The 72089-nt window shown below is 37.6% G+C and overlaps 2 protein-coding genes and 1 long non-coding RNA gene across 3 annotated transcripts; all 3 read left to right on the top strand.

The window, feature by feature from the left end:
* Positions 1–11372: 11372 nt before the first annotated feature.
* On the top strand, positions 11373–12703 carry LOC141362780 (ecto-ADP-ribosyltransferase 4-like). Its single transcript, XM_073865008.1, has one exon. The coding sequence runs from the start codon at positions 11414–11416 to the stop codon at positions 12041–12043; it is 630 nt and encodes a 209-aa protein (XP_073721109.1). The 5' UTR covers positions 11373–11413; the 3' UTR covers positions 12044–12703.
* A 24335-nt stretch (positions 12704–37038) lies between these two features.
* Positions 37039–37716, top strand: LOC141362737 (ecto-ADP-ribosyltransferase 4-like). The gene has a single exon (XM_073864940.1). It carries the CDS (start codon positions 37039–37041, stop codon positions 37714–37716), a length of 678 nt encoding a protein of 225 aa, XP_073721041.1.
* A 28654-nt stretch (positions 37717–66370) lies between these two features.
* Positions 66371–67591, top strand: LOC141362916 (uncharacterized). The gene is made up of 3 exons (XR_012368484.1): positions 66371–66771; positions 67205–67305; positions 67389–67591. It is a non-coding gene; the product is annotated as an uncharacterized lncRNA (long non-coding RNA).
* The last annotated feature ends 4498 nt before the right edge of the window (positions 67592–72089 follow it).

Below are 72089 nucleotides of genomic sequence, written 5' to 3'. Positions count from 1 at the left end.
AGTCTACAGAGCTCATCTATTGTAGTAGGTTTAAATGAATCAAGATGTTCGTATGGTAGTCTAGTGTTAAGTGAACTAACGGGTTGAGTGGTGGCTGCCTGGGTAGCTACGATGTTTTCCCTTATAGACGTAATTTTGTTAGAAAAGAAGTTCATGAAGTCGTTACTATTGTGTTGAAGTTTACTATTGGTTTCTGTTTGTTCTTTATTTCTAGTCAGTTTTGCAACCGTGCTGAAGAGGAAACGAGGGTTATTATGATTCTCATTTATAAGCCTGCTAAGATAGGTAGATCTGGCGGTTTTAATAGCCTGTCTGTATTGTTTAACACTCTCTTTCCATGCTGCACGCCATACCTCTAACTTTGTGTTTCTATAATTTCTTTCCATTTTCCTAGTTGCCTTTTTGAGTGCTGCGGTGTGATGATCATACCATGGAGCTGGCGGTTTTTCTTTGATTCTCTTTTTTCGAATGGGAGCAACGGCATCCAATGTGTTAGAACAGACATTGTTTAGGTTTTCTATTACAATATCTAGATCGTCAGAGTTATCTGCTACATGTTTAATTTGGGACAGGTCTGGAAGAGTGCTAATAAATCTATCTTTAGTGGTGGAAATTATTGTTCTGGCTAATCTGTAGCATGTTGTGGATTGACTGATCCTATCTAGAAGTACAGTGTATGACACAAGGTAATGGTCAGAAACTGCATCACTCTGAGGTGATATTTTGATGTCATTAATATTGAGCCCGAGTGACAGAATTAAGTCTAATGTGTGCTTACGAGTATGCGTTGGCCCTGTCACGTTTTGTCTAATATTGAGAGAATTTAGAACATCCATAAATGCACGTCCTAGTGCATCTTTTGGGTTATCCACATGAATATTAAAATCACCAACGATAAGAGCTTTATCTACAGTGACTACAAGCTCAGACAGGAAATCTGCTATTTCTTTAAGGAAATCTGCATGGTGGCCCGGAGGTCTATATATTGTAGCTAAAGCAAAAGAGAGCTGTTTGTGGTTACGATCGGTTATTTCCATATTTAACAACATTAGTTCGAATGATTTAAATTTTACTTCAGATTTTTGGTTTACTTTAAAAATTTTGTTGTATATTGTAGCTACACCACCCCCTCTCCCCTTTAATCGAGGTTCGTGTTTATAATAATAGTCTTGTGGGGTGGATTCGTTTAAACTAATGTAGTCGTCTGCTTTAAGCCAGGTTTCTGTTAAACAGAGTGCATCTAAGTTTTGGTCTGTAACTATTTCATTGACAATAGGTTCTTTATTGGTAAGCGATCTAATGTTAAGAAGGCCGAATTTTAACATTCGAGGTTCATCTGTTAAAGTATTGTTGTCTAATTTTATATTAATCAGATTTGTACCAGATGTGGCAAGCGGTGCTCTGTATTTATTTGTTCGGGGAACAGATATAGTTGAAATGTGTTGATATTCTGGTAAGACTGACTCGAAGTGCTGGGATATAAGTGATCTTGACATATCACGGCAGCTAACAGATGGACGGTTAAGCCGATCCGTCTGTTGTCTGACTTGTACCCTGGATAGTCAGACTGTATTCGAAGTAAGACTATTGGTCAGATTTATAGAGAGAATCGCACTTCCTTCCTGAGATGGATGGAGGCCATCTCTCTTTAGCAGGTCAGGTCTCCCCCAAAAATGCTTCCAATTGTCTATAAACCCTACGTTATGCTGAGGGCACCATTTTGACATCCAGTCGTGAAGAGACAATAATCTACTGTAAGTTTCATCCCCCCGGTAGGCGGGGAGGGGACCAGAGCATATTACATTGTCTGACATTGTTTTAGCAATTTCACATATCTCTTTAATATTATCTTTGGTGATCTCCGACTGGCGGAGTCTGGTGTCATTCGTGCCGGCGTGAATAACAATTTTAGAAAACTTACGCTTAGCATTAGCCAGCACTTTAAGTTTTGATCTAATGTCTGATGACCTGGCTCCCGGTATACAATCAACTATGGTGGCTGGTGCCTCAATGTTTGCGTTCCTAAGTATCGAATCTCCAATGACCAAGGCACTTTTAACAGACGTCTCAGTCGGTGTGTTGCTTAGAATATCGAACCTGTTTGAAATTACCAGGGGGGTCTTGGGTGGGCACCGGAAACGACTTTGCCGCCTGACAGTCACCCAGTTAGTCAGCCCCCTTGACTCAGATGATGGAACCGAGCTATGTGTATTACGTTTAACACTAGGCGCACCCGAAACAGTGTTTGTAGCATTAGCGGTATTAGCGTTTGTAGCATTAGCGGTATTAACGTTTGTAGCATTAGCGGTATTAGCGTTTGTAGCATTAGCGGTATTAGCGTTTGTAGCATTAGCGGTATTAGCGTTTGTAGCATTAGCGGTATTGCTGTCATCAACTACCGTTTGGATGCGCGCTTCTAGTTCTGCAATCTTCTCCGTCAGCCTTACTACTTCAATACACTTAGCACAAGTAAACCCCTCTGTGCTGATGGAAGAAGCTAAACTGTACATGTGGCAAGTAATGCAGGCAAGTAATGCAGGTTACAATAACATATACTATACTACTATTCTTTTTTATACATTCATTTTTATTATATTTAAATTAGCTATAATTTTTAGATAAAATAACATTTTTACATTTTAACCTACAGATACTGCTAACATTTAATTCATAGAGACAATTTTAAATATTGAAGCCTTTATTTAAAACAATACAAATACTTTAAGAAGTTGTGTGAAATTACATTTAAAACATACACATTTCAAATCATTTGTAGTAATACATTTAAAATAACACAAATTATAAACATACATACGTATAACACTGATTACAGGTTTAGTTAATCCAAAAATGATAATTTTATAATTTAAACAATGATTTCCTTTGGTTTTCCAGTTACAATGGGAGTAGTCTGTGACCGCATTATAAAATGGCTCCACATTATACGTGCTATATATTTCAAGTGTCCCAAAGACATACAAAAAGGGGTGATGAAAATATAATCCATATAATCAATTTTGACCCGTCATTTCTCTAAATAAGTAATGCAAGTAAACAGCTATACCTGATGGATAGGATGCTCACATTCAAGTTTACTGTCAGGTCTGCAACAACCAGGATATACCAACAAAATATACATATCAGGAAGAATGTGTAGATGCAGTATTTGGAGTCTTTGTCATAGGACTTCACACACAATCATGTCTGCCTTTAGACGACTTTAAATATATGTTAAGTTACATGGAGTTATGCTATACTGATTTGGTGTTATACATTTTGCATCCTACTTTATGAAGCTAGAGAGGTGATCATGATCCACTACCACTGTAACCAGAAAACCCATAACACCACAAAATCAGCATCATAATAGCAAAATTAAAATTTTTGTGACCCTTTTATTTAGTCTAGTTAAGTTCTCTTAAAGGAATAGTCATTTTCAATATTAAAATATGTTATTACCTTAACTAAGAATTGTTGATACATCCCTCTATCATCTGTGTGCGTGCACGTAAGCACTGGAGCGCGTTGCGACGCTTCGATAGCATTTAGCTTAGCCCCATTCATTCAATGGTACCATTTAGAGATAAAGTTAGAAATGACCAAACACATCAACGTTTTTTCTATTTAAGACGAGTAGTTATACGAGCAAGTTTGGTGGTACAAAATAAAACGTAGCGCTTTTCTAAGCGGATTTAAAAGAGGAACTATATTTATGGCGTAATAGCACTTTTGGGAGTACTTCGACTCACCTGAAAAGTCCGCTCCCATTCTCCCTCTCATAATGGGAGAGGGAGGGTGTTACTGCGCCGAGTCAAAGTACTCCCAAAAGTGCTATTACGCCATAAAATATAGTTCCTCTTTTAAATCCGCTTAGAAAAGCCCTACGTTTTATTTTGTACCACCAAACTTGCTCGTATAACTACTCGTCTTAAATAGGAAAAACGTTGATGTGTTTGGTCACTTCTAACTTTATCTCTGATTGGTACCATTGAATGAATGGGGCTAAGCTAAATGCTATCGAAGCGTCGCAGCGCGCTCCAGCGCTTACGTGCACGCACACAGATGATAGAGGGATGTATCAACAATTCTTAGTTAAGGTAATAACATATTTTAATATTGAAAATGAGTAGACTATTCCTTTAAAATAGAACTGGTTTAAAATGAAACAATGACTGTCTGTCTTTACATTTATCTTCACATTTACAGAAAAAGGCAAATAACATACAGTGCAATGCAAAGTATAAACTTTTTATCAGCATGTGCATTCCCTTGTTCGAACCCATGGCGTTTTATGGTGCTAACACAATGCTCAACCACAGAGAAAGGTTCTAAGAACGTTCCTTGAAAGTTCCCAAAGTTCCCAATAACGTTATGAATGTTTTTGCTTGTAATGATAAAAAAACATTACATTCTATTATTTACAAACGGTTGTAAAACATTATTTCTTAATGTTCTGTTAAAATATTGCATATAAACATTCATAAAATATACTAAACATGTGTTTTAAACATTGTGAGTACATTTAAACATGACATTGTCTGAAAATAAAATGTAACATTCCTCTAACATTCGCACAATCAAGAAACATTCCTAAACAATTTAAAAACTGAACACTTTTATGTTGGCTTAACATTATTGGGACCTTTGGGAACGTTGTTAGAACTTAGAATTAGAAATTAGAACTAGAGGAGATATACTCTTAGCCTTTACTTACAGTAAATACAGTAAATGTACTTACCAACTTACAGTTCTGAATGCACATCAAAATGAATTGTCATAAGAAATAATACAGTAGCTTCAAAAAAATACCAAACTTCTGGTTTAAGATAATCAGTCTTGTTATAAAATAATCCTGTGAGTCCTGTAAGCAAAAGAAAGATGGTCATAATTATTTTGAACCACAGTTTTTTACAGTACTGTTTGTTACAGCTGTTAGTTAATTAGGGAGACCTAACTAACCCATATATGCAGCACATACGGTATCTTATTGAGAAGTGTCTCACCTAATACAAGTTGTTTCACTTAAACTCTGTGAGGTGGTGAAGAAAGGATGGATATTCTGTTGTCCTCTTCATCCTCACTTGTCTCTCATTCCAGTTCTCGCAGTGTATTTTGTTACATCCTCCTTAATTTATCCTCCCAAAGAATTTTAGACAGCAGAATAAATGCAGGGAAAAAAGGACATATTTAACACATTTAATACATGATGCTAAACACTTATATTTTTCAGTAAATACTGTTTTGAAATGATAACCAGAGTAGATGTACTGTACTCGAATCACTGCACCATGGCCACAGGTCTGTGTGTTAGGACACTGGGACATGGTTTTCTGATCGAGGCTGAATATTTACTGTACAGCTACCTTGGCCTCAAAAGCAATTTAATACAAAACAAAAACACAATTTTAAAACTTTATTTTATGCAAATTAGGTTTCAGCCTTTATGTTTAAACATATTCACATTTAAAATATAATGTTTTTCCGATTGGCCACAACACACACATAACATATGCTCATACATGGAAGTCGTTTGTAAAACTAAATGTTAGGCAAACTCTTATTATGTTCACATGGGACTTTCTAAAATGCTTAACGTAGTTTAACGAATTTGAAAGATAAAATTTAGTTATACACCTTATTAATAACGCATAATTTATGTAACAGGTAAACTTTACCTGGTAAAGCCAAGCGGATGAGAATATAAACACAACGTGGTAACTTACACATTAAGAGTTTTCCTCCCAGCAAAATGTAATTTAGGGTACTTTGTTAAATATGCTTTTTATTAATAAATTATTCTCTCAGGTAACGTTATATACTAAATCTGATCTTTTCATATCATTGACGTATACGTACATTAGGCTACGTTAAGCATTTCTTCATAATAGTTTTATAAAAAGAAAACACTAGCGTGTAATTTAACGCACCGCACGTGCTTGTAGGCTTGCAGGCTTGCATACACATAGGATGATTTATTAATTAGGTTTATACTGACTTTGGTAAACTAATATTACCGTTATACGTTAAGCAACGCGTCCGGTTAACAGTTTTAAAATGTCCCGTTCGGGTAAACAACAACCGCGGGTCTGATAATAAATAACTTATATAGATTATTTACCTTTCTGGTCTTTTTTCATTCTCTCCTCTCGTGTATCTTCAACTGAAAAGCGCCGCTGTGCTGTCCCAGGGAAAGTCTTGTTTGAAAACTCTTCAGTTTATGTGCACACCTGAAATCGGTCCTCTGAACACCTGTGCTGCTACATGGTTCCTTAGCTAAAATAGGTCAACGCCTGTGTGTATACAATTGTCAAAAATGATGATTTTGAGAAAAATAAAATAAGGATTTGTGCGAATAAGGAAAACACCGCCAAAAGACTGTTAGAAAATATACAGTAGCATACAGCAATTTCAAAAATACAGTAAATTACTGTATATGATGTATGATGTCACAGAAAATTCTCAAAATGCAACGCGAATTACAGTTATGTACTGTATAAATAGTTTACAGTATTATACTGGGTGATATACAGTAAATAACTGTAAAAATTACAGAAATGTCTAACAGTGTACCCAGTTTATGTTTCTACAAAAACTATGTTAGACGATAAGACACTTCATTTTGTGAGAAAAAGGCACTGGTACAGAGCCTGTGTGCATGTGTGTTTGTTTCCATGGTAACAGATCAGCAAGTTATTTTTTAATAATAAAGTTAGATAATAAATAATAGTGTCACATGCACAAGTTTTGTTACACAAATCTAGATTTACAGTATGTTTCTGCAACCTGAGCAAACTACAGAAACTTGCTTTAAATTGACTTGGTAAAGTATGTGTCAGGGCCCTGTTTTCCCTCATGGACTTGATTTACAGTAAACTTTTATTTGTCTTTAATAAAGTATTTGGCAAACAACTAAGACTTACAATTACTGGGATTTACAAATACATTTACATGCATGTTCAATTCTCAAAACACCACAATTTACTCTATACAGTCATTACCGTGCTCCACATAAATCATTGATCTTTTATCTTTTTTTATAAAACGGCTAGTTCCAATCCTTGATTCTGATTGGTCAATAGGTGTGCTTTATTCACGATAAAACACTGCTATGACCGCTTCACCCAACGGTTCTATTTAATATCACTGCGCCCTTAGCAACACCCTTAGCAACACATGAACATATAATGAGACAAAGTCTGAGAACAGTTTGTTGTTTTTATTTGAGCTTTCATGTTGTTGTTCGCAGTCAGGGACTATTTTTTCTAGCGAAAGGAATGCTTTTATTGATTTAACTTCATGAAAGTTGCACTAATATTTTTTTTACTTTAATATTGTGTGGTAACCGTTTTATAAAAGCAATAAGGTACTCGAGGCAAGTGCTGTATCGTGAATAAGTAACGGCTGAAGGGGTTGCAGGCACTCCGCTTCGCGTCGTGCCTAACAACGCCCTTCAGCCGTTACTTATTCACGATACAGCACAGCCTCTCGTACCTTATTGCTTACATATGAACTGAGATATTTCTCTAAAGCTGCTTTGCTGCAAAACACAAACCTTCATAGAAGAGCTATTGAAATAAATTTGAATTTGCTGACTGACAGTTGCTGTGTTGAGCTGACTTTTCAAGTCATGTTTAATTATGTTGTTAAGCAAAAGGATTTGCTGTAACTACACTGTAAAAAAATGCATCTTTGTTGAATCAACAAATATTTTTAAATTAGTTTGACTTGTAAAATCAAGTTAAAATGGTTTAACTTAATTTAAGTCAACTTTTTACTAGAAAATAGTAGGTTGAATTGACTTGCAAAATTAAGTTGTTTTAATGCTGCATTTTTACAATGTACATATTTCAACTCTTTGAATGTCTCTCATGTTATATTCGTGCCTGAGACAAAGCTGTCAAACCACGGACAGAAACTGTTGCTTGTTCATTACTTGTGGCAAAGTTTAGCCCCTCTTTATTGACAGCAGGCCACATAAGCGGATCATTATGTTTTATTTACATATTAAATAGTTGGAGATACAGAAAGTGCTAAACCTGGTTACTTTCCATGAATGCTACTTTCCTATTTTCTACTTTTTAAATGCTTTTTGAGCCTCCCAGATCATAAACAATTATTAGATCTGTTGTATGAGAAGTTTAATAAGAATGTTGTTTCACCTGTAAGAATGAGAATTAAATAATACAAATATTGTTAAATTAGAATGAAAAAGCTGAAATATAAATGCTGTAATTGAACACCTGTGGCACATTACCGTCACCTGTACCTATGGTGTGAAGTAAACATGTAGCTTAAAACAAGTGAAGGATCTTAATGTCAATGGCCATGTGATTTTAAACACAGCGTTCAAAAGAGCAAACAGAGATCATAAGCCATTTGCTTTAACAGGAAAACACAACACAATTCAAAGACATAAACACAGAGGAGATTATGCTTAAAATTTAGGTCCTGCCACAAGAACCAAGATAGTTTCTTGCACTTTAAGTAATGGACAACATTTAAAGGCGGAGTCCACGATGTTTGAAAGCCAATGTTGATATTTGAAATCACCTAAACAAACACGCACCCTACCCCAATAGAATCTGGACCTTCTGTTGATAGACCCGCCCCACACATACGCAACCCGGCAAGGATGTCGGTTATTAGACACGCTCCTTACTGCTGAAGTGTGTTTTGGTAGTCGGCCCGTCTCCTTTTCCAAAGCGTTTTTCAAACATCTTGGACTCCGCCTTTAACCTCTCGACGCGCACTAGATGTCAGTTTTTTAACGCTGCCAACAATATCTATATATCCTACTGTTTACAAACAATAATAATATTAACATTACTATACATCGTTTAAAAGGTCTATGGGTTTCGTATCAGTGTATAGTCTCTGTTTTGAGATACATATGCTGTAGGATCATATATATAGTATTTTGTGACAGAAGTCCAGATGACAACATGCAAAATATAAACGCAAGTCCTTACCTTTGTGTTTGTATAACGATCACTAATCGAATCCAATCTGTTTCAGATGTGTATATGAGAGTTCCGTTGCAAAACGAGATAACTACCGCTTTTTTAATTGTTCAGAAATCTCGTTTTTGGTTGTGCATTCCAATTAATTTCAATGCAACTGCAGCTGGTTTGTTTCGATTTAAACCTTCATAACTTAAAAAATACAGCTAAGTAGCGCCATAAAACAAAATAATAACATGATAACATAATAATTTATTTATTTATTATAAACTCTTCATATATATATATATATATATAAATACACCTCAAAAGCCTTTTCCTTCCTCTTTAGTCAATGTGTCAAGTCAGTGTATTATGCTGAACCTGTATGTTTATCTTCTTGTTAACCATATTCTCTCACCATTCTTATCACGCGATATCCAACATACTTATGTGTGAATAACCCAAAAAAACTCTCCAATAAAATACATCCAATGACATTTTTTGTCCACAAATGCGTATAATCAGTGAAATATAGATATTGTCCAATGTTTACATCAGTTTACACATGAACGTCTTGTAATAGAATATAATATACAATCTGAGGACTATTTACATTGTAACACTTGTATATGAGATTACACTCCCATTCAAAACCGCGGTTAAACATTGTTTCTAAAAGTAGGCGGTGTCAGGAATCAGGACACAGAGAACCCAAATGCAGACACGGATAAGGACAAAATAATCATTCATTGAACAAAACTGCAAACAAAACCCACGATGGGGCAAACAAGCAGGGCAAACACTAAACTATACAGAACTACACTAAACATGACATATAAACAAAACACTAAACTTAAACTAGAACACACTACACTTAACTTAAACAGGAACACACACTGGAAACACTTGACTGGCAAGACCAACGTAGTAAAACAGATGAACCCGCATTGGACAACAAACACAAGGACTCTTAAATAGGGAGAAAGTAAGTTACAAACACCTGGAAAATAATCACAAGTAAGGGATCGGGGGAAAAGTGACGAGACCTGGGAAATGCGTGGTCAGAATAAGTCAATACAAAAACCACGCATCTCCCACATGAAACATCGTACTGTCAGAACCCTGCCATGCTGACTAGATCTAAATACAAACAAGGATCTGGCAGGATTCTGACAGGCGGGAGTATACTACATAATATCCAAACAGCGCTGTCAAATATCGTGACGTCATCTGACTCGCTCATTCCTCCAATGACTTCATGGAAAATATTGATAGACAGAACATGTAGCCAATTAGATAACGAATCCAACGATCTTTGTGTGACGTTTTATTTCCTGGTGTGGAAATGGCATTTTATACGCTAACATAAGGATAAATAATAATAAGAACGAACGTGTATGCATGTAAACAAAAGACTTTTATTTTGGGGCTGACTGGCACTTAGAAAAGGCACTAGTCTTACAAAAACTCTTGCAAGAATTTGGGCGTATTGACCCCAAACGTGAAATATAACTTCTTCCGACTTGTGGCTTTGGCATCATTGCATTTCTAGGTTTCAGACACATATTTATCATTAAGATTTTTTGTATTAATGTTATGCAAAAAAAAATGTATTACAATGTACTTCAGCCTCTCTAGCTATTTCATTTTTATCTTAAAATAATTTTGAAACCTGGAAAATGAAGCTCAAAGTGTCTTCTTTCTAATGATACCACAAAATACCTCTTTCTAATGATCTTTACAAACATCCTTACTCAGACAGAAAAAAATGCGATGTAATTCTCAAATGCTCATTTAAATTCAGACGTGCTCAGTTTTCTTAAGAACTGATGATGTTTTCTTCGTACTGGCTGTTTTTGAACCGCCTACTACTTCATAAAAAGTATAAAAGTTTGTTCTTCGTGTGAGTTTGTTCCTCATTGCTACTCTTTCTTCATGCACAGGTATACAGGTATGATATCTCAACATACACTTTTAAACTTATTTATCAAATCCTGTCATAATCACCTGATTAGATATTCACAGAAATATGCTTGCTTTAAAAACTAAAAATGTTTCAAATGTCTCTTTCAACAAAATGTTAAAAATAAAAACTTAAAACAGTGTTGCACAGTTTAGTATTGTAGCACAATGTTGTATTTGTTGTCTTTTGCTGTTTCTCTGACTGTATTATACTCATACCTGATCTCCATTCGTTGTACATCTGAGGATTGAGACTAAATCATGATGTTGACCACTGCAGCTCTTATTCTCATTGTCACCAGTAAAGTTGTCCTAGGACAGGTAAGCTTGAATTAAGAGTATGTATATTACTGTACAATCATGATTATATTATTACTAAGGTTATTATCATTTTTGGATAATGTAATCATTGGATACAGGATGACAGACTGGCTGTTAAAAGACAGAGATATCCATTGAATATGGCAGAGGATTCAGTTGATAATCTGTATGAAGGCTGTACAGAGAAGATGGAAAAATTGGTGGAGACAAAATATCTACCTGAAGAAATCACTGCTAACATATCAGGCTTTGGAACAGTTTGGGAAAACAGTGAAAATAACATCCCTGGACCAAAAGACAATCTGAAAAGAAACCATTTAATTGCCATTTCTGTGTATACTGGTGTTATAGTATACAGTAAATTTAATCAGGATGTTAGGAGCGGTAAACAGAAATACAAAGAAAAGACATTCAAATGGTACTCGCTTCATTTTTGGTTGACACAAGCGATACAGACTCTAAAGAAGACTGAAAAGGGATGCAAGTCAACTTATCGTGGTACCAATGTTACATTTCATGGTGTCAATAACACAGAGATTCGTTTTGGCTCATTTGCGTCCTCCTCTCTTGATCGTAAAGTAACAGCTGATTTCGGAACTGAATCTTGTTTTGAAATCGAGACTTGTCACGGTGCTGATGTGTCAAAGTACTCCCAGTTTCCTAATCAGAAAGAGGTGTTGATTCCCCCGTATGAGACATTTAATATCACTGATATCAGGAACGGTCAGAAGGGTGACTGGTGTAATACTGTGTTTGTGTTGGAAAGCTCTGGAATAAGAAGTGACTTAAACTGTGCAGTGGCATCAGCCGATTCCTAGATATATCTCTTTCGCTGTGGCTGACCAGCTTTTACATCTTCGTTCATTTCTCTTTTTTATATTAAATATAACTTTCACTTCTTATAGAGCTCCACACATAACATGCAGGAAAAAATGATATCCTGGCCATGAATTTGTCAGGATCCTGCCTGAATCTTGTTTTGTATTATATCTAGTCATGTTGGTAGGGTCCTGACAGTACAATGTTTTGTGTGGGAAATGCGTGGTCTCAATGAGCTCGTTAACATGTACACCAATAATGCGATTATTTCCAATAATCAGAGTAAGGACTTAATCGCAGTAAGACGTTACATGACTGGAGCTAACCTCTTCACGTCTGTTTTCATGCAGTTTTTATTTTCGGATTATTCACACATATGCAGAGCACAAATGATGAACTCGCATATAACTATATACATTGTTATAATATTCACATTATAACGTTAACTATAAAAATATAGTTTTGAAAATGTTTTTATATTTAAGATAATAGAGGAGTTCACACCATAACTATAACGAAACACCTGTTCCCCTCATAACTCCCTATTTAATGTCCTTGTGTTTGATGTTCTTCACTCGTGCGTTTTTTTCTTGCTACCCGAGTTTTGTGACCAATTTATCCCTAGTCTAGTTTAGTGTCAAGTTTAATCTAGTCCAGTTAGTATTTTGTATTTCAGCCTTGTTTCATGTTCTTTGCCCCATCGTGGATTATTGTTTTGCTGTTTTCTCATTTTGTTTAATAAAGTGTACATTGTGTTTCTACCCGTGTCTGCACTTGGGTTCATCTTGAATTAAGAATTTATTCCCACGATTTATCAGTGGTAGAAAGAGTACTGGATTTTTATACTTAAGTAAAAGTACTGCTATTTGGAAATAATTCACTTGAGTACAAGTAGAAGTACTGAAAAATAATATGACTCAAGTAAGAGTAAATAAGTAGTTGGCTGAAAAACTACTCAAGTTACTGCGTTACAAAGTACTTTGATAAACCAAGAAAACTTTTCAAATTGCCAGTAGAAAAGAACAGAACTACAAAGTGTTTTAACTAACAACATTTATTGAAAAATAGGACTTGTAGGAATAGTAGTTGAATCCATCATGTTTAAATTACTCAAGTAAAAGTATCACAATTTAATTGTACTCAAAAAAGTAGAAAAAATAAAGTACTTTAACGAAAGTATTTACTTTCCACCCCTGCGATTTATTAATACATGAGCATATTCAGGGTGCGATTTGTGAAAAAAACAGAGGGGGGGATGTTTTCATAGGCGTCGATTTCGGCGACGGTGGGTACACACCATATTTCGTCATGAGTCATTTTGTACCCACCACTAGTTTTAACTTTTTTGATTGTTTTCAGTGGTTATGAAGAGCAATATGAGAGAGAAATTTGGTAATTATTGTCCGACCTAAACAAAAATCCATTATAATATTATTATTTTTTTTATATTTTTCTAATTTAAATATTTCTAATATTCAGAAATGCGCTCTCCGCTCACGAGCTCTGATCGGAACAAACCCGAACCTCACTCTCTGCTGAACTTGCGCAGAAACATAAAAATATAACCAGCTTTTCAAAATAGTTTTAAAACTAAAGATTTATACTATTTTAGCACAAATTATGAGCTTATTGACGATTTTTTATAATTCTTGACATAATGCGTCTCTGTCCACAGCACATTTCAAAACATTTTAATTCATAAAATAAATCATGAGAACATGAACTCATCACTGCATTTGCAGGAATTGTAAAATCTTTTTTCTTATTAACTCATGAAGCAGCCTAACGCAATATTTTTACTGTAATAGCTTTTTTTCCCCCACACATATGAACTGTGATCATGCACAACGAAAAAACATGCAATAATTAAATCTTGAATGGCAAAACTATATGGCACAATGTAGTGTCAACTTAAACATAAATATGAACAATGTATTGATTGCTAAGTTAAACCATTACAGTAGAAACCGTTTTAATGCTGCTTTTAAAGTAATAACATTAACTTTACACCGTGATGCTTTACAGTGATTTACAGTGAAATTATAGAAAAGTCAGATGCATTATGTGTTAGTCACTTAGCCTCATTTGCGCAAACTGGACGCGCCCGCGCCTCGCTAAACGCCTCATCGGCATTTATCTGTGTAACTTCTGCCATTCTCAGTGGTTTGACTGGGACACTAACTCTGCTTGTCATCATAAACAGATAATCAGATTGTGATCTTTATTCCCGCTTTATTAATATGCGGCTGAATATGCTGCATTTCATCTTTTCGACACACAGCTCCATAACCATCTCGCAAGTGTTGATAGGCTATTACTCGTGAGATGTAACCTGGTCTGTAACCAATCAGATAGCGCCGTGGGCGGGACATTGATCAAGTCTTCAGAGTGGTGAATACAGAGATGTATCAGAGCCAGCCAAAGTAGCGCATTTTAAAACAAAATTGACTTTAATCAAACCACGGATCCGTGATAAGTTTTGTGATCCGTCTCGCCACTAGTGTAGTAGCACTGATCACTTTGAGAGGGGGATAAATTTATCCCCACCGGGGATAAAAATAATTAAGCAGAGGCAGGGATACATTGACCAGAAAGGGGGAAATCCCACGCATCCCCCCCGGCAAATCGCACCCTGAGCATATTTTAACAGTTAGCTCACAACAGCAATGATGTGGTAACTTTGGGGCTGGCATTGAAACTATCATAGATCAGTACAAAGTGTATGCAACAAGAATTTGTGTCAGAAAAGATGTAATGACTTTAACAGTAGCTCCTATGCTGGCCATAGGCTTATACGATTAACTTGTGGGAGCCGGTATGAAAAAAACAATTTTAGTTTACATTATTGCACAATTCAGACAACCTTGTGTTGTGTACACTCGAACGCCTATAAAATCTAACTGCTTAAAGTTAAGTATATTGTTTTACTTGTTTTTTGTTTTTTTTTAGAACTGGTCAGGTGTTTATTGCAACAGAGCATTTTTTTTGTGTAACTTTGTAACACGGGTGCTTTAATGAAAGCGGAGAAGAGGTGAATCCATGTGCAAAAGGTGTTTTATTAGTAAAATCCCAAAAGGGCCAGCAAACAAATCCAACAGGGTAAATCATACAATCATAATCCAAATATCAGGCTAAAGTTCAGGGCAGGCAGCAAAGCAGGCAAAATCCAAAATACAGGCAATAGTCAAAAACAGGCAGATACAGATACAGATAAACAGAAAACAGATTAAGACAGGTAGCAAAATAACAGGCTGGGCTTACTATTGTAATATTCAGCCAGGAGCAGGTGTACAGGAAGTGCTTATATACAAAAACAGACAGGAAGTGTGAAATGTGACATGGCATAATCAATTTCAAAATAAAAGCCGGAACAGAACAGAACAGAGTATCAAAATCCTAATAACAAAAATACACAGAACAAAACCTTACAAACTTACTGTATACAGTATGTTCAATGTATCACTCATGCCTCATGCCATGTTTGAACTTGTTAGCTAATAAGCTAATATGAGCTAATAAAATATTTCAAATCAATATTTCAATATGTCCAAATTTTTTTTATAGCTAATCATGTGGCAAGCCGTCATTCACTTCATTATCATAAATATAATCATGTGATAAGTAAATTAAAATACAAGTCTTTAGGAAACTAATTTGCTATAACATCCAACTAGATGCCAGACCCGGTACTAGGCTTGCTGGACTGGGGTGCAGTCACGATTTTTGGGTGAGCAGCCATTTCTCAACAAAAATGATTCATACACTAGCCTGGCTAACACCAGACCAGTCTCTTAGAGAATGAGACATGGTCTGGGAACCATATGCTCATTTCCTCGTATTTGAGGCGTGGTTTACGAATGCCCAGAGCCGTTTATTGGGCGTACGAATGTCTATCAAATGCGTCTGTATGGAGCTCATAGCCAATCGTTTCAATTATACCAGATGACGTATGTAGAGCGACATGAATTCAAACATAAACAACCTTTATCGGTACGTTTGCACACAGCTGAAAGCTATGCAACTAAACCGGTAGCTGCAAATTGTATACAGTATTGTATACATATATTGTATTCACCTTATTCCGCCACGCCCCTTTTTAATTCTTCGCTCTTCTGCATTTTGTCAACCGACTTCCGCTGCTAATATGGCACAGTGCATTCGGTGGTTAGTTTGGTGGTTAGAAGATTGTTTGTAGTTCACTATAACTTTAGCGAAATGACAAATATCGCTACTGCTGTAAATGTTTTAAATTAAGAGCACGGTTAAAACTTCATACGACGCTCGGATAGACTTATATTGTCCCATCAATCGTCTCGTGGTTAGACAATATGAAGCGGCCGCGGCAAATAACCTGGCATATTTAATTACCTCGTCCTGTCAGGAGTTGATGGAGCAGCATTGAAAATTATTAAAAGTATGTCTACCAATATTTACACAGTGATTTCGTCTTTTTAAAGCAAATGTGCACCTTTGCCAGTCCAATAACTATTTCGTTTTTATGTGGTAACATGATAGAATTCATTTGCAAACTTGCCAACACTTATTCCTTCAAATCAGGAGACTTAAATCCTTTTAAGTGGAATCTACAAAGCTCACATATGGTTTAAGAAATTCCAGATAATATCTGATCACACTGTAAAGGTTTATATAACTGCATGGCAGGTTACATCTGATCACATAGTAAATGTTTAATATAACTGCACAACATCTGATCACATTGTAAAGGCTTAATATAACAACATCTGATCACACTGTAAATATTTAATATCACTGCATGACATCTGATCACATATGAAGGTTTAATGTAACTTTACAACAGGTAAAGCAAGACCACCCTGCAATAAATTAAGACACAGCTTTATCGGAGTCATCAGGAGCTGATCCCAAGTGTTTATCTGGAAGCTGTTGGTGTATGTACTGGTAAAGTGCTTGGCGACTGTGTAATGGATGCAATATCAACCCTCTGTAAAGCTGACACAAAGATGGTTGTTTCTCAGCAGAGATATGTACATTTGTGCCAGCTCAACACATTGAAGCAGTTTCTCGGACAGGGTTTACAGGACTAGGATTTAATTATATTAGGACATTTTCGTTTTTACAAACAAACCCTACTAAAAAACAAGACTGGTGCGCATCTTGTGACAAAACAATGGCTCTCATATATGTTGAGGTATGTTAGTAAAAGGTGCTGCTGTGGAAATTTACTCTGAGTATTCTGATGAGAAAGAGGTGCTAATTCCCCCATATGAGACATTTAAAGTGACTGAAATCAAGAAGGATGACTGGTGTGAGACTGTGTTTGTGTTGGAAAGCTCTGGAATAAGAAGTGACTTAAACTGTGCAGTTGCATCAGCTGAGTCCCAGTCCCAGATATATCACAGATGTCTGTCGCTGTGGCTGACCAGCTTTTACATCTTAATTCATTTATCTTTTTTATATTAAATATAACTTTCACTTCTTATTGAGCCCCACACATAGCATGCAGAAAATCCTGACCATGAATTAAGAATTTATTCTCACAATTTACATGAGCATATTTTAACAGTTAGCTCACAACAGTGATGTGGTTACTTTGGGGCTGTTATGAACATGGAAACTATCATAGATCAGTACAAAGTGTGTGCAACAAAGTTTTGTATCAGAAAATATGACTTTTACAGTAGCTCCTATGCTGGCCATAGGCTTACAATTACCTTGTGGGAACTGGTTTGAAAAAAAAAATAGTTAACATTATTGCACAATTCCTATAAAATTCAGTTCTAGGTTTAGTTGTGTAGACTCTAACTGCTTAAAGTTAAGTAAAGTGTTTTACTTGTTCATTGTTTTTGAGAACCTGTCAGATGTGTTTATTGCAACAGAGCATTGCTGACATTGTTTGTGTAACTTACTGTATACAGTATGTTCAATATATCACTCATGCCATGTTTGAACTTGTTAGCTAATATGAGCTAATAAAATATGTCAAATCAATATTTCAATATGTCCAATTTTTTATAACTAATAATGTGGCAAGCAGTCATTCACTTCATTATCATATAAATATAATCATGTAATAAGTAAATTAAAAATACCTGTCTTTAGGAAACTAAGTAGCTATAACATCCTACTGGATGCCAGGCCTGGTACTGAGCCATTTCTCAACAAAAATGATTCATCCACTAGCCTGGCTAACACCAGACCAGTCTCATAGAGAATGCTAATTTTCTCGTATTTGAGGCGTGGTTAAATGCCCAGAGCCGTTTATTGGGCACTAAGAATGTCTATCAAATGCGTCTGTATGGAGCTCATAGCCAATCGTTTCAATTATACCAGATGACGTATGTAGAGTGACATGTGTTCAAACGTAAACGACTTTTATCTGTATGTGTACATGTCACACGGTGACGATCTTTCCAGGGGCGGAACCGGAATTAGGAGAGTGTTTCCGCCTGGACTAGAAAAGACGAACACCGGAACTTCCGGTAAGTGCCGCGAGACGGAAAATCAGCGAATTTAACACAGGTGTGTCTAGTTAACATTAGCGGCTGATGATTGGAGTAAACGACAAGCAGGGCAGTATAAAGAATCAGCTAAAACCACAGTTGTTGAGTGGTTGGGCTCGTTTGGTGCTGTTTTGGTGCGTTTGTTGTTGGGCTGTTTTTCCTCTCAGGCTGAACCTGGCGCGGCTGTGTGGGACGAAATAAACCATAGTGGCTGGAAGACGATTGGAGAATACTGGAAACGAAACAAAAGGAGAAGCGGAGTTTAGCGTGAGTGTTTGCCATACTGAGGATATTGTGACATAAGTGAAATCGCTGTGCAACCCTGTTGGGGAAAGAAACGCCTCATTCTGTGTGGCTGGAAATAATCGCCTGTGTGTATCAAAGAGGAGGACATTAGAGAAGATCTTACAGGATTGTGAGTATGAAACATTGATTTTGGGACACACTGTACACTAACCTGTTTTGTAGCGAACAACTCCGGGAAAAGGAGAACGGCCCTACCCCTGAACAGTGTGGTGGGTGAGCCGGAAGAGGACAAACTGGGGCTATCACAGCGACGTGAATGCTGACTGGGTCGTGCTAAACACCGTCTAACGGACTCCGGCGAAGTGGAGGAAGACGGGGCGTCCTAAATGTTCACTTTGAGTGCGGTGGGTGAGTCTGTGTTGTTGTGGAAATTTCACTTTGACGTGGTGCTGTGTACTGCTGTGTGTGTATTGTCAGAAAACCCCTGCCTTCGCTAACCTCGCCGTGGGAGAACGAAAAGGCTGCCGGTTTCAGTTGTTATTACCTGGCATATGTTGTGAGTGAGTTCTGGATGTGCAGTATTACTGTGGTGTTCGTCAGCTGTCATCCTTTGTATTGGGGGTGTTCCGCAGAGTGGTGGTGAAGAGTTGGACCGCTAGAGGCTGTGTGAGTACAACTAAGGATTAATGCTGCTTGTACAGACATCTACATAACGCTTACTGTTGCAGAGCGAGGTGGAGTAGATCCCGTCTGTCCCGAGGCCTCTTCAAAGGGGCGCCCCTGTCCAGTGCTCTACAGTCTAGGAAGTGGAGAGGAGAGGGCAGCGCTCGGCTCGGTGAGACAGCGTAGCATTTTCCCCTCTGCAGCCGCAGCAGCCGTTGAGAGGTTTTGCCCCCAACGCTTCATCACTAAACAGTCTCGAAATATCTGGCAAATCGAGAGAGCCCGGTCACTGTAAGTCCACCACATTTCATCCAAATACAATGTCTATATAAATTGACTGTTATCTGACCGAGAGTGTTACTGTGTGGAGTAGATAAAGGGAAGCGAATAAGGAAAACTTACCTGCACCATACTTACTGTACGTCGTCTCAAGCTGGAAAGGTGAGAGAAACCAGCAGTCTGAATAACCCATCTTTGTGTCCCAGCCCGCAGCCTGTGGAGAGAAAGAGAACGAGGAAAACTTACCTGCACCGTACTTACTGTACGTCGCCTCAAGCTGGAAAGGTGAGAGAAACCAGCAGTCCTGGATCCCGGACACTTGGCCCCATCTGCCCCCCCCCCTCTTTACTCTTCCGACCACGCCCCACCTGGAGGGCAGAACAAAGAGTCTAGTTTTAAATCCCTTCCCCCTCCTCATTTCCCAAATCCATTTTAATTAATTTAAATAAAGTTTATGCTTTTATACTTATGTGCACTTGTGTTGTCTCTGTCAGGAAATAACAAACAGACAAGGATCCAATTGCAATGTGTTCCTTTAATAAAGTCACCAAAAACAGAGAGAGAGAGAGGAGATCCGCTGCTTGAAGAGCAGGGTGAAATAGATGTAAAGAGTCTAGCTGGAGAGTTCCGATGTGAATGTATCCGCTGCTTGGTGACAGGGTGAAAAATCTCTGCTCGATCATATACGTATCCACTGCTTGGTGACAGGGTGAAGAAATCTCTGCTGATCATGTACGTATCCACTGCTTGGTGACAGGGTGAAGAAATCTCTGCTATAACTGACAGGCGAATAGACAGCGCGGTGATGCTTGATCTCTGACACTCGCTAGCTTCAAATTGTGACGAGCTCCGCTGCGCGTAGACAGGGTGATGAGATCGCTGGTCGTAACCAACGTGTAGATTTCTCTGTATAAAAACAGGGAGAAGTAGTGGTAGATTACAATGGTAAGATAATCCACAATACCAACACTACGAGAAAAAAACTCGCTGTAAACCGCAGGGAGAGCAGATGGAAGCAAACAGTCAGTAGAGTCTCTGAACTAGCAGCGAGTATGGTCAGCAAGCACCACTGGACAGCGCCAGTACTGAAGATCTGTCAATCACAGTCCAACACAGCAGAGATACACAGAGCGTAATCCTGAAGCAGAGAAAGTAAAAGCACACCAGGCAGCACGGGCAAAAACACGACAGAATGCACAAGGGAAAAAAATACTAGACTAGAAAACAAATAAACAGGGCAAGACTAGATAGGCGATAAACATAAGACAACGGACTCGCAGAGAACTGCAGGAAGAGGGGAATTAAATAACAAACCGAGAGGAGGAATTAATTACCATCAGGTGCGGGCGCAGGTGAGAATGATGAGTGAAGGGAGGAGCACCCGAGTGAAACGGCGCGCACATGAAAGCTGTCAAAATAAGAACACACACAGACACAACACAAAAACCCAAAGCAAAACAATCGACCAAACCGAATTCGTGACAGTACCCCCCTCCCAACGACTGCCTCAAGGCGGTCCAGGAAGGGGCCTACCTTGTCGCCGACGGAGGTCTTCGATCAGGCCAGGGTCCAGAATATCCCGGGCCGGTACCCAACACCTCTCGTCCGGACCATACCCCTCCCAGTCAACTAAATATTGAAAACCTCTGCCCCGACGACGCATATCTAGTAATCTCCTGACAGTGTAAGCAGGAGACCCGTCCACTAGTCGGGGTGCAGGAGGAGCGGGGACAGAGGGAACAGGGTTAATGTGGGAAAAAAATCACAGGTTTGATCTTAGACACATGAAAAACCGGGTGAATCCGACCGAGAGCAGGAGGCAATCTGAGCCTAACCGCCACCGGACTAACGACCTTAGTGATAGTGTATGGCCCAAGGAACCGAGAAGCAAGTTTGCGAGAAGGCTCCCGGAGAGGCAGATCCTTGGAGGAAAGCCATACTTTCTGCCCGCAAATATAACGAGGGGCAGGTCGCCGGTGACGATCGGCCGCGGCCTTGGTTCGTCTCGCTGCCAATAACAAGGCTGACCTAGCTCTGTTCCAAGTGCGCTTGCAACGTCGAACAAAAGCTAGAGCAGACGGAACCGCCGCATCGGGTTCCTGAGAGGGAAAAAGAGGGGGCTGATAACCAATCGAGGCTTTAAACGGGGACATATTGGAAGATGAAACGGGCAGGGAATTATGAGCGTATTCTACCCAGGGAAGTTGTTGGCACCAAGAATTCGGATATCGCGATGTCAGACAGCGGAGGGCTCGACCGAGATCCTGATTAGCACGTTCACATTGGCCGTTGGTCTGCGGATGATAACCTGAAGACAGGCTGGCAGTGGCACCGATCTGTCTACAGAACTCTTGCCAAAAACGGGAAACAAATTGAGGACCCCTATCAGATACCACGTCAGTAGGCAAACCGTGTAACCGAAAAACGTGTTCAATTAATACCTGGGCCGTCTCTTTGGCAGAGGGAAGCTTGGGCAGGGGAATAAAATGAACCGCTTTGGAGAAGCGATCCACCACCGTAAGAACCACGGTGTTGCCTTTAGATAAAGGTAAGCCGGTAACAAAATCTACGGCTATGTGTGACCAAGGGCGGGAGGGAACAGAAAGGGGATTAAGCAGACCAACAGGTGACTGATGAGAGGTTTTACAGCGTGCGCAAACCTGACAGGCCAATACAAACTGTCTGACATCCTGACTCATAGAGGGCCACCAAAAACGTTGACGGACGGTAAGCAACGTTCTCCGAATTCCTGGATGGCAGACAAACTTGGACTCATGGCACCACCGGATGACCTCGGAACGGAGTGCAGCCGGAACCCACAACAGACCCGCCGGGCACCCTTCTGGCACTTCTACCCCTCGTCCGGCCTCCCTCACCCGCTGTTCGACTCCCCAGCGGAGAGCTCCAACCACCCTTCCTTCAGGAAGGATGGTTTCGGCTCTCACAGCATCGGGACCCTCGAACAAACGAGAGAGAGCATCGGGCTTAACGTTCTTACTACCGGGCCGGTACGAGAGGGTAAAGTTAAACCGGTCAAAGAAGAGAGCCCAACGAGCCTGTCGCGAGTTCAACCTCCTGGCTGAACGGATGTATTCCAGATTCTTATGATCCGTCCAGACCAGAAAGGGTTCCGAGGTACCTTCCAACCAATGACGCCACTCACCCAAAGCCAGTCTGACCGCTAACAACTCCCGGTTACCTATGTCATAGTTGCGTTCAGTGGGATTTAACCTATGGGAGAAAAAGGCGCAAGGATGCACCTTTCCATCCTTAGAGGACCGCTGAGAAAGGACAGCGCCTACCCCGACATCAGATGCATCCACCTCAACAATAAACTGAGCCTTAGGATCTGGAAAAGAAAACACAGGAGCAGAGATAAACCGGACCTTTAACTTATCAAAGGCCTCCTGAGCATCGTGATTCCAGAAAAAACTCTCCTTAGTGGAGGTGAGAGCAGTAAGCGGTTTAGCAATCTGACCGAAATTTCTGATGAACCGCCGATAAAAATTGGCGAAACCCAGAAATCGTTGCAACGCTTTACGTGAGTCGGGAATTGGCCACTCGGCTACCGCCTTAATCTTAACTGGGTCAGGACGTATCTCTCCGGCGGCGATAACAAAACCCAAAAACGAAACTGACTCCTTATGAAAATCGCACTTCTCCGCCTTAACAAATAACTGGTTCTCAAGCAGACGCCGTAAAACTCTGCGAACGTGTTGAGTGTGTATCTGTAAAGAGGGAGAAAAGATGAGAATATCATCGAGATACACAAAGACAAATTTATTAATCATGTCTCTCAATACGTCGTTGACCAGAGCCTGGAAGACAGAAGGGGCGTTACAAAGCCCGAACGGCAGAACGGAATATTCAAAATGTCCGGACGGGGTATTAAATGCTGTCTTCCACTCATCTCCCTCTCTGATACGCACAAGATGGTAAGCGTTGCGTAAATCCAATTTGGTGAAAACACGAGCTCCCTGCAGCAATTCAAAGGCTGTAGACATTAAAGGTAGGGGATACCTATTCTTAACAGTAATGTCATTTAACCCTCTGTAATCTATGCACGGACGCAGAGAGCCGTCTTTCTTTTTAACAAAAAAGAACCCTGCTCCAGCTGGAGAGGTAGAGGGGCGGATGAGACCGGCGCGAAGAGCATCATTAATGTAACTATCCATAGCCTCTCTCTCAGGAGCAGACAGAGAATAAAGTCTACCTTTAGGCGGAAAAGTGCCTGGGAGGAGATCGATAGCACAATCGTATGACCGGTGAGGAGGCAGAGAAGTGGCCCGGGCTTTACTGAACACCTGAGAGAGATCAGCGTACTCCGCCGGGACTCCGGTAAGATCGACCGCTGGAACCTGAAAAACAGAAGAAGAGCCCGAAACAGCTGCACCAAGACAGGACACGTGACAAGAAGAGGACCAACTCAAAATAACATTACGCTGCCAATCAATGTGAGGATTGTGCTGTGCCAACCATGCATGACCCAAAATAATGGGAGATAATGAATCATGCAGAAGGTAAAGCACAATCTCTTCACGGTGATTACCAGAAACAAAAAGACTTACGGGTGGAGTGCAATGAGTGACCTGTGCAGTCTGTTGTCCCTTAAGTGTCCATACTGCCAGAGGTACCCTGAGTTCACAAAACGGAAGTCCCCACTCTCGAGCCGTCCTCTCATCCAGAAAGTTTCCTTCAGCTCCCGAATCCACGAGAGCCCTCGACAAAAAATCCGTACCCTCAAACGAAACCGTGACAGGTAGATGCGTGGAAGAAGAAGAGGAGATTTCGTTCACAGCAGTGCCCACCAGAACTCCCGGAACTACCGGTGGGCGTTGGCTTTTAACGGACAGCTCCTCGCCAGATGTCCAGACCTCCCGCAATACAGACATAGTCCATTGCTGAGTCTCCTCTCTCTCTCTTTTGGTGTGAGCCGCATTCTGCCAAGTTGCATGGGTTCGCTGGGGACAGCAGGATTAACAGAGTTAGAATGTGAAACAGAAGTAACGATCTCATCAGAAAAAACCCGATGACGAAGTGACTGGCGCTGGCTGCGATACAACATACGACTCTCAATGCGAAGGGCCAGCTCAACCAGTGAATCCAAGGTGCGAGGAATCTCGTGAACGGTAATCTCATCCTGGATATCGTCTCGTAATCCTTCCAAAAATTGTGCCCGTAGAGCCGCATCGTTCCAACCACACACAGTAGATAATGTCTGAAACTCCACAGAGAAATCCGTGACTGTCCGGTCACCTTGCTTCAGCCGAACCAACCGGGCTGCAGCCGCCTCTCCCTGTGCTGACCGATCGAAAAGTCTCATCATCTCCGTCTTAAAGACCTCGAATGAGTGACAACACGGAGACTGAGTGTCCCATACTGCCGTTGCCCACTCTCTAGCTCTTCCGGTAAGAAGAGTGATGACAAAAGCCACACGAGTATTTTCGGCAGTGAATCTTCGTGGCTGCAGAGAAAACACAAGAGAGCATTGAGAGAGGAAGGAACGACACGAACCTGGGTCACCATCGTAAGTGGGAGGATTAGTGATGTGAGGTTCTGATTCATTAGAACGGCGAGACTCCAGCCGCAGTCGATCCATCTGGGTGGTTAATTCTGTGATCCTGGCAGTGAGACCTGCAACCTCTCGAGTGGTGGCAGAAAGCTGGGAATCCTGCTGTCCCAGCCAAGCTCCTTGTTGAGTGAGTGCATTCCGTACCGTATCCACATCCGCTGGATCCATTTCTGGCGAGTCCGTCTGTCAGGAAATAACAAACAGACAAGGATCCAATTGCAATGTGTTCCTTTAATAAAGTCACCAAAAACAGAGAGAGAGAGAGGAGATCCGCTGCTTGAAGAGCAGGGTGAAATAGATGTAAAGAGTCTAGCTGGAGAGTTCCGATGTGAATGTATCCGCTGCTTGGTGACAGGGTGAAAAATCTCTGCTCGATCATATACGTATCCACTGCTTGGTGACAGGGTGAAGAAATCTCTGCTGATCATGTACGTATCCACTGCTTGGTGACAGGGTGAAGAAATCTCTGCTATAACTGACAGGCGAATAGACAGCGCGGTGATGCTTGATCTCTGACACTCGCTAGCTTCAAATTGTGACGAGCTCCGCTGCGCGTAGACAGGGTGATGAGATCGCTGGTCGTAACCAACGTGTAGATTTCTCTGTATAAAAACAGGGAGAAGTAGTGGTAGATTACAATGGTAAGATAATCCACAATACCAACACTACGAGAAAAAAACTCGCTGTAAACCGCAGGGAGAGCAGATGGAAGCAAACAGTCAGTAGAGTCTCTGAACTAGCAGCGAGTATGGTCAGCAAGCACCACTGGACAGCGCCAGTACTGAAGATCTGTCAATCACAGTCCAACACAGCAGAGATACACAGAGCGTAATCCTGAAGCAGAGAAAGTAAAAGCACACCAGGCAGCACGGGCAAAAACACGACAGAATGCACAAGGGAAAAAAATACTAGACTAGAAAACAAATAAACAGGGCAAGACTAGATAGGCGATAAACATAAGACAACGGACTCGCAGAGAACTGCAGGAAGAGGGGAATTAAATAACAAACCGAGAGGAGGAATTAATTACCATCAGGTGCGGGCGCAGGTGAGAATGATGAGTGAAGGGAGGAGCACCCGAGTGAAACGGCGCGCACATGAAAGCTGTCAAAATAAGAACACACACAGACACAACACAAAAACCCAAAGCAAAACAATCGACCAAACCGAATTCGTGACAGTCTGGTCATTGGGTTGGCTTTGGGGACCTCCTCGAGGTGGAAGTTAAAGGGGCGTGGCTTAATTAAAGCAGCAGCCAGCCCCAACGTGTGACATACACACAGCTGAAAGCAATGTAAAATTGTTGATTTAACATTGCTAATTTTGCTGTGCAACTAAAGCGGTAGCTGTATATTGTATTGAAAAACAACATAGTAGCACTGTAACAGCCACAGTACAGGCATAATGACAATATGATATTAATAAATGCCACTTACAATTTATTAGTTAATTGTACTTTGTCGACAACGATGCCTAGCAGGTTGGTCCTATAAAATTCTGTGGTTATCATGTCTTGCCACATCCAAACATCGTTCTTGGATATGAAATTGTTTAACGCCAAAAGTTGCTCTTTTCTTATAATAAACTTGCGTTCGAAACAACTTAGAACACTATCTAAGGCTGCATTGAAAAATAACTTCGCGTCTGCTGCCATGTTGTAAAAAACAAAACTGTTTCGGTGTGTCGCAAAGACGACGTCATTGTCTTGCTGCGCCCTCCCCGTTCTGTGATTGGTTTCCTATTTCAGGGGCAAAAAAGGTCCATAGTTTCCATGCTTTGTAGCATGAATAAATTTGCACGCAAAGCAGCATGGGGAAACCCAGGCTATTCATACACTAAAATGATGGATGTTTCAATCCAATTTTATTTTGCATCTGTTTTATAATAAAGGGCCATTCATGTCCTATTGCACGTTCAAATTTCACATTTTAAATGTAGATGCCCCGCAAATGCTATAAGATATATAAATAATAATAATAATGATAATCATATGTTTCATTTCTATAGCGCCTTTCCCTTGCTTAAGGACACTTTACAAAGACAGTTATAATACAGCAAACATTATACACGGAAAGAGAATAAAGAATAGATAGATAAGTTAGATAGACAGACAGACAGAGGCAGACATTCATGTCTCTAACGACCTAAAATGAGCATCATCCACGCAAACGGTTTAAACGAAATGTTATTTTTACGTGTTGCATTCTTATCATCAATCTTTAATAATTTATCATTGGTTATTGTAACAACAATCACATGCTGTTTTAGTGTAATTACAACACTGTTCTGTAGATTAAAAAGCGTCTTTTGACAGTCTAAGGGAGCGTGCACACCAACGCTTTTACGCCCGCGGCGGCGGCGCATGTTTTCAATTGTTTCCAATGGAAGCTCTGCGTTTTTCAAATAAGCCAGCAGCTAGCGGTTTTTTCCGCGCTGAAAACCGGCGCTCGCCATTTTTTCCACGCCCGGCGCTGAGCGTCCAGAGTTGAAAGAAATTCAACTTTGGGAGAAAAGCTCCGCTCGTCAATGTCAGTTCTCACACGGCAGCCCAATTACAGTGGAAGAAGGGCGGGACATTACCACAGCAACCAACCGGCTCACAGCTGAAGTATCACAGCTACCAAAGCGCTCAGCTGAAGAAAGCTGGCACTCAGCTGAAAAACAGCTGGTATTCGCCGTCCTCAAGGCGTTTTCAGCCGCGTTTAAAAGTTTTGGTGTGTCCAGCCCCTAACAGCCTAAGACAAAGCTGTCAAACCGCAAACAAAAACTGTTGCTTGTTCATTATCTTATGGTAAACTGTAGAGGATCTTATGAATCAGGCATTACATTATATGATGTCTGATCAGCCTCTCAAAACACTGAGGATGGGTGAAAAATCAGGCGCCGGTCATTGATTTAAGCATGTGATATTATCTTGCTTTTGTATGGGCACAATGATAGATGTTTTAAAGAACCACAGAAAATATCTGTTATAAAGGGTTAACACAACCATGATAACCAGAAAACTACGATGACCCTTGCAGTAACTGGCAAACTTTTATTAATAAGGTACTGGAATATCTATACTTTAGTGAAATAGTTTATATATATATATATATATATATATATATATATATATATATATATATATATATATATATATATATATACTTTAGTGTAATACTTTCGAATAACTAGGTTTAAAACACATGTTAAAATGACTAAAGGTATTTTTTGCAAGAAAAAAATATACCTCAAAAACCTTTTCCTTCCTTTTTAGTCAATGTGTCATGCTGAACCTGTATGTTTATCTTCTTGTTAACCATAGTCTCTCACTATTCTCATCACATGATATCCATATATATATATATATATATATATATATATATATATATATATATATATATATATATATATATATATATATACTTTAGTGTAATACTTTCGAATAACTAGGTTTAAAACAGATGTTAAAATGACTAATTTTTTGAAAGAAAAAAATATACCTCAAAAACCTTTTCCTTCCTTTTTAGTCAATGTGTCATGCTGAACCTGTATGTTTATCTTCTTGTTAACCATAGTCTCTCACTATTCTCATCACATGATATCCAACATACTTATTCTCATCACAGGCTTTCTGATAATTTAACAACACTTTATTTTAAGTAATGTTTCAATTACAAATATTTAATACAAACCTGCATACTATCAAATTATAACCATTCCAAATAATTTAACATTAATCTTGATTTTAATGTGGAATGCAGGATGGACAGACACGATTTCAAAATTGGGTTTGTTTTTAAACTGTGACTGTGGGTTGTTTTTTCCATGGGTTAAATTGTATTTGTGCATAAATTATATTCAAGTGGTTAATGCACATTATTATACATTAATCAGTTTAATATGAACTAATGATGAGTTAAGCTATTTACTAATCAATAACTAACTGTAACTATGTTATGAGTCATATGAATTCATGCATGAATTACACCCACATTAACTACACATTAATACATGTTTGTTAGTTAATGCATTATTTAACACTTTGCGTACCCCATATCAAACATGCTCTCTAGAAGAACAAAATAACTTTTGTTTATGCAAAATGTTTAGGTTTGTAATGCAAAACTGTTTATACATTTGCTCCTGCAGCTGAGCTACAAACATCATGGAATGGCACTGGATTTCTTGCAACATTTACCGTTAACCTTAATCATTAAATGTACAATTATGCATTCATAATTAAAATTAGTTCCACTGCTGCCATTAAAAGTGACAGACGCTATTCTTTCTAAATTTAAATCAGTGTTAGCCTACAGACGATGGTTATTGTGTGAACTGGCTCGTCTTATTATCAAAATGCACATACAGTATCTGTCTTGTTCTTCTTTTAAGCCATTATTACCCCTTACAAATGTCTGACCAATTTTCACATTTGCTCCTCTCCTTTAAAACCACCAAAAATTTGGATTTTGATGAGCTGAATTTGTATAGAATGTGTAATTGATAACTTTTTAACAGTGTACCCCTCCAGGAAAACTCCTACACAATAATATATTAACAAGTCATTCATTTATATTAGATTATGATAAGTTAGTAATGATGTACCCCCTTAAGTAAAGTCATGACCTAATCATACATTAGCAAATCATGAATTTATGTTAGTTTATGAGTAGTTAACGATGAGTTTGTAATGATGTGCCCCCCAAAGTAAAGTCATGACCTAATCATACCATAACAAATCATGGATTTATGTTAGTTTATGAGTAGTTAACGATGAGTTAGTAATGATGTGCCCCCTTAAGTAAAGTCATGACCTAATCATGCATTAACAAATCATGAATTTATGTTAGTTTATGAGTAGTTAACGATGAGTTACTAATGATGTGCCCCCTCAAGTAAAGTCATGACCTAATCATATAATAACAAATCATGAATTTATGTTAGTTTATTAGTAGTTAAAGATGAGTTAGTAATGATGTGCCCCCTCAAGTAAAGTCATGACCTAATCATATTATAAAAAATCATGAATTTATGTTAGTTTATGAGTAGTTAACGATGAGTTAGTAATGATGTGCCCCCTTAAGTAAAGTCATGACCTAATCATGCAATAACAAATCATGAATTTATGTTAGTTTATGAGTAGTTAACGATGAGTTACTAATGATGTGCCCCCTCAAGTAAAGTCATGACTAATCATATTATAACAAATCATGAATTTATGTTAGTTTATGAGTAGTTAACGATGAGTTAGTAATGATGTGCCCCCTTAAGTAAAGTCATGACCTAATCATGCAATAACAAATCATGAATTTATGTTAGTTTATGAGTAGTTAACGATGAGTTACTAATGATGTGCCCCCTCAAGTAAAGTCATGACTAATCATATTATAACAAATCATGAATTTATGTTAGTTTATTAGTAGTTAACGATTAGTTAGTAATGATGTGCCCCCTCAAGTAAAGTCATGACCTAATCATACCATAACAAATCATGAACTATATTAGTTTATGAGTAGATACGCATCTAAGTTTGCTGCAGATATAAGTTACCCAGTGGTGGAGGCAGAAAGTGTTTTTGATGTGTGGGCATCCATATATCTGCGGGCCAGAAAAATTCACATAATTTTTTTTAACTTGCATTAATTGGGAGGATAAAATGACAGTTTTTTTCTGTCAGTTTTGTACATTTTAAGATGGAATTACGTTATTCAATCTAACTGTAATACGATCGGCGGTCTCTCAAACAGAAGGTTGCATCCTCCAGAGGTCGGATATGCAGGCTGCATATGTCATTAAGCCTGGTTTATTTAAGTTAAATAAGCATTACATTCGCAAGTCATAAGCATATTACAACGATTTACGTTGAACTATTTAAGCATTAAGCATTTATTTAGCTAACCGCCCGTGGCTTACCTAAGCACTGGTTTTGAAACATAGAGGACCCAGAAGCAAAAAATTCAACACTGCTTTATTGAAAATCAACTTAACCGTCCAGTCGGGCCGTCGAGTCCGAGCCACCAAGAGCGAGCTAACTTTAGTGTTGCTGGTGTACACCGTTTTTATTTAGGAGTTTTTTCTTTACCGCAGTGATCCACGCATTCAATGTATTTCCATTAATCTGATTGGGTGGGCAAGCTGTCAATCCACCCGTAGATCCGCCCCTGGCTAAACGCTGATCCTGATACAATGTGAAAAATTAAATAAACAATAATTAAAATAACATCAAGATAACATTTTAATAGCTTTCACAAATAAACTGGTATGATTTGACGGTTTGATGGTCTCTATATGAGCACTATACATTTGGCATTTTGACTTTGGTTAACATGTTTGTCATTTCTGAGGAATAGTCAAAATTATTTTAACTGAAATATTTTGACAGCACCAAAAGCAGCAGACCACAAGTGCAATGAGCGGGCAGGCAGCCTGTTGTAGGCTGTAACGTTTACATCCACCTTCCTTTTGATTTTGCCATCTACATTGACAAGCACACAAAAAATAGGAAACAATTATCTTACATAATAAAATACTTTAACTACCTGCTATCTTGGTATTGTGAGCATATGAATTTGAAAAATATATTTTGTTTCTAAAATTATAAGTGGGACATTTTTTATGCATCTTTATTTGACCTCAAACAAAGCATCAGATCCTGCAAACCGTTGGGAACCACTGTTCTAGAGCATGTTTGATTTTGGTTACCCAAAGTGTTAATTAATGCATTAACTAACAAACATGTATTAATGTGTAGTTAAGGTGGCTGTAATTCACGCATGAATTCATGTGACTTATGACATAGTTATGGTTAGTTATTAATTAGTACATGGCTTAACTTATCATTACTTCATATTAAAGTAATTATTAATTTATGTATTAGTACATGATTATTCATGTACTGTTATTGTAAAGTGTTACAGATTTTTCACATATCCAGTTTAGCTGGTTTAAAGCAAGCTTGTTCGAGGGAGGTTTTGATCACTTTTTACGTGATCAAGCTGGTTTTACCTGCACTCTAGAAATGGCTGGGTTATTTTGGACCCATGTTGGGTTGTAGTTATGCAACCATAGTTTATAATAACCCAGCAGTTGGGTTAAAACAACCTGGTATTGGGTCAATTTGTTCTGTCCAACAATTATCCAACGTGAGTCAAAATAACACAGCAATTTTCAGAGTGTGGCAAGGTGGTGACTCAGCTAAAGCTCAACCACGCAAGAACCGACCAGCTACAGGTACTTCCATGTTCCAGCTTAAACCCGCTAAGACCAACGTGTGTGCTAAGTCTGGTTATAGCGGGTTTTTAGCAGGGGTATTTTTGCAAAAAAATATATCTGACTGAAGTGCTTGTATTGAAATATTTTACTCTTTTATATTCTACCCAGTTTATGTTTCTACAAAAACTATGTTAGATGATAAGACACTTCATTTTGTGAGAAAAAGGCACTGGTACAGAGCCTGTGTGCATGTGTGTTTGTTTCCATGGTAACAGATCAGCAAGTTATTTTTTAATAATAAAGTTAGATAATAAATAATAGTGTCACATGCACAAGTTTTGTTACACAAATCTAGATTAACAGTATGTTTCTGCAACCTGAGCAAACTACAGTAACTTGCTTTAAATTGACTTGGTAAAGTATGTGTCAGGGCCCTGTTTTCCCTCATGGACTTGATTTACAGTAAACTTTTATTTGTCTTTAATAAAGTATTTGGCAAACAACTAAGACTTACAATTACTGGGATTTACTGTACAATAACGTTTACATGCATGTTCAATTCTCAAAACACCACAATTTACTCTATACAGTCATTACCGTGCTCCACATAAATCATTGATCTTTTATCTTTTTATATGAACTGAGATATTTCTGTAAAGCTGCTTTGCTGCAAAACACAAACCTTCATAGAAGAGCTATTGAAATAAATTTGAATTTGCTGACTGACCGTTGCTGTGTTGAGCTGACTTTTCAAGTCATGTTTAATTATGTTGTTAAGCAAAAGGATTTGCTGTAACTACACTGTAAAAAAACGCATCTTTGTTGAATCAACAAATATTTTTAAATTAGTTTGACTTGTAAAATCAAGTTGAAATTGTTTAACTTAATTTAAGTCAAGTTTTTACTAGAAAATAGTAGGTTGAATTGACTTGCAAAATTAAGTTGTTTTAACTACATGCTGCATTTTTACAATGTACATATTTCAACTCTTTGAATGTCTCTCATGTTATATTCGTGCCTGAGACAAAGCTGTCAAACCACGGACAGAAACTGTTGCTTGTTCATTACCTGTGGCAAAGTTTAGCCCCTCTTTATTGACAGCAGGCCACATAAGCGGATCATTATGTTTTATTTACATATTAAATAGTTGGAGATACAGAAAGTGCTAAACCTGGTTACTTTCCATGAATGCTACTTTCCTATTTTCTACTTTTTAAATGCTTTTTGAGCCTCCCAGATCATAAACAATTATTAGATCTGTTGTATGAGAAGTTTAATAAGAATGTTGTTTCACCTGTAAGAATGAGAATTAAATAATACAAATATTGTTAAATTAGAATGAAAAAGCTGAAATATAAATGCTGTAATTGAACACCTGCGGCACATTACAGTCACTTGTACCTATGGTGTGAAGTAAACATGTAGCTTAAAACAAGTGAAGGATCTTAATGTCAATGGCCATGTGATTTTTAACACAGCATTCAAAAGAGCAAACAGAGATCATAAGCCATTTGCTTTAACAGGAAAACACAACACAATTCAAAGACATAAACACAGAGGAGATTATGCTTAAAATTTAGGTCCTGCCACAAGAACCAAGATAGTTTCTTGCACTTTAAGTAATGGACAACATTTAAAGGCAGAGTCCACGATGTTTGAAAGCCAATGTTGATATTTGAAATCACCTAAACAAACACACCCCTACCCCAATAGAATCTGGACCTTCTGTTGATAGACCCGCCCCACACAAACTTTTCCAAAGCGTTTTTCAAACATCGTGGACTCAAGGCGCACTAGATGTCAGTTTTTTTAATGCTGCCAACAATATCTATATATCCTACTGTTTACAAACAATAATAATATTAACATTACTATACATCGTTTAAAAGGTCTATGGGTTTCGTATCAGTGTATAGTCTCTGTTTTGAGATACATATGCTGTAGCATCATATATATAGTATTTTGTGACAGAAGTCCAGATGACAACATGCAAAATATAAACGCAAGTCCTTACCTTTGTGTTTGTATAACGATCACTAATCGAATCTAATCTGTTTCAGATGTGTATATGAGAGTTCCGTTGCAAAACGAGATAACTACCGCTTTTTTAATTGTTCAGAAATCTCGTTTTTGGTTGTGCATTCCAATTAATTTCAATGCAACTGCAGCTGGTTTGTTTCGATTTAAACCTTCATAACTTAAAAAATACAGCTAAGTAGCGCCATAAAACAAAATAATAACATGATAACATAATAATTTATCTCGTTTTGCAACGAAACTCTTCATATATATATATATATATATATATATATATATATATATATATATATATATATATATATATATATATATATATATATATACACACTTTAGTGTAATACTTTTGAATAACCAGGTTTAAAACAGATGTTAAAATGACTAAAAGGTATTTTTTGAAAGAAAAAAATACACCTCAAAAGCCTTTTCCTTCCTCTTTAGTCAATGTGTCAAGTCAGTGTATTATGCTGAACCTGTATGTTTATCTTCTTGTTAACCATATTCTCTCACCATTCTTATCACGCGATATCCAACATACTTATGTGTGAATAACCCAAAAAAACTCTCCAATAAAATACATCCAATGACATTTTTTGTCCACAAATGCGTATAATCAGTGAAATATAGATATTGTCCAATGTTTACATCAGTTTACACATGAACGTCTTGTAATAGAATATAATATACAATCTGAGGACTATTTACATTGTAACACTTGTATATGAGATTACACTCCCATTCAAAACCGCGGTTAAACATTGTTTCTAAAAGTAGGCGGTGTCAGGAATCAGGACACAGAGAACCCAAATGCAGACACGGATAAGGACAAAATAATCATTCATTGAACAAAACTGCAAACAAAACCCACGATGGGGCAAACAAGCAGGGCAAACACTAAACTATACAGAACTACACTAAACATGACATATAAACAAAACACTAAACTTAAACTAGAACACACTACACTTAACTTAAACAGGAACACACACTGGAAACACTTGACTGGCAAGACCAACGTAGTAAAACAGATGAACCCGCATTGGAAAACAAACACAAGGACTCTTAAATAGGGAGAAAGTAAGTTACAAACACCTGGAAAATAATCACAAGTAAGGGATCGGGGAAAAAGTGACGAGACCTGGGAAATGCGTGGTCAGAATAAGTCAATACAAAAACCACGCATCTCCCACATGAAACATCGTACTGTCAGAACCCTGCCATGCTGACTAGATCTAAATACAAACAAGGATCTGGCAGGATTCTGACAGGCGGGAGTATACTACATAATATCCAAACAGCGCTGTCAAATATCGTGACGTCATCTGACTCGCTCATTCCTCCAATGACTTCATGGAAAATATTGATAGACAGAACATGTAGCCAATTAGATAACGAATCCAACGATCTTTGTGTGACGTTTTATTTCCTGGTGTGGAAATGGCATTTTATACGCTAACATAAGGATAAATAATAATAAGAACGAACGTGTATGCATGTAAACAAAAGACTTTTATTTTGGGGCTGACTGGCACTTAGAAAAGGCACTAGTCTTACAAAAACTCTTGCAAGAATTTGGGCCTATTGACCCCAAACGTGAAATATAACTTCTTCCGACTTGTGGCTTTGGCATCATTGCATTTCTAGGTTTCAGACACATATTTATCATTAAGATTTTTTGTATTAATGTTATGCAAAAAAAAAATGTATTACAATGTACTTCAGCCTCTCTAACTTTTTCATTTTTATCTTAAAATAATTTTGAAACCTGGAAAATGAAGCTCAAAGTGTCTTCTTTCTAATGATACCACAAAATACCTCTTTCTAATGATCTTTACAAACATCCTTACTCAGACAGATAAAAAATGCGATGTAATTCTCAAATGCTCATTTAATATTCAGTCGTGCTCAGTTTTCTTAAGAACTGATGATGTTTTCTTCGTACTGGCTGTTTTTGAACCGCCTACTACTTCATAAAAAGTATAAAAGTTTGTTCTTCGTGTGAGTTTGTTCCTCATTGCTACTCTTTCTTCATGCACAGGTATACAGGTATGATATCTCAACATACACTTTTAAACTTATTTATCAAATCCTGTCATAATCACCTGATTAGATATTCACAGAAATATGCTTGCTTTAAAAACTAAAAATGTTTCAAATGTCTCTTTCAACAAAATGTTAAAAATAAAAACTTAAAACAGTGTTGCACAGTTTAGTATTGTAGCACAATGTTGTATTTGTTGTCTTTTGCTGTTTCTCTGACTGTATTATACTCATACCTGATCTCCATTCGTTGTACATCTGAGGATTCAGACTAAATCAAGATGTTGATCACTGCAGCTCTTATTCTCATTGTCACCAGTAAAGTTGTCCTAGGACAGGTAAGATTGAATTAAGAGTATGTATATTACTGTACAATCATGATTATATTATTACTAAGGTTATTATCATTTTTGGATAATGTAATCATTGGATACAGGATGACAGACTGGCTGTTAAAAGACAGAGATATCCATTGAATATGGCAGAGGATTCAGTTGATAATCGGTATGATGGGTGTACAGAGAAGATGGAAAAATTGGTGGAGACAAAATATCTACCTGAAGAAATCACTGCTAACATATCAGGCTTTGGAACAGTTTGGGAAAACAGTGAAAATAACATCCCTGGACCAAAAGACAATCTGAAAAGAAACCATTTAATTGCCATTTCTGTGTATACTGGTGTTATAGTATACAGTAAATTTAATCAGGATGTTAGGACCGGTAAACAGAAATACAAAGACAAGACATACAAATGGTACTCGCTTCATTTTTGGTTGACACAAGCGATACAGACTCTAAAGAAGACTGAAAAGGGATGCAAGTCAACTTATCGTGGTACCAATGTTACATTTGATGGTGTCAATAACACAGAGATTCGTTTTGGCTCATTTGCGTCCTCCTCTCTTGATCGTAAAGCAACAATTGCTTTCGGAACTGAATCTTGTTTTGAAATCGAGACTTGTCACGGTGCTGATGTGTCAAAGTACTCCCAGTTTCCTAATCAGAAAGAGGTGCTGATTCCCCCGTATGAGACATTTAATATCACTGATATCAGGATAGGTCAGAAGGGTGACTGGTGTAATACTGTGTTTGTGTTGGAAAGCTCTGGAATAAGAAGTGACTTAAACTGTGCAGTGGCATCAGCCGATTCCTAGATATATCTCTTTCGCTGTGGCTGACCAGCTTTTACATCTTCGTTCATTTCTCTTTTTTATATTAAATATAACTTTCACTTCTTATAGAGCTCCACACATAACATGCAGGAAAAAATGATATCCTGGCCATGAATTTGTCAGGATCCTGCCCGAATCTTTTTTTGTATTATATTTAGTCATGTTGGTAGGGTCTTGACAGTACAATGTTTTGTGTGGGAAATGCATGGTCTCAATGAGCTCGTGAACATGTACACCAATAATGCGATTATTTCCAATAATCAGAGTAAGGACTTAATCGCAGTAAGACGTTACATGACTGGAGCTAACCTCTTCACGTCTGTTTTCATGCAGTTTTTATTTTCGGATTATTCACACATATGCAGAGCACAAATGATGAACTCGCATATAACTATATACATTGTTATAATATTCACATTATAACGTTAACTATAAAAATATAGTTTTGAAAATGTTTTTATATTTAAGATAATAGAGGAGTTCACACCATAACTATAACGAAACACCTGTTCCCCTCATAACTCCCTATTTAATGTCCTTGTGTTTGATGTTCTTCACTCGTGCGTTTTTTTCTTGCTACCCGAGTTTTGTGACCAATTTATCCCTAGTCTAGTTTAGTGTCAAGTTTAATCTAGTCCAGTTAGTATTTTGTATTTCAGCCTTGTTTCATGTTCTTTGCCCCATCGTGGATTATTGTTTTGCTGTTTTCTCATTTTGTTTAATAAAGTGTACATTGTGTTTCTACCCGTGTCTGCACTTGGGTTCATCTTGAATTAAGAATTTATTCCCACGATTTATCAGTGGTAGAAAGAGTACTGGATTTTTATACTTAAGTAAAAGTACTGCTATTTGGAAATAATTCACTTGAGTACAAGTAGAAGTACTGAAAAATAATATGACTCAAGTAAGAGTAAATAAGTAGTTGGCTGAAAAACTACTCAAGTTACTGCGTTACAAAGTACTTTGATAAACCTTACACAAGAAAACTTTTCAAATTGCCAGTAGAAAAGACAGAACTACAAAGTGTTTTAACTAACAACATTTATTGAAAAATAGGACTTGTAGGAATAGTAGTTGAATCCATCATGTTTAAATTACTCAAGTAAAAGTATCACAATTTAATTGTACTCAAAAAAGTAGAAAAAATAAAGTACTTTAACGAAAGTATTTACTTTCCACCCCTGCGATTTATTAATACATGAGCATATTTTAACAGTTAGCTCACAACAGCAATGATGTGGTAACTTTGGGGCTGGCATTGAAACTATCATAGATCAGTACAAAGTGTATGCAACAAGAATTTGTGTCAGAAAAGATGTAATGACTTTAACAGTAGCTCCTATGCTGGCCATTGGCTTATACGATTAACTTGTGGGAGCCGGTATGAAAAAACATTTTAGTTTACATTATTGCACAATTCAGACAACCTTGTGTTGTGTACACTCAAACGCCTATAAAATCTAACTGCTTAAAGTTAAGTATACTTGTTTTTTGTTTTTTTTAGAACTGGTCAGGTGTTTATTGCAACAGAGCATTTTTTTGTGTAACTTTGTAACACGGGTGCTTTAATGAAAGCGGAGAAGAGGTGAATCCATGTGCAAAAGGTGTTTTATTAGTAAAATCCCAAAAGGGCCAGCCAACAAATCCAACAGGGTAAATCATACAATCATAATCCAAATATCAGGCTAAAGTTCAGGGCAGGCAGCAAAGCAGGCAAAATCCAAAATACAGGCAATGGTCAAAAACAGGCAGATACAGATAACCAGGGTGCGATTTGCCGGGGGGGATGCGTGGGATTTCCCCCTTTCTGGTCAATGTATCCCTGCCTCTGCTTAATTATTTTTATCCCTGGTGGGGATAAATTTATCCCCCCCTCAAAGTGATCAGTGCTACTACACTTGTGGCGAGACGGATCACAAAACTTATCACTGATCCGTGGTTTGATTAAAGTCAATTTTGTTTTAAAATGCGCTGCTTTGGCTGGCTCTGATACAGCTGCCGCGCGCAGCCTCTCTGTATTCACCACTCTGCAGACTTGCTCAATGTCCCGCCCGCGGCGCTATCTGATTGGTTACAGACCCGGTTACACCTCACGAGTAGCCTATCAACACATGCGAGATGGTTATGGAGCTGTGTATCGAAACGGTGGAAGGCAGCATATTCATCCGCATATTAATAAAGCGGGAATAAACATCACAATCTGATTATCTGTTTATGATGACAAGCAGAGTTAGTGTCCCAGTAACACCACTGAGAATGGCCGAAGTTACACGCAGATGAGGCGTTTAGCGAGGCGAGGGCGCGTCCAGTTTGCGCAAATGAGGCTAAGTGACTAACACATAACGCATCTGTCTTTTCTATCATTTCACTGTAGCTCCGCATTGCGGTGTAAAGTTAATATTATTACTTTAAAAGCAGCAGTAAAACTGTTTCTACTGTAATGGTTTAACTTTGCAATCAAGACATTGTTCATATTTATGTTTAAGTTGACACTACATTGTGCCATACAGTTTTGCCATTCAAGATTTAATTCTTACGCGTTTTTCGTTGTGCATGATCACAGTTCATATGTGTGGGGAAAGATAAGCTATTAGAGTAAAAATATTGCGTTAGGCTGCTTCATGAGTTAATAAGAAAAAAGATTTTACAATTCCTGCAAATGCAGTGATGAGTTCATGTTCTCATTATTTATTTTTATGAATTAAAATGTTTTGAAATGTGCTGTGGACAGAGACGCATTATGTCAAGAATTATAAAAAAAATCGTCAATAAGCTCATAATTTGCGCTAAAATAGTCTAAATGTTAAGTTTTAAAACCATTTTAAAAAGCTGGTTATATTTTGATGTTTCTGCGCAAGTTCAGCAGACAGTGAGGTTCGGGTTTGTTCCGATCAGAGCGGAGAGCGCATTTCTGAATATTAGAAATATTTAAATTAGAAATATATAAAAAAATATTAATAATATTATAATGGATTTTTGTTAGGTCAGACAATGATTACCACATTTCTCTCTCATATTGCTCTTCATAACCACTGAAAACAGTAAAAAAAAGTAAAAACTAGTGGTGGGTACAAAATAACTCATGACGAAATATGGTGGGTGCCCACCGTCGCCGAAATCGACGCCTATGAAAACATCCCCCCCTCTGTTTTTTTCACAAATCGCACCCTGCAGATAACAGATACAGATAAACAGAAAACAGATTAAGACAGGTAGCAAAATAACAGGCTGGGCTTACTATTGTAATATTCAGCCAGGAGCAGGTGTACAGGAAGTGCTTATATACAAAAACAGACAGGAAGTGTGAAATGTGACATGGCATAATCAATTTCAAAATAAAAGCCGGAACAGAACAGAGTATCAAAATCCTAATAACAAAAATACACAGAACAAAACCTTACAAACTTACTGTATACAGTATGTTCAATGTATCACTCATGCCTCATGCCATGTTTGAACTTGTTAGCTAATAAGCTAATATGAGCTAATAAAATATTTCAAATCAATATTTCAATATGTCCAAATATTTTTTTATAGCTAATCATGTGGCAAGCCGTCATTCACTTCATTATCATAAATATAATCATGTGATAAGTAAATTAAAATACAAGTCTTTAGGAAACTAATTTGCTATAACATCCAACTAGATGCCAGACCCGGTACTAGGCTTGCTGGACTGGGGTGCAGTCAGGATTTTTGGGTGGGCAGCCATTTCTCAACAAAAATTATTCATACACTAGCCTGGCTAACACCAGACCAGTCTCTTAGAGAATGAGACATGGTCTGGGAACCATATGCTCATTTCCTCGTATTTGAGGCGTGGTTTACGAATGCCCAGAGCCGTTTATTGGGCGTACGAATGTCTATCAAATGTGTCTGTATGGATAGCCAATCGTTTCAATTATACCAGATGACGTATATAGAGCGACATGAATTCAAACATAAACAACCTTTATCGGTACGTTTGCACACAGCTGAAAGCTATGCAACTAAACCGGTAGCTGTATATTGTATACAGTATTGTATACATATATTGTATTCACCTTATTCCGCCACGCCCCTTTTTAATTCTTCGCTCTTCTGCATTTTGTCAACCGACTTCCGCTGCTAATATGGCACAGTGCATTCGGTGGTTAGTTTGGTGGTTAGAAGATTGTTTGTAGTTCACTATAACTTTAGCGAAATGACAAATATCGCTACTGCTGTAAATGTTTTAAATTAAGAGCACGGTTAAAACTTCATACGACGCTCGGATAGACTTATATTGTCCCATCAATCGTCTCGTGGTTAGACAATATGAAGCGGCCGCGGCAAATAACCTGGCATATTTAATTACCTCGTCCTGTCAGGAGTTGATGGAGCAGCATTGAAAATTATTAAAAGTATGTCTACCAATATTTACCAATATGATCACATAGTAAAGGTTTAATATAACTGCACAACATCGGATCACATTGTAAAGGCTTAATATAAATGCACAACATCTGATCACACTGTAAATATTTAATATCACTGCATGACATCTGATCACATATGAAGGTTTAATGTAACTTTACAACAGGTAAAGCAAGACCACCCTGCAATAAATTAAGACACAGCCTTATCGGAGTCATCAGGAGCTGATTCCAAGTGTTCATCTGGAAGCTGTTGGTGTATGTACTGGTAAAGTGCTTGGCGACTGTGTAATGGATGCAATATCAACCCTGTGTAAAGCTGACACAAAGATGGTTGTTTCTCAGCAGAGATATGTACATTTGTGCCAGCTCAACACATTGAAGCAGTTTCTCGGACAGGGTTTACAGGACTAGGATTTAATTATATTAGGACATTTTCGTTTTTACAAACAAACCCTACTAAAAAACAAGACTGGTGCTCATCTTGTGACAAAACAATGGCACTCATATATGTTGAGGTATGTTAGTAAAAGGTGTTTTTAAATTATTGTAGCTCAAATATGCATTTTAGCTTGGGACCAGGATAAGCCCTGTCAGGGAAACTGCACCATTGTTTTCCCATATCAGATGTAGGTTGCTTCAGGTTGAGTTGTGATTTTAAAGTGTATTTGTGGTCAGAGACGGATGGATGCTCCGATTGTGTTTCTGCATCACAGTTTAGGAACATGTTGATTGTATCATCCTCACAGTTGTCCACTGCATCACTACACATCAATGCATCTGTGAAAATAATATAACCATAAACAGTTTTATGTTAGTATTTAAAATAAACTTGCATCATGAGAATTAATATATAAATGCCACTCATACTTAAACAGAACAGTGTGTAAGAGAGAGATGCATTAAAAAGAGACAGTAACATTATACACACAACCTTTAACTTCAGTGTTAAATAATATGTTGTTTAATAGGTCATTATCAATATCTGAATGAGAAATGAACTGACATTCTAGCATCTGAAGTCTCAGTAACTTGTAGGAATCACGTGGGCTACTGTAAGAATGCAATGTGTACTATAATATCTCGTTGTATTATCGTAAATATAAAAATATAGGTGGACAATTAAAACCATTAAAATAGTTGCATTTTATAAACTAACGTTACTGATCTTAAGTGTGGGCTATTTGTAGAACGGACTTCACAAATCTAACTTTAGGCGAACGAGCACAAAGTTAGCTAAGATAGCTTACCTGAAACTGGCCACCTTTTCAACACCCGGCGTGGTTTAAAGTTACCGGAACATCGTAGTCGAACCATTCCTTTGGATAAGGGTGTTCCTCAGTTGGCTTAAAATTGGTAAGAAAGAAACATAAAGGCGCTCGAGTGAGCTTTTTAAGCTTAACGCGTCGCCTTCAGTCACTGCCTCAGCTGCTCATCGTCTATGCGGCCGGAAGAACGTTGGCGAAATGGCGCCGCCCTTGTTGTTGTGAAAAATAAAGTGAATAGGGGTGCAACAATACAGTTTATCAACGGTTCAGTACATACCTTGTATTAACCATGATTTTCGGTTCGATCCGGCTCTGATGATTTGGCACACTAGTGTGTTTTTTTATACATTATTCTATGCTTGGGTGACAGGAACAGTGAGATGTTAAGAAGGGAACATTTTTTAATTTTCTTTTTTTAGTTAAAGGCGGAGTGCACAATGTTAGAAAAACTCTTTGAAAAAGGGAGTCCGGTAGACTACCAAAACGCACTTGTAGCCAATCAGCAGTAAGGGGCATGTCTGCGTATGTGTGGGGCGGGTCTATCAAAAGAAGGTCCAGATTCTATTGGGGTAGGGGCGTGTTTGTTTAAATGTTTTCCAATGTCAACATTGGCTTTAAAACATTGTACACTCCGCTTTTAATGGAACTAGGGTTTAAAAAACGGGATCAGAAAGAACGGGCTTATATCTGCATCTAGATGTTTAACCACTTCATTTACTTTAGGAAGATTCAAATTGGCTAGGAAATCTGCTGCTGTTTGTAGTTGTATTGTCCTGAGACCGGTATATGTCTTCATAAAATTTAGCAAAGCTCCTGTTTATATCAATTGGGTAATTAATGAGTTTGCTGTTTCCCATTCTAATTGAATGGATAGTTTCAATGGATAGATGCTTGAGCCTGTCTTAACTGACGAGCAAGCAACATTTGCGGTGTAACGGATGGCTCGGAGTCAAATAGAGGCCATTGGGCATCTGGATTTCAACAGCCCTAAAATTGTGATAGTTAGATAACCCTGTCTCATTTGTTGACAATCGTAGAGATGTCTATCACCTATCAAGGCTGTAAAGTGGGTGACAATTAAAACAAATGCCATCGTAAAAGAAGGTTCAAAGGAATTCCACCAGAGAAACCTGAGAGCCGTTCGTTCGACGATAGCCAGAGACACAGCAGGGGGCACAGACTATATGTCTGTGATGAAACCACATTTAAAGATCACAATGAGCTGTTTAAATGTATATATATGTTATATCCCTTTACTGCATGATCATGTATGTGTGATGTAACTGTGTGTTAACACTTTAGTTAGATTTTGTTCACTGTAGCATGGTTCATATCTTAGGTATGAAATTATTATGCAACATGATCTTAAACCCATGTCTTGTCTAGTATCAAATTAACCTACTCTTTATTTCCTAATCATTTCTATGTATCACATTACCATAAGGCGCATCAATGTCATTTAATATCGATTTGAAGAGTTATGGGAACAAACTTGTATCATTATGCAATTACGCAAATGTGATGTCTGAAAGATCAAAGGCTTGTTTCCCCGCGCAATCGAACACTTCACACATTGGTCATTCATCTAAAATCGCCCAAGCCATCATTGCTCAGTCGCTCAATCGCTCAGTATCTCAGTCAGTGGCTTAGTTCACTCATGAGCGCTCAGTCGCCCGGTTACTCAGGTAACCCATCAGCGCAGTTTGGAAACTCGCTGAGACTCACCCAGAGTCCCTCGGATTCATCATCTTTTCTCTGAGCCCTGTCTTTTCGGGACAGTCTTTCCTGGCTTTGCGCTAGAGTTCGGACAATCTACCCGGAACAATCCGCTATACGGAACAACTTAACGGACTCCTTCATCTTACGAACCCACCTGGACTCTCTCTCTCTCTCCCTGCTCGCATCCGCGCGCATCCGAAACTTCGCATCGCATCACAAAGAGCCTAATGCAAGTATACGCTCGTTTTTTACTCGCTGATGTTTAAGCTTTACCCCTTATAAAAATGAAGGTGATCCTTAGAGATTTTCCGATGGTTTGTGCAGATGTTAAGTAATAGTGCTATTGCCAATCTTTTACTCTCTTTAGCTTTTTTCAATCTTTTCTTTCTCATCTATGTTTTATGTTATTGTATGTTTGTATGTTTAGTTAGTCGTTATGTGTACTTCGTTTTATAGTTAATAAACTGGTTTTGCATTTTCACAATTGAATTGTTTCTGTGTTCAATGCTCATGAAGGTAAAGTCACTATTTCTGCCTTTTGATCCAGCTACAAGCTGCGAGTAGCACTGTATATCAGTAAGAAGGTTAATTTTAAAGGCCATGAAATTAACATTTCTTAGACGTTAATATACGATTATGGATATATGTCTTCGGTGGACGAACATATTAATTAATTGTTATTATTAATTCTGCTACGCCGAGTAAAACCTGATAAACTTGTATAGTTAATTACAGTTAATTATACATGATATTCCCTTTTGAGCTAAAATCTAAGATTCCCTTGGGAATCCCGTAGTGTTTCGGTCGGAGGTTCATAGTGTTATAAATAACGTTATTCCCCTCCTCCCGCTAATTCGCTACAGCTATACTTACCCAACACGTCTTGAAGGCCCTGTAGAGAGAACACACTCAATGCAAACGAGCTAAAGCTATACTTACCCAACACGTCTCGAATGCCCTGTAGAGCGAACACACTCATTGCAAACGAGCTAAAGCTATACTTACCCAACACGTCTTGAATGCCCTGTAGAGAGAACACACCCATTGCAACGAGCTAAAGCTATACTTACCCCATTCGTCTCGAAGGCCCGAGATCCCAGTGGAAGAATAAACTTACCTTGCACGCTCGAACACATAGTGGTACCTAGGAGAGAGAGAATACTTACCTTGTGGCGAGGTGATGCGGCCTATCTCTAGCTTGGCCCGAAGAACCTGAAATCGAGAAACAGAGAAAGATTCAGAGACGAAGACGTGGCCCGTTAACATAGCATCACACTCACTTTGTGTTTTATTCTGTCCTCAGGAGGACGAAGCGGGCAGTGAGGAGACCGTCCATACAGGAGGTGTGTCGAGACAAAGGAGCTCCGCCTGACCCTTGCCCTGTGATCCTTTGGCCCGACAGCATTGACCTCTCCCCTCCAACGTCCCAGGCCCGTAGCGTTACCCCTGAGGGCGAGAGGACATTTTTAGTTTCCCTTCCCCATTCCCTTTCTTCTTTTTAATTAAATTAAATAAAGTTGTTCTTATTTTATTTATCTTTCGTTTGTCTGGTCATTGGGTTGCTTTGGGGACCTCCTCGAGGCGGAACTTCGGTCAGAGCGTGGCCCACGTAGTTCGTGGTCCGCTCGGGCCGTGACAAAATCCAAAATGTCACCATGAACAAAGTTTCCCCTTTGTCAGTCCTCCATGTTTGCCCCTCTTATAGTGAAGCAGCATAGCAAATATTTTCTTAACATTTCCTTGTTTTTAGCAACATTCATACTGAAGTTGTTACTGAATTTGTTGTTCTTTGCTTTTATGTGTTTTTATGTGAAGCTACTTTGGTACACTTTGGTAAAATTAACAATTGTGACAAGCGCTTTTGAAACAAATGTGACAATTGTGACGAATGTGACAAAATATTCTGATTATCCTGATGAGACAGAGGTGCTGATTCCCCCGTATGAGAAATTTATAGTGACTGGAATCATGAAGATAGGACAGACAGGTGCCTGGTGTAACATTGTGTTTAAACTGAAGAGCTCTGGGACACAAAGTAACTTAAACTGTACAATAGCATCAGTCAAGCCCAAGAGATATCACAATATGGTAAATATCAAACATCACAATTATCTCTGACTGATCAGCCTTCACAACTTCATTCTTCATTCTCTTTATATTGAATGTTGACACAACTTGTCAGCTGCTTTAAAATTTTTCTTAAATACAAGTTTCACAAATTTAAAACTATTCAAATGCACTTTGCCTACAGTGTATATTCTATTATTTATGTGGTTCTTATAACACAGCTCTCTGAAATACTTGATTCTGATTGGTCAGTTGTGACGCAATAACAGAAACTCGTCTTGACAGGTACAGCTATAATGTTTCACTTTATTGTCTCTGTTCGGGTTTGAATTTGTTACAAATGAGCTAATAAAATATTTTTAAATCAATAGTTTCGGTCCAGCCATTTATTATTGTACTATATGCATGTCTATAAATAGGCTACTAGTAATTACATGTTTTTTGATACCATTACAGCAATGTCTCACTAGATGGCAATGTTACAACAGAGCAGAATACACTTAATTATCTTTACTGGAATGTTATTACAGTAAACTAGATGTTTAACTCCTCTCATCACCATCATTTGCAATACAGTATAGCATTGTTCAGTGATGTGGAGTACATTATACCATTTAATTATCTGAAATGTTGTAAACTTGATGTTTGAAGAAGTCAGTCAATTTAAATTAACATTTATAGGATCACTAACTTACAACGTGTTTTCAAGCGTTTATTGGGTGCTTTATTTATAGGCCTATACCTGTGGTTTTTGACTCCAGTTCAGGAGGCACGCGCTCTGTACATTTTACAATACTGACAAAAATAATATCAGGTTTATGGGATTTTCCTGTCTGATATTCTTCTCTCAAATTTTAAACATGCTCAGATTACAAGATTTGAAATTCATGGTGCATTGCAAGCTACATGATTGTGCTAGCTAGAGCACACGCTTCACGTCATCTCACAATAAAAGCGAATGTAAACGAATGGAGATTGTGATATATTTAAGCAATATCGCTCGAGTAGGAGTGTGATATTGTCATGACCTGATCTCTCTATTTCTTGTCTTATCCGAGTTTGAGGGATTAGGTTGTGACAGTACGTGTCTGCCCTGAGAGAGTTGTGTGACATGCCCTTCCGCGGTCCACGTTTCTCTCAGGGTTCGTGAATTGTTTCCCGCTCCCTTATGTTTGATTAAGCTCCAGGTGTATGTTGTTAGTTCTCCCTATTTAATACCCTTCTGTCCTGTCCTCCGTGCGTTGGTATTATTCTCTGTTCCCTTTCCAGATCCCTGTGTTTACTCTCTGTTCCAGGTCTCTTGTGTAAGTTTATGTAGTTAGTGTTTCCAAGTGTTAATGTTAGTTAGTTAGTTCTCATGTCTGTTTAATGTTATGTTTTACCCCATCGTGGGTGTTTTGGTTCTGTCTGTTTGTATGTATTAAAGTATTCTTTATTTTAGTCTGCGTTTGGGTTTTCCTTCGTCTTCCTAGTGTACCAGCCGTGACAGATATAACTTGGCCTACGGCCTCGTGCCTCTGGCCTAATCACAGCCGTGATGATATAGAGCTATATCACACGACTCCGAGAGCGATATTGCTTATATACAACAGTTCGACGGCACACGTTTGAAAAACGAAAACTAGAAAACAACAACGGAGTTATTTTAAAAGCCTCTTTGTTTGAGAACTACTTATTCTGCCACGGATTTGAGGGCGGCCAGAATGACAGGAAACACTTTCGGCTGCTTTGAAGCTCATAACAACTCAATGGACGGAAAAGCCGTTACTTTATATTATAGTTTCTTGGTCACAAAGTGTAGTTTTAAGATTAGTTCAGTCGAGAATGTATATGTATTATATTTAAATCTGCAGTCGATTAGTAAAGATAGCGCCTGTTTGAAAGTTTGCTTAGTGAGATTCGGTACGAATGAGAACCAAAGCATGAGCGGACGTCAGTGTTCACTCGCCCCGCTGACCACCGCCCTCTCTGGGCTACATCTCTGACAGGGATTGCCTGGCTCTCATGTTGGCCTTGTTTGTTTATGATCGTCAAAATGAGATCAAATCAGCAGTATTTGGTGTCATGATCAAACTATTACTTGTTTTTTATTCATACATAGTGTCTTTTGTGTTGTTATTGTTTTGGTGCGAGGTAAAAGTTAATAAAACTACTTGTATAACGTTACTATTGCTTTCTCATTTATTCTTAACGTGATACGAGCACTCGATTATTATTATTAAACTTTGTTCTAGTCAGTACTATATAAAACGGTTTTTTATAAGTGTCAGAGAGATGTTTTTGCATGCTGTTTATAAATATACCAGTGGCGATATCTCATAACATGTTTTAATAGTCACGTCACGATAAAGTAAATGATCAATGTCCACATTTAAAAGCTGCGGTGCTTACCTGCAGTTCCACGGTGTTTTCGCGTTCTGATAAGAGATAATAGGTCCTGAAAAAAAAAACGAGTGTTTATATTCCTCTTTCCAAGTGTTAATCGTCCACACGATGTGACAAGACATTTCTCCCATTAACTTTAACGTAACATCCAAGAGCGCTGATCTTTGACGGAATAATAACTTCCGATTGGTGATCCACAGACTGATTTATGAGCTAGTAAAATAATGAGACACACGGAGAGTGATTCAAAACAGGGCGTCTTCTTCTTCTTTTCGTTTAATGGCTGCTCACTCCTTGGGAGTATTACTGCCACCTACTGTATACCTTGCGCATATGTGTAATGGATCAGGGCGTCTGTGTTTTTCCATTCAGAGATGAGCCTGCTTAGGACCTCCATTCACTAGGTGGCGGAATGATACGAAACGTGAAGCGGTTACAGTGCCGTTATCAGCACGATATCACATAGCTCTTAGCCAATCAGATTCAAGAACCAGAAAGAACTGTTGTATAATTATTATTACTTTAATGTTTACATTTGCTAGTATGCTAGCAGCTGTCTCCACTCACTTGATGTGTTTAAAACCAATGCGTTTTCTCCACAGCTTTTGTTTTTGAGGCAACGATTGTGATTACTTTTTCATTCCTTATTCTATGGAACGATATTCCGGACAATATTAAAAAGGAATTGCAAATTGTATTTGCAATTGCGTTTCCTACTTGTGGGTGTAAAAACTGTGACTTAATTCAAACGCAAATGCAAACTGTTTGCATTTCCGTTTACGCGAACGTACAATATATGCCAAATTTCAAATGTAAAATCAAAGTCCATTTGCAATTGAATTTCCTATGTCTTTCGAGTTATGACCCTGCCATATTTCAATCTCAATTGCAATTCATCATTTGCTATTTCACTTCCTCTAGCGTCGCATACTGATCTTGCCAAAACTCAAATGAAATCGCAATCCTCTTTGTGTCACGGTTAATCCGTGTCATGTCTTGTCTCTGTTCCGATTGTTATCACCTGGACATTCATTGATTAATTACCTGCCTCATCACACCTGTTTGTCATTTAGTCTGTGTGTGCATATATACCTCTGTCTTCTGTTTGCTCACTGCTGGATCATTGTCATTGATACCCTGTCTGTTCCTGTGTTAATGTTCCTGTGTTCATGTTCCTGTGTTCCTGCCTTCACCATGTCTGCCCTCGTGTTTTTATTATTAAATGTTATTTATTTTGAACCTTGCGTTTGCGTCCTGTCTCTCCAACCCTGTCGTGACAGAATGATCCAGCCAAACTGGACGCAGCAGGTTCACGGAGGGCGGCTCCCCCAGGAGTTTCGTCGAGGGGGAGTAGTGACATCGGGGTTAATTCCCCATCAGCCCCGATGTCTCTTGGGGACCACCGTGAGCGATCGCTCGCTCCTGCGGGAGGAGGATCGGCCCAGGCGGTCCCCCAACGGTTGAGTCGTCGTCGACGGTACCTCGGAGGACCACCATCCTGCTCGCAGGGGGATCCGGAACGGACCACGCCCGATCATTTCCCCGGGGTGGCTACCGAGGGTCTCCGTTTCCGCGAGGGGATGGGAGATGATTTCCGGGGGCATCTGATCGTCGACGATTCCCAGGAGGGGGGTAATTCGTCTGCCTCGGTTCTCGGAGCGATCGCTCCGGTTCTCCTGGCGCAGTCCGGCCAACCGTCCTGTTGGTCTCATCCCGGCGGCTGCCGGCTTCGCCAGGGTCCCCAAGCCCTCCACCCCTCCCTTGGACTCTCGCTACCAGACTTTGTTTTTGTTGTTTTATGTGAGTGTCTGGTAGCCACTCGTAGAGGGGAGGGTAATGTCACGGTTAATCCGTGTCATGTCTTGTCTCTGTTCCGATTGTTATCACCTGGACATTCATTGATTAATTACCTGCCTCATCACACCTGTTTGTCATTTAGTCTGTGTGTGCATATATACCTCTGTCTTCTGTTTGCTCACTGCTGGATCATTGTCATTGATACCCTGTCTGTTCCTGTGTTAATGTTCCTGTGTTCATGTTCCTGTGTTCCTGCCTTCACCATGTCTGCCCTCGTGTTTTTATTATTAAATGTTATTTATTTTGAACCTTGCGTTTGCGTCCTGTCTCTCCAACCCTGTCGTGACACTTTGCATTTGCATTTCCAATGCCTGTACTTAAACTTGTCAATCACAGTGTTGGGGGTGGGGTTATATTATAGGGTGTGTTTGGAAGCGACGTCACTCACAGTCGACCACGCTTCACTGTGCTTAAACGGCCACAAGGGGGAGCACAAGAAAAGCTAAAATAATAACGCAGAAAATATTTTATACATTAATTTATATATTACCTCAGTTATATTTCAGCAATTAATCAAATAAGCTTTAGCACTGTTTATTAACTTGCATAAACTTGCATTAACTTGCTAGTAAAGAAAGATGCCATTTTAAAGCATTTTAATAAAAAAAGAGCTCATTCTGTGTTAATCAGATGTGATATGAGCTAGTGAAGTATCAAGTAAATGTGGGTACATTACTTTAATTCATGCTAATAACATTTTATTTTAATAGTGATTGGTTATGGATGGACGGGGATGACTGGCTTAATGCGTTTTAACTGAGAACAAAAAACACCCGCTTCTTGCGTTCTCCTTCAATAAATAATCTTTCTTCAGGGTTCTAGAGCATCAGTCCACATACATTTCTCTCACCCTCTCCAGAAAGATCGCATTTGCAGCTTTTATCCTGTTTCCCCACGACGATAAATGACGAGAAACATCTCATGCTGAACCTGACCCTTACGAAAATTAACCATGGTTTTACTACATTTAAAAAACATGGTTTTGACAGCCATGGTTTTTAAAAATCATAGTTAAACCATGGTTTTGCTGATAGTAATCAATACACAAAAACCATGGTTACTACACTTTTACCACAATAAAACCATGGTTAATTTTCGTAAGGGGAACTTTGGGACCGCTCGTCTTCCGACTCGCTGTCACTCGTTGCTGACTCCGTTGAGCCACCGACCACTCTTTGTTTTGTCAGACAGATTAACATTTTTATATTGTTTTACTAAAAATACCAAGGTTACAAAATATTTGTTAACCTTTTGAAGAAATGTAGGTTATATGATATTTTGATACATAATAGACTGCATTAATTTTATAATACATTTAGTCAATAAGTCAGCTAAATGTTCATATATTATTTTTCTGACAACCTGATCTCACGAATTTCCGTGGCATAGTCACGGAATTTTTTGCTCATTTTTCCGTGACATTCTCACGGATCTCCGCATATTTCCGTGGCCCTGTCACGGACTTTCTTTTCCGTGGCATTCTCACGGATTGGTTACTCAACTGTTTTGTCCTATTTTCTTACCATTTTCGCTTCGGTTTAGGGTTAGATTTACATAAAATGACATCCCTACCCAAACCCAACTCTAACCCCAATGCCAGGTGACAATTGATTAAAGTTTAGAAAATATAAAAGAATACATCAGAAAAAATTGTATAAACCAATACTTACAGTGACAAAGTAATGCAAGCACCAAATCTAACCCTAAACCGAAGCGACAATGGTTTGAAAATAGGAAAAAGCAGTTGAGTAACCAATCCGTGAGAATGCCACGGAAAAGAAAGTCCGTGGCAGGGCCACGGAAATATGCGGAGATCCGTGAGAATGTCACGGAAAAATGAGCAAAAAATTCCGTGACTATCCCACGGAACTTTGTGAGATCATGTTGTTTTCTGATCGAAATATTATTTAGCATACTTCATTGACTGATTTATAAAAGAATACCTTTTCTAATAAAACACAAGTGTTTAAAATAATGCACTTGATGATACACTTCTAATAATACACTTATAGCGTTTGACATGAGATATTGTCAAAACATTCTGCCATATTATTACTGACAAAATCAATTGAAGGTCAATAATCAATTAATGAAGATGCGTTCATTTAATTCATAAAACTCACACTTTTGAAACGGTGCTTATCAGGTTAATAACTGCTGCAATATAACTGAGGTAATATATAATTTAATGTATAAAAATTTGTCTGCGTTATCATTTTAGCTTTTCTTGTGCTCCCCCTTGTGGCCGTTTAAGCGCAGTGCGTGGTCGACTGTGAGTGACGTCGCTTGCAAACACGCCCTATAATATAACCCCACCCCAACACTGTGATTGACAAGTTTAAGTACAGGCATTGGAAACGCAAATGCAAAGAGGATTGCGATTTCATTTGAGTTTTGGCAAGATCAGTATGCGACGCTAGAGGAAGTGAAATAGCAAATGATGAATTGCAATTGAGATTGAAATATGGCAGGGTCATTACTTGAAAGACATAGGAAATTCAATTGCAAATGGACTTTGATTTTACATTTGAAATTTGGCATATATTGTACGTTCGCGTAAACGGAAATGCAAACAGTTTGCATTTGCGTTTGAATTAAGTCACAGTTTTTACACCCACAAGTAGGAAACGCAATTGCAAATACAATTTGCAATTCCTTTTTAATATTGTCCGGAATATCATTCCATATTATTCAGTTTTACTTGCGAAAGGTAATTCCCCACAACTTGTTTTGACGGTGTTTCAGAGTTTCTACAGCCTCAAAGCTGCACACGACTTTTTCCTCCTGTTGCTTTAAGAGTAATGGAGAAGTTGGCACATCTATTATGGAAGCTCCATCGACGTACGATCCAGCAGCCAATGCACTATCTATGTATTTCTTTTAGGTCTATAAAAAGCCTATATTGCACGCACGGTTGGAAAATATTTGTACACTTTAAAGTACATCAAGAGCGATCAGTTCATACAATATACTGAGACTTGACCTGTTTATCCCAGTTACAGTAAATGAAGCACTAAACCCATCTCTAACCCTGTTTACTCTTATAAATCCACATTAGACTAGGCAGTATATGGCTGCTAACATTTTAAAATTATATTGTCCCAAACCATACTGCCCAACAAAGGCAAAGCGCAGTAACTACACATTTGGTCAAGACTTTAAGTTAAATTGGGCTTTTTGAAATCTGTCTGTAAAATGTTGTATGTTTGTCCCATTTCAAAGAAATGAATTATTACTAAATTATTATTATTATTAAAACTGGCTGGTGTAAAAAACCTTAAGGGCATATTTCTCAGTTTTAGTGTTTGCGTAGTTACTACACTCAGAGCCGGATTAACCCAAAGGCAAACTAGGCACGTGCCTAGGGCCCGATTGGCGGGATGGGGCCCAGACAGAGGGGGAATTTTTTTTTTTTTTACAAATGTCCCATCTACAATTTCGCAGCTGTCGGGCGGGATCCCCGTATGTCCAAAACCATTGTTTTTCAGGAAATTAAAAAACGCCGTATTTTTTAAGTTATTAAACATTGTTTCATTAAAGACGAGCTTTATGACTCGGGAGCAGAGAGATACGAGCTTATGCTCTCATTGATAAAAATGGTACGGACACAGACGTCGCCGCTGCCAGCAGTGTTCAACAAATACTGCGGTCACATTGAGCCTTAAAGACGATGCTTCAATAGTTAACCAAAGCTGACTGTAGTATACATCTTACTAAACTCGATTTTAAAGGTTTACGATCTATAAGTGATGCAATACAAAACACGATGAGCGGACTGCTGTCTAATAAGTGGAAATGAATCTGCTCGCAAACTTACCTTCGTGGCTCACGGGCTTCCTTCTGCACAGAAGCATTACAGCTATCGAGTTTTAATAAATGTACTCAAAACCTAACTATTTTCACTTGTTAGTGCCTAACAAACAGAAGTATTATATTAATTAAACAGCCATTTTATCTCCAATAAATAAAACATTTACTTGTGTTTAACATTCACAAAATAATTTAATGGTGGTATGCAAAACATTCAATTGAATTCAAAACTGAATTCAATAAAAACATTGCTACTTGTGTTTTACATGCACAAAATAATTTAATGGTGGTATCCAAAACATTCAATTTAATTAAAGTATTATATTAGATACATTTTAAAACTTCAATGCATGTATGATAAGCCTATGATACGTAAATATTTAAAATACATCAATAACTGATATCATAGGTTAACACAGATAAAATCATAGTTAAGTCTTTCTTTATTAAGCGCATTACTGAGTGTATTTGTGTTTGTGAGTTTATGACTGAGGTGGTGACTCGGATGGGGACGCCAGTCATCAGAATGGTTAATTTTCAAGTTCATCGTTCCACTCTGTACCTGACAGAGTTCCTTTAAGGACACAGACATGGTTGCTGCAAAAAATTAATAAATAAAGGACAAACGATCATTTCCCTACGTTATATAAGGCATGTTTGCGTATAATAACGAGGCAAAAAAAAAAACAGTTCCTTGCATAATAATTCTGCAATGGCAGAACTAGCGGAGTCAAGATTTTTTTTTCTTTAAGCCCCACAAAAATCACGTTAGATACCAAACATGATAACAAAACCAATGGATAGTGGCTAACTAAGTCAACTGCAAGCAATCTGTGTTTTAAATTCACTTCACAAACGTGAATAGCGTAAAGAAAAATCTAGCAGCCTCAGAAACGATACATTAGACTTTAGCACTACCATTACTTTGAGATAAAACTGTTATACATAATATAAAAACTGTTATTATATAATTCATATAACTGAAACATAAATAACCAGTGTTTTGAGGACATTTACCTCAGTGGACGTGTTGCTCGACGAGGATTTGGTTGCGATTCAATCTTGAAGAGAAATATGCAGCGAAGCTCTCCCGCGGATTACTGACACCTATTGGTTATTTACTGGTACTACTGCCTTAACAATGACACTCCCAATGGATAAGGTAAGGATAATTTAATAGCATTTAATAGAGCCGTGTAATGACGTATAAATAATACATTTAGCAAAAAATTGTCTGATAGACTGGTTAATATACAACACATGACTTAATTTGGTATACAAACAACCAATTTGTAACCAAAGACTAGGCTATGTAAAATGTGAATTAACTTTTATTAGTAACTTTGGTAAGTTTCAGATTTCAATTCATAAATAACCTCGATGGGGGGGGGGGCCCAAAAAATGCAGCCTGCCTAGTGTAGTCCATTTATTTAATCCGGCTCTGACTACACTTAACCTTGGGGGGCATTAAACAAGTCTGGTCTGTTGTCTTGAAATCCTGATTCTATAAATATAAAACCTAACAAAAAATATCTAGTGTTATCTAATATAAACCTGATTGATGTACAATTTAGTTAAACTAAGTGTTTTGAAATTCACTAATACAATATTGATTTAATGACATATTAAATAAAATTGATAAATGTTTTTAACCCTAATAAGACCCTTGGGGTCAATTCTCCCCCCCAAGCCACTTTTCTTTAGTTTAAAAACATGGTTCCCTTCATCTCAGTGGAATAAGATTTTGTGACTTTTCTCGATTATCTGGCAAGATTCATATAAAAAAACTTGGGATTCGTTCATGCAAATACTCACACAGGTGTGCGCGCGCACACACACACACACACACACACACACACACACACACACACACACACACACACACACACATACTATGATTATTATGGATTTATTTTTATATCTGTCCTTGTTTTGCAAAACTCCTGTGCTTTTAATCAGTCGTGGATTCAAGAAATTATATACTGTATATACTATATTCGGTGTATACACTGGACCTCAAAATTGTATAACATTAAAAAAGGCAACAACAACAAATGTTCCTATAAGTAAGTACCCAAGCAGCTACCTTTAGCATCTCTACTGTAGCACCTATTGTCTTAATACTAAGTTAATACATACAGCTTATCAATCAGAGGTGTCAAGTAACGAAGTACAAATACTTCGTTACATTACTTAAGTAGATATTTTGGGTATCTATACTTTACTTGAGTAATTATTTTTCAGATGACTTTTTACTTCTACTCCTTACATTTTCACGCAATTATCTGTACTTTCTACTCCTTACATTTTAAAAATCGCCTCGTTACTTCTATTAATTTCAACTTGTTTTCTTTTTTTACATTCCGCTTGTCATCGTTAAAAAAACCTATCTTGATAAATTGCATCATCCAGATTAACGCGATTGTGGTTGGATGAGAAGTATAAACATACACCATTCCGACTCCCTATTGGTTTGTACGCAATCCCCGCCCCCCCAGCTGACTGCAGATGATCAAAAGTTTGTTCGATAGCGCTGCACAGAGAAACATAAAAGAACCGCGAGAGCGGTTAGAAAGCATGCAGAGTGTCTCCCCTCGCGATGCTTTGATATCATCCGCCATCTGTTTGTACAGTAACAGAACGCGGCATTCTGTCTTCAAATGGAAAAGTACGAAATAAAACTCGCGCATCACTTTCAGGTCAGTTCACAAGCCTGTGTAAATGTATAGCTGGCTGCTGACACCAATCCATCTGTGTGATTTAAATAGTGTAACAATACCAATTTATATCATGTAACTTCAGTTGTTCAACTTAAATGACATTGTGCTGCGTTGCGTTTTGAAGCATGGCAAAGATATCTATGCTAAAGACATTGTTGTTTTGTATATGCTAATAACTGCCGTAAATGTTATTTGCATTAACAAAACGTACTTAGCTGAATGCTTGAGTGTTAAATCAATGAAACACATAACCATACACACCAACTTTTGCTTTTGTTAATAGACATCAGCTGTTTCCTTAAACCTGACTTTTAATTTACTTACAAGAAAGACATTTAGTAATTCTCCAAAATTGCTTGGATTTATACTGACTAAAGTAAAGTATACAAAAGTCCATTAGCTACACAAGTACAGATGCAGAAATATAGGCTATAATATATAATTGCATATTTGTAGTTTGTGTTGCTGTCAAAATACAATTATAAATGATAACAATAGCATATTTCTATTCTCACACACACTATAGTTGTGTGTGATTTTGTTGTTTTTTAACTAAAGAGGGCACCACTGTAAAAGTTTGGCCACCAGCGGCACTGCTCTGAAGATTGACTTTTTGCACCATTACAATATTTATAGGCAACTAGTCATCATATCTTCCTCTCTATGGAACACATGTTAATGCTCAGTAGTACACATATATGGATCTTTAATGCAGTTGTTATCAAACATTTTTTGCGGCCTCCCTTGTGTACAGTGGATTGACAAACATTCTAAAACTTAAAATTTGAATTAAACAAAACATATTAAATTATACAATTTATTGCTTTTGTTTAGTAGCCTTATTTTTCTGAGGTTTAATTACACAGAATTTATAATAAAGTAATGTATTTCATAAAATATTATAAAACTGGGGCCCCTGGCACCATCTCGCGACATCCAGTTTGAGAACCACTGCTTTAATGTATTTGTTTGCATTGTATTGAAATGCGTTCATTTTTAACGGGCATATACCGTATGTGGTTGAAACAGATAGCCTAGTGCAGGATTAGGCAACATGGAGTCCCGATGTCCTGGAGTGTTTAGCTCCAGTCTAATCAAGCAGACCTGAACAAACTAATAAAGGTTAAAGTCACCTGAAACTACAGGTAACCAAGGTTTTATAAGGGTTGGAGGTAATCTGCAGGACATCGACACTCCAGGACTGACGTTGTCTACCCCTGGCCCTAGTGCATCCCAAATTTTTTAACATTAACATTTTAATAACACTATAGTTATTATGGCCTTTAGAAACATTTTTTAGAGGAGATAGGGTAGTGCCCAAAAGGCCCCTGTGGTGCGGCCTAGGCTTTTTTCCGTAATGACACTTTTTCCTTACATTACTTTTACTTTTATACTTTAAGTAGTTTTGAAACCAGTACTTTTTCACTTTTACTTGAGTAAAAAGCTTGAGTTGATACTTCAACTTCTACAAAAGTCTTTTTAAACCCTAGTATCTATACTTCTACTTGAGTAATGAATATGAATACTTTTGACACCACTGTTATCAATATCTAAAAACACTGACTGGTTGAACATAATGGTATAAAGACTGTTATAAATAAAATAGGTTTGCTTAGTTTATAATAATGTGAAACATATTTGAAAGGCACACATCACTTTCTCTCATAACCCTCTTCTTTAATCCTTTCACTCACTTCATGATGGATTTCTGTCTTTTCACTTCTTTTTAGCTCTTTGCCATCCATTTCTATGTTTATTTCTTTCATGACTTCATCTACTCCTCTCCCTTCACCAACATATTTTTCTGTTTTATTTGTACCTTCCACTCCCATAGTATTTGATTGTTCTATTCTTTTTGGTTAATAAAATGGATATCAGCCTTTCTTTTCATAATATCCTGGAAAAAGCAGCATTAAGTTGTCTTTCCAACATTGTCAATATAAACCTTTATGTGCATCAGAGTAAATGCTTTCTAAACTTTGATTTTCTAATAGCATAAAAGAGTTTACTTATCAGAATATGAGGAGCTCCTTCAAAAATGAAACAATGATATTAACCGAATGCTCTCGGCACATACATTCATCATCATTATACCAGTTTGTTGGCAGAATCCATCAAAAGTCTGATTGAAAATGCTAATTTACAAGAAAACTGTAGAAGACTATAGTAAGAAACTTTTTATAAAACTACAGTTTCTGTTTTGTTAACAAATCTGTACAGAATTTGGGATTTTACAACTATTTTGTGTTTATTCATCAGTTTTACTGTATTTTTGTTTGTTACAGTTTTTAAGAATATTCTTACCATAATAATTTACATAATAATTATCACCTTCTGTAAATAAATATAAAACTCAACACCAGGTGTAGTAGTTTCTGCTACCTTATCAGCTTCCATATCTTGTTAATGTCACTGTTTGCACATTTTCCTATACTTTTACAAGTTATTAACATTTTATCTAAAGACGGTTCTGATAAAGTTAAATTTGATACACATGAATTTGTATCTATGCCCAACATTCAACATTTAGCGTACAAAACATTATCACCTTTTTAATTTGCACTGTTGCATACTCAATGCCATTTCTGATTTAAAATACAGTATTCTATGTTGTTGAAACAATTTTTGAAGTTATTTTGAAGATGTCAATAGTTTATTTACATAATGGGTTTCTGTCCAGAGGTGTTAACAAAAATGACCACTGAGTGAAGTAAAAAAAAGTTAGCATGAAAATGTGACTTTTACCATATTTAAGTGCTATAATTGGGTCCGCAGTGCTTTTATCAACCTAGAAAATGTGAATAAGATCAACCCAGTAACTTAGTTTTGGTAAACCATTATCCACAAGCATGTGAAAAAATAGGTCATTGAAATTTGGCTCCCCTTGTGATGTCAGAAAGGGATAATACCGACCCTTAATCTCCACTATCCAACCACGCCACTGCCATTTAGTACAGACATCAGCTCATTTGCATGTTACAGGACACACCCAAAACAGCACATTTTTGCACACACTTACAAAGTGACAATTTTAACATGTTATAATAAATTATCTATATGATACTTTGAGCTAAAACTTCACATACGGGGGACACCAAAGATTTATTTGACATCTTAAAAAAGATCTTGTGAAATGTCCCCTTTAAAGGGACTTTTAGTAGTGTTTAACAACCACACCCCCTTCCCACACTTCTCCATCTTTCAAGTCCAATCCCCCATTTATGGACAGCTGTCTATATAAGTTGTAAGATTGAAAATGTAGGAATTTATGACTCTGTCACAACTCCGATTTCCGTCCTGCTGCATTCCTATGCTCACTGATAGTCAATGGCGGCCAGTGATTTTTTTTCGAGGGCGCACGATGCGAAGCTCGTCACAACATGTATTTAGCCAGTCATGTGTGTGGCTCGTCATTTCAAAATATGTGTTTGCCGCATCATGTGAACCATGTGCATCACGTGTCATGTCAAAATAAGTGCCTGCTGTAGACACTCCAAAGGGATTTATGATAAAAGAGACGCTCACGTTTGCCAGATACTCAATCTCATGTTTAAACAGAGTTTAAGTTATTGTCTTGCGAGTCTCTCTTATCATAAACGCTTTCAACACATGTGCAGCAGGCACGTATTTTGAAATGAAGCATCTGAGGAATAGTTCACTTGATGCAACAAATGCATATTTCGACATGACAAGCAACAAACATGAACACATATTCAGTATTTGCGCCCCTCGGAAGAGAAGTCACCGCCGCCACTGCTGATAGTGATCAAAGACAGAGTTGTTTATCCAGTACGGTGGGGGTTAAAGGTGGTCTTCTGTTGGTCAGTTTGAATGTATCATGTTGGGTTCGGCCACAGGGTCAGGGATAAAAGACTATGTATGAGTATGCTCTGGGCTTCTTCTGGCTCTTCTTCTTCTTTCCCTCATCCTTCTTTAGGCTGGTCTCCTTGAGCTCTGCGCCCTCATTTATAAAATGCTGGGTAGAAAACGTCCTAAATTTTTATCATACGATCTTTTCTCAAAAGTGCACACGTGTGATACAAAAAAGTAATGTATGCACAGCAAAAAACAACAGCAATCGGACAAGCAAACGTGCGTATGTCTGCTCAGACCCTGATGTGACGCTAAGCACTTTTCCAGGTCAAAGACAGGTTTTATAAATATAGACGTTGCATGGATTTCTGCTTACCCACACTTTATGATCATATATGCCTACGTGCGCTTTATAAATGAGACCTCTGCTCTTGGGTTCTTCTCGTTACCTTCACTCAGGGGTTTAGACCATTAGGCCAAGATTCCAGTTTTACACCATCTTGCTGTTGACATGAACCACTGTAGTGAATACACCCTTGCAAAATTTACAATAAAGATTTATATTGCCAGCAAAACACAGAAAAAGTTGTGGCCAAATTAACACTAAAAAAACTAAAAATGGCCCCAACAACACATAAGGGATAAGACAGCAGTATAGTTTGATAAGGTGTGTGCTTCTGATCTCTGATATTTTTGGTTCATGACATGATGTGATACATTGAAGTCACACGTCAATGTATTTTCTTTTTTACTTCAGTAATACACACTGTAAAACCTAACAGTGTAAGTCACTAAAAAAATGAGTTTATTTAACTTATTGTTTTTTTAAAGTTAATTTCACTTAATAAAAACTGTGATATGAACTCAAAAAACTGCAAATGATTAACCATAACTTAAACCGAATAAGTACTACATTAAGAATTAACTTAAAACGAATAAGTATGAATAACTCAATCACACATTCTCCCTCACACACACCTGAAGTAAATAATGGGCTTTAATTTTGACACGCGCATCCCCCACATCTCTCACGGAGTTTCACAGAGCAGCAACAGCCAGGACACAGACATAAAGAGCTAACAGGTAAGCACTACAAACTCTTTCAACCTTTTTAAAGCATCTTTAAACTTTAAAAACATGCTGTTTGTCGTGACTCTTCATTTTAATACTGTCTCGGTTAAGGAAATTTGTGAAATGTTACCACGAAAGAACGCAACATTGACACAGCATTATTACCTTAGACTCCTTCCTCTTTAAAGCATCTTTAAACTTTAAAAACATGCTGTTTGTCATGACTCTTCATTTTAATACTGACTCAGTTACAGTAATTTGTGTAATGTTGGACATATGACGAGACAACGCAACATTGACACAGCAATATTCCCTGATAGCACACATACATCTCGAAGTCTGCAAGACGTATTATTTAGATTGTTTGCTCATCTGCAATACGTCTCTGAGACGTTTCCTAAAAGATGTCATATAGACATATTGAAGACGTTTGCAAAACGTTTTTGATTTGGAATGTATGTAAAGCATCTCTTTCTAAGACCTTTATTAGATGTTTTTACACACCAGATGTATTCCAGATCTTCACCAGACATCTTGCAGACGTACCTGTGCTATCTGGGTTGCCTCAGACTCATTTTTATCAGCAGATTAATGTGCATTGAGTACACCACAGTTCTGTAACCTTAAGTGGAAAATTAATGCATATATTACGCGTTTTCTCTCTCAGTAAGGACTAACGTTAACTAACTGTCTGCCTGTTCTCAACCAAACAGTCATTCAAGACTTTTTAAAGGTAACATTACCAAATTAATTAATTAATTTATTATGTTGTGAGTACACCACAGCCCTGCAAGTGAAAAATGTATTAATATTTGTGTGTTTTTCTCTCAGTAAGGACTAACGTTAACTGACTGACTGTCTGTCTGTTCTCAACCAAACAGTCATTCAAGACCTTTTAAGGGTAATGTTACCATGTTTGTTAATTCATTAATTATGTTGTGAGGACACCACAGTTCTGTAAGTGAAAAATTAATTCATATTTGTGTGTTTTTCTCTCAGTAAGGATTAATGTTTACTGACTGTCTGTCTGTCTGTCTGTCTGTCTTTTCTCAACCAAACAGTCATTCATACCTTTTAAAGGTAACGTTGCCAAATTTATTAGTTCATTAATTATATTGTGAGCACACCACAGTTCTGTAAGTGAAAAATGTATTAATATATTATGTTTTTCCCTCTCATTAAGGACTAACTTTTTTTTTTTTGCTTCTATCATTCATGACATAATTAGCAAGCATACAAAAACCTGGAAAAGTAAACCTAGGAAAAAGTCTTTGCCATGGTTTAACAGTGACATCCTTCAGCTTATCAAGGAGCGGGATCTTGCTCTTAAAAGGTCCCTATTGACTAAAATCAACAATGATCATCTTATTTACACTAGTTTAAGGAATAAAGTAGTGTCTGAGCTACGGAAAGCCAAGACTAATTATTTTCATAAACTTATTGAAGAGGCCAATGGCAACAGTTATAAACTGTGGCAACACATAAATAGTCTAACCAACTTAAGTAAGCAAAAGCACTCAAAGATAAATTGTCTTAAAGTATGTGATAAACACACTAACAACAATGAGTTGATTGCAAATGGTTTTAATAATTTTTTTATTGAGTCTGTGCAAGAATTAGCAAGAAATTTTAAATCAATTGAGTCAACCTGTGAAGAACTTGATAATGATCACACAAACTCTTTTTACATAAAAGAAGTGTCACAGGAAAAAGTTAAAAAAGTGATTGCAAGCATGAGTAACTCCATGGCACAGGATAACCATAATTTAAATAATACATTTATCAAGAAATACCAGAGTTGTCTATTGGAGCCAATTACATATTTAGTTAATTTATCAATTCAAACAAACAGGTTCCCAGATAGTTGGAAAACAGCAATAATTACTCCAGTTTATAAATCAGGAGATAAGGACTTGGCAAGTAATTATAGGCCTATTGCTATCCTCTCGGTAGTTTCAAAAATTCTAGAGAAGATTGTAGCAGAGCAATTAAAGGAGCATTTAGAGCATAACCAACTGCTTTATCCACAGCAGTTTGGATTCAGACAAAAATACTCCACAGAATCTGCGAACTGTTATCTGCTTGAGAAGATCAAAAATTCTCTGGATAGAGGATATGTTGTAGGGGCAGTGTTCTTGGATCTAAAAAAGGCCTTTGATACTGTTAACCATAATGTTTTACTTAATAAATTAAAGCAATTTAAAATGTCGCCTGAAGCTTTGAAGTGGCTGAAATCATATCTGGAGGGTAGACAGCAGTGTGTTAGGGTTAATGGGGCGAAGTCTAGTACGCATACAAACGGAATGGGTGTGCCACAAGGATCCGTGCTTGGTCCATTACTGTTCACAATGTACATTAATGACCTGCCGAGCTGCTGCCCAGATGTCAATTGCCAGATGTACGCGGATGACACTGTCATCTATGTGTCTACTAAAACACCTAGCCTGGCAGGCGAGCACCTGACCCAGGCTTTATTAGGCATTTTGGAATGGCTTGAGTTATCCCACCTAACACTTAATGTAAAAAAAACTGTGGCTATATGTTTCTCCATGCGAAACAGGCCTGATCATGATGTATTTGAGGTCAGGATTAAGGACAAAATTATTGAAGTAGTGAGTGAAGTGAAGTACTTAGGGATTATTTTGGATAAATGTTTAAAATTTGAGAGTCAGGTTAAATATATTTGTAATAAAGTTAAACCAAATTTAAATTGTTTTCGTTTTATCAGACGGAACCTGTCATATCAAGCTGCAAAATTATATATGCATGCAATGATTTTTTCTCATCTCTCATATTGCATCACATCATGGTCGCAGGCTTCCTCAACCACTATGAAACCCATAGTTTCAATATACAAGCAAACAATAAAAATCATGGATCAGAAACCACTAAAATGGCACAATTGCCGTATTTTAAGGAAACACAACCTTTTCTCATTTGAAAATTTTATCAATTTTAGTATTTTAAGATTCTTTTTTAAATGTCTAAATAATCATGTGTCAGAATTATTTTCTGAAGTGGCCATCAGGCGTCAGAGTTCTCACAGAGCGATAACACGAGCCTCTAGCTGTGGTGATTGTTTGGTCCCAAGATGCAAGACTTCTTTCTGTCAGTCTGCTCTATCTGTAAAGGGGGCCAAACTTTGGAACACTTTACCCACTGAGCTAAAACTAGAAACTAATAGTAAATCTTTTAATCAAGGTCTTAAACAATGGCTTAAGTCTAAACAACAGTGCTTACATGAATAGATTTTAAATAATTGATCACTTGTTCATGTTATCTTTTTCTGTGTTTTATTTGCTCTTTATATTGAATAGGCTTGCATTTATCTTTATTTTTTATTTCCTTTCTCTTTCTTTGTTTTCTTTGTTTCTAATTGTTCTACATTTTAAAAGTCGCCTATGGACAAGTGTTGCGAATTAGCACTTGTGCTAAAATACTTAAACAATGCATCTGGTTTGTCCAATGTAATTGTTATGTCCATATTAAATAAATTGTTATCTATCTATCTAATGTTAACTGACTGTCTGTTTGTCTGTTCTCAACCAAACAGTTATTCAAGACCTTTTAAAGGTAACATGACCACATTTATTCATTAATTTATTATGTTGTGAGTACACCACATTTCTGTAAGTGGAAAAATTCATATTTGTGTGTTTTCTCACAGTTTAGCACAAATGTATCCCGCGCAAGTTTGAATCTCTCTTAGTAAGGACTAACTGACTGGCTGTCTGTTCTCAATTAAACGTTCATTCACTCATAAAACCTTTTAATTAATTCATTATGTTGTGAGTACACCTCAGTTCTTAAATTGGAAAAATTATTCATATTTATGTGTTTTCTCACTGTTTAGCACAAACATTTCCTGGGCAAGTTTGAATTTCTATCAGTGAGTACTGATGGACAGCCCTTCACTCATAACACATTTTAAAGGTAATGCTACCACATTTATTATGTTGTGAGTATACTACAGTTCTGTAAGTGGAAAAGTAACTCATATTTGTGTTAGGGCTGCACGATAAATCGCATGCGATACCACGCGCATCACGTCAGTAATGCCGGTTCCTTGATTAGTATTAAATCACCATCAGCTGCTTTCAGAGGCGCGACATTAACTGCCCAGAGCCGTAGATCACTGACAAGCTGGGCCATATCACATACATATCGCAGGCGATACGTCCGTGATAATTAATGCGAAATTGCCCCGATTGTCTGTGAACTACGGCTCTGTGTAGTTAAAGCTGCTCCATCTGAAAACAGCTGATGGCGATTTAATACTAATCAAGGAACCGGCATTACTGGTGAGATGCGCGTGACAAACACATGCGATTTATCGTGCAGCCCTAATTTGTGTGTTTTCTCACAGGTTAGCACAAATGCGTCCAGCATAATTTTGGATCTTTACCATTGAGGAGACTGGCTGACTGTTTCTCGACCAACCATCATTCACACGCAAAAACTTTAAAGGTACCACATTTAGTTATTCTGTTGTTAGTATACCACAGTTCTGTTAGTGGAACATTTATTCATATTTGTGTGTTTTCTCACAGGTAAGTATGAATGCGTCTTTACCATTGAGGAGGCTGACTGACTTTCATCTACCAACCGACATTATCACAACAAAAACACACAGACAAACTGAAACCTTGTTCATCATCAGACTGGAGATCTACAGGAACAACATCTACATGTACAATCAGATCTCTCATCACATCTGATACTGGAGTGTACTGGTGTCAGTCTGTATCTGGAGACAAACTTCATCCTGTTAATATCTCAGTACACAGTGAGTCTACAAATCATTATTTATTCATTTTAGAGGCAGAAAATATTTACCATCAGTGCAATGAAACAGATTCCATTAATTTCAATAATCAGTGGATATTAAATAAATATAGATTGAGGCATTTTCTAAAATATAAATGCAGATATTTGCTTCTGCAAAACTACACAATGCAAGTGTTGTGGGTAGCTGTTGCCAGGGTGCTCCAAGGTTTTTTTTTTAGACCAGCACTACAGTATATGGTTACAATGGTTTTCTTACTGGTTGCTAAGGTTTTGTTAGGGTCTCAATTATATTCTGGTCCCCAGAAAATGGTTAAAGATGCTCTTTCATTTTAAGTCTATGGAATTTTAATTAATTTTTATAATCTGCCAGATGTAACAAGCTGATAGAAAATGGGAAAAATCCATCTGATATATTTTTATAATTTATAATCATCATTAATTTCTTCTGTTCTGTAGATGTTGATGTGATTCTGGACAGTCCTGTTCATCCTGTAACTGAAGGAGATCTTCTGACTCTACACTGTTTATATCGAGATAAAAATCCCTCTAACCTGAGAGCTGAATTTTATAAAGATGGATCAGTGGTGCAGACTACAGGAGACATAATGATCATCCCTACAGTCTCAAAGATATAAGAGGGTTTCTACTACTGTAAACACCCAGAGAGAGGAGAGTCTCCAAAGAGCTGGATCTCAGTCAGAGGTGAGAGTCTCTCCCCATAAGCACTGCTGAAATGTTTTTGCATATGCATATATAGTTATATAAGGATGTGTCTCTGCTTTTCCAGCCGCAGGATCTTCATCTCTTGGGCTTATTGTTGGTCTGTGTCTTGGACTGAGCTTCATGTTTTTGATCTTTTTCTTGGTCCTGCTGTGGTGGTACAACAACAACAAAAACTCTCAGTCTCCCTCAGCTGTCAGTCAACAGCAGAACATCAGTCAGACATCAGATCAGAAACAGACTGAAGATGTTTACTGTCCATTGCCGACTGGTCAGTCAGTACATTCATTTATTATGATCAGTGCCAGAAATCTGCTTTTATGAGAGCTGATGCAGTTACATCACAACATACAGTCTTTTATTCATTACAATGCTCATCTTTATGATCGTTATTAACATTAATGTTTTTCCTGTGGTTTTGAAGCTATGTTTGCGTTTACAATGCGCAATATAACACATGTTCATGTTTCATGTGTAAAAGAACTCAGTATTTTTCACACAATTGACTCACTGTCCTAAAAATGTGCTGATGTCTTCCTTGTTCTATGAAGTCCCTCCTTCTGAAATACGTATTAAGTTCTGATTGTGTAGCTTGTTTAGTGTGTTGTGATTGTACAGCAGCTTAGCTTAGCCTGAGCCATTTGAGCTTAGCTAGCGACTGACATATTCCTATGGGAATACTTCCGGGAAGCCGACCATTTGCTGTAGGCTTTGAAAAGCGAGTTCTGTTATAGAAAATGTATTGCTTGGTATTAAACTTTGAGCTTTATCATTTTGCAGGCATTATTTATGCTCTTACAGCAACATTACACGCTAACTAAAGATTGAACAATAGGATCACAAAAAAAAAACGTGACCTTTAAGGGCCAAATAATTTTCCTTTACAATGTCTCATGCTGAGAGGAGAAAACTCTTAATCATTTCTTTATTCTTTATTATAGACAGTGTTAGTAAATCAGCTGGTCACACCTATCTTAATATTAAACTGAAATCAATATTTCTGCCGTCGTATCATCCAGGTGGATGCTGCACATTGGTGGTGGTTGAGGAGATTCCCCCGTTCATATGTAAAGTGCTTTGAGTACTTAGAAAAGCGCTATATAAATGTAAGGAATTATTATTTTAATTATTATCAATATAAAGCTTCATGTGCATCAGAGTAAATGCTTCCTAAACTTTTCTAATAGCATAAAAGAGTTCACTTATCATGATATGAGAAGCTCCTTCAAAAATGAAACAATGATATTAACTGAATGCTCTCTGCACGTATACATTTATCAAGTACTTTCGTTCCACTTAATCCCAGCTTCAGGCCATTCAGAAATACCAGTTTGTTTGCAGAATCCATTAAGAGTCTGATTAAAATGCTCATTTACGTAAGAAACTATAGTAAAAAAAACTTTTTACTATACTAAAACTACAGTTTCTGTTTTGTTTACAAATCTGTACAGAATTTGGGGTTTTACAACTTTTTTGTGTTTATTCTTCAGTTTTTACTGTATTTTTAGTTAATTGCTTAGGTTTATTAGATTTTGTATATAAGGACTTAAATAAGACAGTAGTATAGTTTGAAGAGCGTGTGCTTCTGATCTTTGATATTTTTGGTTCATGACATGATGTGGCACATTAAGCCACACATTAAGGTGTGATCATGTTGCTTCGTAAAGTCTGTTTGTGTCTTGCAAACATCCTCACAGACACATTGAAAACTATGATTGAATTCTTAGATGTTATAATGGTAACTATGACAAACCCTTCATTTAATATTCACATGTATTCAGTTATCTTAAGAGCAGACCTGAATTGTTGTGCATGACCTTCTTTTTACCTTTCTTGAAATCTTGATATTTGTTCCCCTTATAATGCATTTATATGGCTTTTATGAAAAACTAATCATTTTGCATTGCAAATTCAGAGGATTTACAGAATTTAGTCTATGAGGGTTCAAACTTTTCAACAAAAAAATCTTGAACCTTGAACTAAAACATGATCATTTTTGTGCCCTGGATCAAGTCTGATCTGAACAGCTGTTCAATAACCGAGACAGTGAAATGACAGATAACTAAATCCAATATAGTCCGATATGAGTAACTTACTTCTACATTGCATCTGAGGATTCAAACTCAATCAGGATGTTGACATCTGCAGCTCTTATTCTCATAGTCACCAGTAATGTTGTCCCATATGCTTACATTTTGAGTGTAAATATTACAAAATGACAATATTACATGACAACTGATGATGTGAAGTTATTATTTCTCATTGCAGGATCACAGCCTGTTTGCTGAAGGAAAGATATATCTATTAGGTATGGCAATGGATTCAGTTAATGAACGGTATGGTTGTACAGTTGTACAGAGAACATGGCAAACCTGGTTTGACACTTATCATACTGGTCATCAACTGAATTTTTTGCCATAACAGGCACTTGTGATCCTACAGCAATAAGAAAAAATAACATCATTAGTAGTCATAATTGTATAGTAATATACAGAATCATAATTCAGTCTTACCTGTCCTAGGACAACTTTACTGGTGACAATGAGAATAAGAGCTGCAGTTGTCAACATCCTGATTTTGTGGAAAACTAATGGAAATACAGTAGTAAAATGAAGAAGCTAAAAAGATGCGAGTATAAAATTTGCATAAATGACATAATGGCTAGCCGTAATGCTTCTGTGACCGATAGCAGCGCTATTTTGGTGGAGTGATCTTATGGTGCAAAGTGTGATAAAAATGGCGGCACAGAGTAAATTTTGAGAAAGGAACATGCATGAACCACCAGGGGACAAATATTGTTCCTTAATAAATATTTCACAACCTGATACATATAGCTAACCAAAACTCCATTTAAAGCAAGTTACTCTAGTTTACACTTGGGGGTCATCTAACTCCCCACAGATAGCAACGTACAGTTATAGGCTACTTTAGATACACTGTAGATAGAAAAAAATTGTAATGAAGTTTCACTTTTTTAGGGAATAGAAATGAAGGCACCGAAACAGTATACTCTATTTTTAAGATAGGGGCGAGATCAAGCTGAGATAACCAAAGTAAAAATAACATAATTAAAATGTATCACTTGAAAACAGCAACTACAAGTATCAACACATATTCAGGAACAAAATGTAATAATATATACTTTAAATTAATTTGAGTTTTTTATGGGATTTCTGGATCTATAGTGATGTGACTAAGGGTGCGTTCACACGACAAAATTTCGGGAGTGACAACCGTATTTACTTACAGGTGTGAGTCTGGAAGTGTCCTGTTCACACACCAAATTAAGGACACAAATACAACACTGCCTGTATGAACGAGCAACCGACCTCAAACCCGTATTCTAGTTACACGCGGCGCCTGTAACCATAGTGACGGATGAATATATTAAAAAAAGTATTATTTATGCAATGGGCAAAACTTTATTTATGTAATTAACAAAAACAGATGGCTGGTATAATGCTTACCATTGTGCAGAGAAAAATAAACAAAGGTGGTTCCTTATTAAAGTTTTAATTTCCAAAATGAATGAACATAAAATCAGTTTCAGCAACTGCACGTTTTACCAAAGCAGATATATACAATATTAAAGTAATCATAATGACTTGTGAAGCAAATCGATCCGTTTTTGCAAGAAATTGAACTTTATTTAAAGCATTAACGCAGCCAAATAGGAAGTGTGCTTACGCTCCCGCTCTGTAGGTGGCGCAGAGAGTGTGGTTTACCAACCACAGGCAAAACCA

This window comes from Misgurnus anguillicaudatus, unplaced genomic scaffold (genome assembly GCF_027580225.2).
Source record: "Misgurnus anguillicaudatus unplaced genomic scaffold, ASM2758022v2 HiC_scaffold_29, whole genome shotgun sequence".
NCBI classification, from domain to species: domain Eukaryota; kingdom Metazoa; phylum Chordata; class Actinopteri; order Cypriniformes; family Cobitidae; genus Misgurnus; species Misgurnus anguillicaudatus.
This window is presented reverse-complemented; position numbering and strand designations above follow the sequence as displayed.

Coding starts and splice junctions, on each gene's coding strand:
- LOC141362780 (XM_073865008.1), top strand. CDS start 11,414: ATGGAAAAATTGGTGGAGACAAAATATCTACCTGAAGAAATCACTGCT.
- LOC141362737 (XM_073864940.1), top strand. CDS start 37,039: ATGGCAGAGGATTCAGTTGATAATCGGTATGATGGGTGTACAGAGAAG.